The 72089-nt window shown below is 39.5% G+C and overlaps 1 long non-coding RNA gene across 6 annotated transcripts; it reads right to left on the bottom strand.

Moving 5' to 3' along the window:
• Positions 1 to 19211: 19211 nt before the first annotated feature.
• Positions 19212 to 62475, bottom strand: LOC146544716 (uncharacterized). 6 transcript variants are annotated; one of them, XR_014882500.1, is made up of 6 exons: positions 62368 to 62475; positions 54423 to 54545; positions 51022 to 51180; positions 31692 to 31847; positions 23662 to 23746; positions 19212 to 22376 (listed from the first exon to the last, which is right to left on the bottom strand). It is a non-coding gene; the product is annotated as an uncharacterized LOC146544716 (long non-coding RNA). The 6 variants fall into 6 exon arrangements; XR_014882495.1 differs by lacking the exon at positions 62368 to 62475 and adding an exon at positions 60773 to 61198; XR_014882498.1 differs by lacking the exon at positions 62368 to 62475 and adding an exon at positions 60773 to 61198 and having other exon boundaries at positions 31692 to 31799.
• Positions 62476 to 72089: the final 9614 nt, after the last annotated feature.

Here is a 72089-nt window from a genome sequence, read left to right as displayed (position 1 = left end):
TATACTTTAGCTAACGCTGGTCTGCTTCAGGATGGTAATTCCTGTAACTGTAATCCAAGTGAGGATGGAGAAAATTAAGCCAAAGATCAGACAAATTATTTTTCGTCTTGGAAGAGGCATGATAAAACAAACTTTCTGTTAGGCTGGGGCTGAACCTAAGTTTATGCTGTTTTACAGCAATAATAACAATGTACAGTGCATAATGGTAATAATAGATTTCGTATGATTAAATGGTAAATCTTATTTTTTCATCTCTAAGAGATTAGTGTTGCAGTGAGCTGCAGTGCAGAACGATGAACACAGAAAGAGTTAATGGGGATGGGCCTCCTATGCCCATAGGTACTGTCTTCTCTGGTGGCAAAAGCTGAGCAGTGAAAGAAGCCAGAGTAACCTACTGGAGCAGGAAGGGGCTGGTAGCAATTAATGGGGAAGTTTGTTTCTGCTCTGCAGAAAGGCAATTGTCTAGTTAATCCCTTTCCTGCGGGGACTAACAATGACCTGCCCCCAGCAACACTGGGCTGTTGTGTGACACTTTGCCTTCTGCGGGTTGAGAGCCAGCCAAATACCTCATACAGCTCTGCTCACAACCATACTATTTTAAGACTTCCTCCTCCATGGAATTCCTTTGGTCTTGCTCATTAGATGCCCACTTAAAACATATTTAGGGCCAGGGCAGTTCCATGTTTCCTACTACATACTATGATTTTCCTGCTGTTGTTTGAGAAAAGGCACCATTGCCACTCCTCTGGATCAGGGCAAGAGCTTCATTTCTACAGGTATTAAATAAGCAGCACTTAATAGAAATGCTGTGTTTTGTTACAGGATGATAAACACTAACTACAAACCACAGAGGAAGCTAAAAAGTCACATTTGATTTTGTAGTTAAGCAAGTATTTGGGCTTCTTTTGACAGTTTTCTGCATTTTGCAGTTAGTCATTCATGCCACCGAGTTTAAATTATATGAATTAAAAACTGCCTGGCAATCTTCCATTTTGTGGAACTCTGTGGCAGGACGTCATTTAAGAAGCTTACGGTCGGATCAGTGCCATGATATGCAGACATGCCTGACAGCTGAATTCAGGCTTTTTCATGTTGTGGCTTATATTTTAATTACTTTGAAGAGTACTGTACTAGAAAGGAAATGCCAGATAGACTGTATCATGGAAGCCAGGGGAGTATTGCAAATCATCAGAACCTTCTGAGGTGAAACAACTAATGAGGGAAATGTTGGGTGGAGGAAAGATTCAGGAATTATAACAAATTCGGTAATAAAAAAGTGTAAACAGCCCCCACTGCATGATCCTACCCCTAGACAATACTGTTTTACCAGAAAGCCAAAGTTAAAACATCTATTTTGATTTTGCTAACATAGATGGTAGGCAAATTGTTTGGAATTTATTCAAAGACCAAAACTTAAAAATTCACCATAGGAGATGCAAAACTTTACAGCTGTCCTTTCTGAAATGTTAACATATCAGGAATATAATGCAACCAGTCTAGTTGATTAAAAAAAGATACTTTTTTATCTCCTACAGCAATACTAATCTAGTATTTTTATTTAATAATAATAATAATTTAAAAAAAAATCTGAGAGGAAAAGATTGATCTGCTCTGTGTAGAGAAAAACACTGAGAAAGAATGAAGAGCTGTCTGAAAACGCTGCACAGAGAAGACAGCTGATACATACAGGAAACCACTTGTGTTTAGAAAGCTCAATGCATAGAAAAATAACCGTGATATCCTTTCCTTTCTACTCAGTTAATACCTGCACAAATGAACCATGCCTAGTCCTAGCAGATGCTTTGCTCCGAGCTGTATGAGAAGAATATTCCATTATTTCCACCACTTATGCAACCTAACATCATACAAAATACAATGAGTTTCACAAGTTATGAGCCATTCACTGCCCTTGATCTGGGTGAGGAACTCCCATTGATCTCAGGAAGAAATTTGAGCACTAGAAATCCCTCAAAAATAAACTGCAGACCAATCCCGCAGTGGCAGGAAATGGACTAGATGAATGAATATGCCTGTTCCATCTCTAATTTCTGTGATTAAAGTATGTGATCAAAGGCAACACAAGGCTCTAAGTGTTACCACATTCAAAGAAGGAACTATGTTCAAGGACTAACACATTTCAGTAAGTGAGAGGCAAATGTCCTAGAAATTTCTCCAGTCAGTGGCTGTATTTCCCTCAAATTTTACCAGGTTATTCCTCTATCTTGATGAAATCAAAGCTTATTCTATAGATCTCTTAATACCTGACAGACTATATGAGATCTTTTTCCACCAATGCTATTTTTAGAAATGGGGAATGTAATTTGTATCTCTTTGAAGATAATTCCACCAAAGTTAAATCCAGACATAGGTACTTACTGTTTTAATTATTACTTCCAAAAAAAAAAAATCTAATATAAAGAAAGTTCAAAGTAAACTAAAGGGTCTCACAGAGCAGAAGGAGATACGTTTTTGTTGTAAGAAATACATATGATTATATCCCAGTCTCTGAGTGAGAACTAGGTGAATCAATGGGATTTGTGACAGTGAATTTCTACCTGCATGTTCTCCAATGATTTTTCAGTAGCCTAGAGGATTAAAGACTGGCTAAACTTCAGAAGAGGCATCACTACATGGTGGTCCCTTCAATAGACTCCTGCGTCTGGATTTCAGAAAGCAAGGAAGGATACAGCCCAACTACTAAGGATCCCAAATACTTGATCCTTCTGTAGTCCTTGAAAGGAAAGTTGTGTTCAGACTACGTTCAAAAGGAATATAATATTTGTGGTGCACCTGTCTTTCCCACTTTTGGACAGAAATTCTGAGTAAAGAATTTTCTATGTTGCTTGTTATGGTTTCAAAACCAGCTTTCAAAGCAGTCTTTTAAGTCCATTTGGACATCTTCTTAGGTCTGAGTATATCCTTGTGGGCTGCACTTTTAAAGCTGGAATTTTCAGTTAGCCTGTGTTTCTAGTACATCTTCATATCGCTATAGAGTTTCACTTGGAATACTCAAAGAAAGGAAGAGGATCAGAGAAAGGAAAAGTAGGTGTTCCTTGTACTTTTCCTTAGCTTTTCAGATGTCCATGTGAAGTTTATCTCCGAGGAGCTCATCAAATGTTAGATCTTTCTTGTCTTAAGATTCTAGAGGCCTACTTAAATCCACAGATTTCTCTGCGTGCATGCAGCAATATAGAATTACTGACATGAAAATCCCACTCATGCCGAAATGAGGATAATTCCAGTGAGGATGTACATTTTTTCCATGCCTAGAATTTTTATCTGTTTCCAAGGGTGCATGACTTCATTTACCTTTCTAATTCTTTCCCTTATACTTTGTAGCTTACTTACACATCCAACACTTTACACTTTTGCAATGAAGAGTGAAACAGTACTATGCAATACCTTAGCAAGAAATTAATGACTGTTAAAGACATAAGTACCTTAATAATTGTTGAATGAAGGTCCAGAATAGTTAGCAGACAGGAATGAACTTTCTGGTTTTGGACTCATTCTACCCTGTCTAGGCTATCTAGACACGTATATGATATCTTCAATAAAAGCTTGTAAAAGAAATCTCTCCTTTTCACAACCTAGGTAAAAAGGCAGAGTCTATGATGAGCACTTGTTCTGGGAGTCCACATTATTTGCTGTCCAATATGGTGGCTGCATTACAGTTCATGCAAATTTTGTAGAAAATCCTTCTTCCTTGTAGAGTTTGGGATAATCATCCAACAGGCTAACACAAACATGGCAAAAGCCATGTTCAGACTGAATGAACAGCAGGATAATCCTCTGTTTCTCATTTCACATCATCTCCTCTTCCTCTCCTTCCCTATCCTCCACTTTCCAGACCCCATATTTTCAGAAAATCACTGAACTGTCTCCACTGATTTTCCTACTACCATGGTTTTATTATGCTTACAAGCATTTTGTATTCTAGTGCTTGATTAGACACAGAGACTCAGATTAAATACATTGATAACTATCACCCTTGAAGGTATAACTAGGCACAAAGCAAATTGTTTTTTCATGCACATTTTAATAGCTGCTTCATTTTATATGGCACATTCTTGGCTCCAGAAAGCTATCAGAAAAAGAGCTCTTACACTGAGGAGGGAGCACATACTGTAGTGTTATGCAGCACACTTCAGCAAGTGAACAAGTTCTAACAATAGCACTGTAGAAGAGAGATGTTAAAAACGGCTTCTAATTTTACTCAGCTGGAACAATACTGTTCAGATCTTTATTTTTATCCTTCTGTACTCTGGGGACAAGGTGTTAACTCATTCAAAGGGTATGGCCCTTCAAGTCTACACCACAAAACAACCACAAGACAATTGCTCTTTGTGCTTGCCTTTCTTTACCATGAGTTACTCAAATCTTCAATTAACTAAACAGAGAAGTGGCAATCATGTCACTGTGAGACACTGGAGACTTGCAGTCAATAATCCCCAGGAAGCAGTTTGGCAACTTCGGCCAACTAAATCCTAAAACAGAACTGCATGTAATTTTCCAAACAGATTCCTTAAGATTCTGTGATTCTGTTTCTGAATTTATTTTGTCTTTACTCCAACTTTATTTTTATTTTTTTTTAATTAATGTTAATTGTTTCTATTCACCAAATCAAAATATGACAACTAAATCAAATAATAATTATCCTACAAGATAAGATTATTTCATTAACTTCTATTATCATTTCTAGGGGAAATTCATGAAAGACAACAGAACGGAAAGACATAATAGCAAACATTGCAGAATTACTATAGACTAACTGTGGAAAGCACTGTGACAAGGAAAAGGAAAATAACCTAATAGTGAATCTGTTTGTTAAAAAAAAAAAAAATTTGTGGTGATTTTTTTCAATTTAAATTTTGAGTTGAAAATTTTTGAAACAGATATGTAATAGTCATGTTAAAATATTAAATTATTTTTTAAAATTAATTAATGCAAACCTTTTTATAATTGTCACCTCTAACATCATCATTTCTCCTGGTGAATGCTAGTAACTTAAACAAACTTCAGAAAATAAGCATTACAAAATCAAAATCTCATTTTTTAAAAATCTATTTTTATTCTATTTCCATTCATTTCCACAGAAATATCATGACCTGAATGTAGTGCTTTTAATTCTTCTAAAATCTACCAGTATAAGAGCACATTGGAGAATAGGTTTAATTTCAATAAGAGTAAGAAATACCATCAAACTCTGGCTGAAGACTCTTTAGGTGCCCCATTCTTCAAGCAACTGAACTTGTGTTTTAACTGTCACCTCCCTGAGTGTCTGAGTTTTCTCTCCCATGTCTGGGCTTCTCTACTGATGTTGTCCTTAGCTTCCAGCTTATCCATACCTCTCTTTATTTGGAACATTTGTGTATTTTGTGTCAGCTTTGGGGTCTTCCAGGCATTCTTCTTTGCAAGAAGAATGTTCACTGTTAACTAGTCTCCTACAGAAGTGATCTATTTAGCCAATCAGTGAAGGTAGACTAGAAAAGAATCAAATAGCAGTATCACACAATCTTTTTTGTCCCTAGAGTCATTCGTGTCTCTTGTCCCTGGCAGCTACTGCCAGTTTCCTTGAGGGAAACTGAACACATGAAGTATGACCAGACACTCTTTTTCACAGATCTCCATATGATATCAAATAGACATATAAGTTCCTTTGATTGTCCAGCTCCTTCTGCCAACAAATCTGCTCCCTGTTATGTGGGTCCTGCAATGCTTTGTAGATCTCTCCTGCCTCTACTCCCCACCAAAAAAACATGGCTAGAAAGAAATCTCTGGTCTGAGAATCAGTTCCTTCTTTCTTGTCATTTCCTTCACTTTTTTCCTTGCCCATGTGATTCAAGGAGACTGAAATTGCTAACAATAAAATGATGTAACACTTTGAAGACTTCTTTTTTTTTAATATTTCTATCTCTAGTCAGATGGCTAGACACAGAAAGAAGTAGCATGCAAGAAGATGAAAGTAATCGGAAGTGGAGTGTTTTGGGGGAAGTAAAAGAAATGTCAAAGAAAAAGTCCAAGTTTTATAGAATCTTCCAGCCATCCCAAACCTCATAAAATCATGTGGATGAGCCAGGTCAAATGAAGGGTGTTAATGTTGTAAAAAAAATGTCCCAACTTTTTCTCTCGTAATAAACTCACTATCTGTTTTGAGCCCCATGAATTTCCACTCGATCATTTCTGCCTTTCCATCTAATTAATAGGCTCCTCAAAAAAGCCCAAATCATGAGAATTCACAGTTCAGGTCCAAACAGTGAATGAGAAGTCCAGAATTGACCTGTCTGTCTGTCCTCACAGAGAAGGTAAGAATCAAATCAACAAGGAAACAGAATTCATTTTCATCCCTTGAAGTTTACTATAGGCAGGTTAGGATAGAGGTAGTCGTGGTGTAGCTGTGTTGTTGCTAACCATTCTCGTTCTGTTGTGTGGCTGGAGATGTGAATCAGGAAGTCTGTCATGCCAGCACCTTTCAGGAATAATAAACTACTTTGAGAAGAAATATACTTTCTGTAAAGTGGCAGGAAAATAAGAAGGAATCTAGCACTACATTTTGGTTTGGCACATAACCACTGCACTGCAGCAAAGAAGTTCTGCAGGCAAAAGTTATGAGACTGATTAGAAATGATCATACAGATTGGCTGAAATTCTAATGAAAGATACAGAAGAGGAGCCCAACAGTCATGTAATATGCACCGAATGGCATCTGCAGCTACTTGTTGTAATGATTTTCCAACCATGACAAGTCAAAGTTCATAAGAGGAAAAACATTTACAACCAGCATTCAGAATAATGGAAAGTTCATACTTGTCTGTCTCCATTTGTCTGAGCCAATATCATCCTTGTGTTTTCTGTTTTCTCAATTAAAATTACCATCATGAGATGGGATAGTTTCATGCACTGGTGATGTAAATCTGTAGTACTTAGAACTGTAATCAGCAGAGGAGTAGAGAGATGAGATGGCTGCTAGTTTTGAAATAGGATGACGAAATCTGCTTACATATTCAGCACAGTGGAGTGTGGTTCAGTGTTACGGTTAAATATCAATACAATGTGTTGCCATTTAGTTTCTAAAACTAAGTATTATATTTTTCTCAGAGTTAATTATGACGGTTGTTATTCTCAATCCCAGAATCCCTGTAAAACGAAACAAAAACTAAGTCTTAATTTTTATGGTTATGAGAAGAGGCATTTAATGGCTAACATTGTAGCCACAAGAAACAAGAAAATGTTATAATGCAGAATTTTGAAATGTGAAGCTCTTTCCTGGATCCTCTCAGTAAACACCTCCATTTTTTTTTTTTTCCTCTTAGAAAAATTTTTACTTTTTCTACCTAGACAGATTACTTTCCATGGTCCAAAATTACATTACTTCTTCCAAGGAAAATTATACATCGTCATTACAAACATATCAAGAATAGTGTTCCAGGGATCATCTGCAAATTTTATCCAAGGCAGCATGGTTATTCCTCTCGTAAACATGGAAGAAATAGCAATAGCCCGACACTGTCCTTCTGTGAAAATTCCCTGCTTTTTCAGTAATGTTTTCAAGGCACTAAAATTACATCAAGCTCTGCCAACATCAGGATGTATCGTCGCATCTGTCTATGGCATTACAAGGCAACATGAATATCCAGAGCAGTCAGCAGAAAAGAGTGTGGAACTTGATAGCAACAGCACAACAGAGAACTATCAACTGTGTCCAGGCCCAAAAACACTATTGGCAAAATCACAGTTGTTGCATCCATTAGTTGTCCTGTCTTCTCTACACATTATTTTGAAGAAGTAGTAACACCAACAATTGCAATAAAACAACACTGATCTCAAAATCAGTCTGAAAGGAGAACCAGACCTTAGCCTGCAAAACTGGGTCAAGGACTCTTTTCACAATACATAAAAATGTGAGAGTTGTCAGGCTCTAAATAGCAAATGGGCACAACCAGCCAGTGATACCAACTATTGGCATAAAGCCGTTCCCCAAAAGAAAGGTACATTTGTGTCCCAGAAAAGGAAATAAGCAGTCATATCTCTGGATACCCAAAACAAATCTTCTTCATTAGATTGCATTTATACACATTTGATTTTTCAGTAGAGTTAATTTTCCATTACCTTATTTTCTTTGCAGGCTGAGGAGGAAAATACAACTTGAGTATTTTGGTACTTTAGAAAAAAGTGTTGAATATGCAGCCAGAAAGGCTCAGGGGTTTAATCCCTTTTCCCTTCTGTAGGATATAAGAAAAACAAAATAAGCTTGACTTGAAGCAAGTGAATAAATGAATTTACAAAGGATAATCTAATTTGTGTCTTGGACTGCCTGCAATTATGAATGTTTATTAACTCGTCTGTCTGGCTTTTGGAAGGGAAGAGTGCAAGAATCCCTGGAGCAACCCAACTCACACAGAGTAGTGAAAAAGAAAAAATGAAAAAAACCAACTCACACAGAATGCTACACTTTCAGTGTTCCTGATGGGCTTAATGTGGTCTGAATTGAAGAAGACATATTCACAGTATTTGTATTGACTGCTCAGGAACCACTACCATGAGCAAGGCAATATCAGGAATGACTGGATGCTCTATCCCGCTGAGATAAAAAACAGGTGGCCAAAGCCCAATCCAGCAGCAGACTAAAGCATGTGAGTAACTTACTGACATCAAAGGCAGAGCCCACATGTTTAATGTTAAGGATGTGCTAAAGTCTTTTTCTGAACTGGAGCCCATGAGATTTCTGAGGTCTTCGCTCCCAATGACTTTGGGGTTAGCTGAAGTAGCATGTTAACTCTGTGTTTCACTAAAGGACACCATCAAGATTTCCGTATGCTGTTTTTGTTAAAAAAAAAAGAAACCAGCAAAAAAAAAAATAATAATAATAATCTAGGAAAATGTTTGCTTTTAGAAAGTCATGAAGTTAGTCTTAAGATAGAACTTTCTCAGAAACAGACATTCAAAATAATAATTTAAAAATTATTTATATGATACCAGCATGTTACAGTTTCATCAATGCCCATATCTAATGCCTCACTGAAACAAACAGTTATAACAGCCACAGTTTTTTAATATCTTCTCCCAGAGATATTTTTAAGTAGGTAACAACTTGCATAGACTCTATACACACAGCACTGTGCCTGTGTACTTGAGTGCACTAAAACTTCTGTATGTCAAGCCACGTGGTTGCACAAACCAAAAGATAGCTGGGCAAGTAGTCATTTGTACATAAAAATATCCCAATTACAGACCAGTCTTGGCAGGAATACCTACAGCTGTAGATAGTTACAGTTAGTATACTTGAATGAAGACCTTGGCTCTCCATTTTTGAAAATACAGAGAAGTAGGATGAGAAGGGAACATCTCTCTTGCAATCTTAAACAATACAGTCCCTTCCTGATGACTGCATTTCTTACTAAACTACAGTATGCTTTTTTTTTTTCAATCTCTGCTACTCCTTGTCAATAGGAAGCTCATTTTAATTTCCGCTTTGAATGTATTTATGGCCAGTTTATGAACAATTACTCCTGTTCCAGTACTGTCCTTTACCTAAAACAATTATTCTGCCTTCTAGGGGCTTCCTTCTTTTATGTGTATACTGAGAATAATTAATTCATCTCCCCTCTCAATCTTTTTCTCTTTGTGAACTAATTACATTCATACTTCTTTGTCTGTGCAGACATCACTCTTAGACAGGTGTGGTGCTCAGACTGCATCACCTGAGGAATAATCCTGGCTGGCATACTGATTTAGTGACACACCTGTGAGTCAACATTTCTGCCCAGCTTTCTCTGTGCTGAAAGTCAGTAGTTATCTGGCTTATGGTCTTTCCAGCAGTCACTGGCTTCTGGTTATTTGAACTACTGCATTATATATAACTTGTGGGAGAAAAAAAAGAAAAGAAAAAAAAAGCCCTTTAAGATAAAGATTTCATTGGAAAAGAGAACCCAGTTCTTAGATTGGGATATAATTCTTGATAACAATGAAATTCCTGCCATTCACTATAAACATAGCATTTTAGAGTGTTGACCTCGAATGCTGTTAGGAAGTTGTCTCCTGCAGCTGCCAACTCCTTACTCTCTGTCTACTGATCTATGTATGCCTTTTTGTCTGAATGCTGGATATATTTCCTAGCTCATCTCTGGAGGACCTGCACTTTCATTTAAGCCTTCATGCCTATGCTTATGTCAGAGTGTCATGTCCTAAATTCATCAGTTTAAATGCTCGGCCCTCTGCATGCAAGAACGTGTTGCCCACCAAACTCACTACTTACTGCAAAATAAGAGGTAACATCCTGTGTAACTCTGGTGCATGAGTCATCTCACTTTTTCTATCATATTTGTCTCAACTGTCTGATGTGTCTTGTGATGGGTGGGAAGTTACTGTAATGTGCTCAGGTATTTATCTCCTGTTCCAGGGACCCAGCTTCTTTATATTCACAATAGGATATACAAAGTATGTATGTTATATCTAGAAATGCTTGTGAACATTACTATTTCCTCCATGATCAATACAATTTGAACTACATAGAGTAGATGGTTTGATGTATTTAATGTCAGCTTGTTCATATTGTTTTCTAAAGAGCTATGATGAGACCATGTTATGTTGTGCCTGAAAGTGAAGTAGTTGGATTTCTATCTTCCAAAAGCTCAGCCATTTCATCCTTTTCAGTATGATCGTATTTCTTTCTCTGTGTATCAGAGCTCTGGTGACAATTGTTCTGGCCTGCATCCTTTATGTTTTCTTATAGCCCGCCTTCTGAGACCCCGCACAATCTGTTCCCATATAACATCTTACCTTGCTCTTGAATTCTAGTCAGTACTTAAATTTGTCTTCCCACATACATAGAAACACTTGCTTTCTCAGCACTGGAGATCTGCATTTGAAAATCTCTCCCGCTAGGAAAATTGGACAGTCTTCTATACTTCTATACTCAGCTCCTTCTAGTGTCAGATATACTTAAAAATTAATCGAGATACAAATCCTGAAGGACATCACCATGTTATGCTCATGTGAAAGACAGTGACAGATGGCTATTACACATCTGTTTTACTCTTACACCTGCTTTATCCCCAGTCTGCGTTGGCACAGAAAACACAAAAAGCAGCTTTGTATTTCCCAGTCTAATTGACTCTGTCTTTATAGACTTCTTATATATTTGAATTTTCTTAAATTTCAAAAGTGGATGGCTTTTAGTCATTTATTGTAGATATTTAAGGGAGTGGGAAGTAGACTATTAACAGCAGAGTATCACTTCAATGAGTTTTGCCTTGGGCATAAATTTGTGTTGCTTGGTCCCAAGGAGCAGTCCAAGTTGTTTAAAGGTGTGTCCATGTAGACATAGCCACCAAAGTTCCAGGGCTGCTCTGCTTGATAATACTTAAAGCCTGATATATCATTTACATTTTTCTTTACTCCTTCAAATGCCTGTTTCTCGGTATCTCACCATACGCCCACTATGTGCTAACTGTCTCAAGAGTTCACAGGCTTCTGATAAGCATGTGCAGAATCTAGAAAGATAAGTTAGGCATCCCTATAAATCACTGAACTTCTTCCCACCCTTAAGTCTGAGCATTTCCTAAACACTCTACATTTTTCAGAGTGCAGCTGGAGTCTCTCAAAAGTCAACAGATGTCTAGTATAAGAAGTGCAAATTTGCTCACCAACTCTCTGTGCTTGTTTCAACAGGTGTAATGTCCTCTTCTTTGTAGGACTGACAGTTCCTTCTGCACATTCTTCATCAGAGTTAATGAGACTGTCTGTAGTCTCACTGTCTACATGTCAGGTTTCTATCTTCAATTCACCGGGAAGTATCCTCCTCTAGCTCCTCCAATATGTTTTCTTTTGCTTCGAATGCTGAGTGAAAGATAGGCTAATTGTCCTTTCTTTCTCACATTGAAGGTATTTTGGCATTGAACTGGGTTCCAACAAAGTCTGTAAAGATGTGCAGTCGCCTAGATCCCTGCACGGGAAGTCACAAATGGCATTTCTGCATGACAGCCACTTGCCTTTGGTTACATTACTCCAGTCTATTATTTCTCATAGCTACTGGTATATTGGACTGGTTCTATGACATAGCTGAAATAAGACATATTTCTGGTCATCAGATGACAGACAGGAGAACCTGAGTTGTTTTAGAGCAAGTGCAAATGTAGTTATGAACAGAATCATTTGTAGTTGTGAGAGTATCAGGAGTTCCCAAGCTGTCAGCTGGATATTAGTCTAATTAGTTAGCGTGGCTGCAAGACTCATTTTCCCAACAAAGCAAGGAGGCTGCATTCAGACTGTTTACTTAGTAAAACCCTGCTTTGTATTATCTCCTAACTCACATGCAGAGATTATCTGGAAATTGTTCGTTGATACTGCTAGAGCAATAGCAGGGACCGTGCAAACAATTGAACTGTTTGAATGATCATCAGCCACTGCTCAAGGCTTGAGCTTGTCTTACTTGCAAGTATGGGCATTACCTGTAGTGCTCAGAAAAATCTGTTCATCACATCACTTATTAAACCCTTTTGTCAGCAGAATGAACATTTTTATTTTTCTGCATTCACATTCCTTCATTTTTTTTCAGATTGCAGAGAGGTTTCTCTCCACATCATCAAGTTTGAAGACACAGCGGTTTTCAGCCATTTTCTTCAGGTGGCTATACATTCTGAGTATGTGTTATGGTATATAACTTGTTTTATTTCCACTGTCTCATTTCTAATCCCCCTTCTTGACCCTTTACAGAGACTCTGAGCTCTTCCATTGATGCAAAGGACAATTTAATCTGGAAACTCACCAGTCCCAGTGCCTGTGCCTCTTGTATTTCTTCTGTAAGTAAGTACTGCTTTATTTGTCCTCAAGTTTTACTATCTGCTTACCAACTTCAAGAACATTACACTAAGCAATAACACAAAAAAGATCATACCAAGGTCTCTTTATTGACAGAACTAGATTCAGAAGTGCTGCACTTTCAGCCCACCAGCTGTGCAAAGGCTGACTTCTTCATACCTCTTCCAAGCTCTTCCTTACAATCTGTACTCCTTTATTCAAGTTTTGTGCAGGTTACCACAGGAAGGAAGACAACACTTAAGCTATTCCCCCACCCACTTTTTCCTCTGGGGTAGAACTAAGCAGACACAAAGTCCTACCTGCTCTGTCATCAGGACTCAAAACTCAGGTAACCTGCAAAGAGGAAAGGATCCTCACTCCCTTCCTCTCAGACACACATAGCCTTGGTCACAGCCTAGGGAAAGCTTCTTAGGTACCATCCTTTAAAGAATATCACAGAACTTCCGCTGCTGAAGAAAGACATCTGCATCCTCTGGATTATGTAAAACAAACATCTGGCAGCCATGGCTTCCTTTTAGCTTTACTGCTTTATGTAGTAAATGGAAGTCCCAGCTCCCACAACTGTCATTTGGCTCTAGCAAGCATTATGACTCCCCTTTTGTGAGAAATGAAGAATAATATGGCTAAATCCCAAATTCAAGCTAGAAAATACCAAAAGTCCAGTCCCTCCTGCTGTTGTTAAATGCTAGCTCTCCACTTCCAGGGATTAGCAAACTATGCGAACATTCTTAGGAACAGAAAAATCAGCAGACTTCTGTTTTACAAGCTCCCAGCAGAAATTGGTAGAACTGCTCCCTATTTCCCTGCCACAACCAATGGTTTTCAAAGCCCTGAAGCAAGAAAGGCATCAACATGAAGTAAACCTTTGATTCATCCCTTTTCAATCTTGCTTCATCTCAATTGAACACATGGAATACTAAGTAAAGTCTGGACTAAATTATCTCTAAGCAAATAAATACACAAATATCCTATAATAACAAGCTAAATCCAGGGACCTAGCACCCAATAAAAGCAATGAAAACGGCATCAGTGTCTGCAATAGCTTTCCGGAGTCCCAACACATCCTCAGAAAAGAATATGGCCCTGCCTCACACTATATACCCATAATCAATCCCATACAAGAAGTCCCTACTGAGCATGTAGACAATGTAGACTGTATATATTGCCCTTCTATTGTCTCTTTTGTGTTTGGCTAAGGAAAATACACTGATTCTGCTGACAGTAAAGGCTCTGTAGTCACAGAGCTGAAAACTAGGTTTTTCTCCAACTCAAACATAAGTTAAAAGAGAGAGAAAACGCACAGGGGGACAGTGTATATAGCACCGCAGAGCTATCGCCTTTCTCACCTCAACTGCCCTCCAAGGATGAAGAGAGAGGTAACACAGGTAATTACTACAGAGTGGTGAAGTAGAGGCCAGGGTGCCCCTCTGAAAGTTTTTGTTTGTTTTCTACACATATAAAATCCCCAAATGAAACATGTTATCTTTACTTCCCTGCAGAGAAATAAAGTCTTAACTATTTTATTAGCTCGGGCTCCCTCACACCTAAAAAAGAAACTTTTTGTTTTTGCCATCTTTTAGTTTTCAGATTTAGTGGCATTCAGGCAGAAACAGTGGTATCCACCTCAGACAATGGGGTTACCTGTGATTTGCATGTTGTCACTTATACCATTTTAAGGCCTCCTTGTAACTGCGCTCTGGTTTCAGAAACCCTTCCTCTACTGAAACACTATCACCACTTCTCTCTGAACTTTCTACCAAGACCAGCTTGCCTACATCTTTCCTGTAAATTCAAGTACTCACTGTAAGTAGCCTGTAAGGAGCTATAGAGCTCATGCAACTACAATAAGATGCAAAAGATTTGGTTTTTTTCTACCTTTCCCAATGTGCACATCCACCTACTAGCTTCTCAGAAAACTTTAATCAGTGTTTTCATTACTCGAACTCATTTATATGTCCCCATAGTTAACGATGCTACTAGAATGAACAGAACTGCTGCAATAATATGTGTTATTAATAGAGAGCAGAGTAAGTCAAATGCAGTTACTGAAGTAGTTATTAGGATGATTAGTGGAGGTAGAGTTGATTTTGCTTACAGTACAAGTTTGCCTTTGACGTTTCTCAGTGCATGGTCTGTATTTCAAGATCAAATCTGGTGATGCATTGCAACAGTGACAATAAAGGCCCTGTTACCACTGTTGAATCAATGGGCTTTGCACTATATGTACAGTACAAAATACATACATAAGCCTGGCAGCTGCTAAACTCATTGATATATAACACCAGTCCCAAAATAGTGATATTTCACTTGTGGAGCTTTATAAATTGTTAAAGAAATGAAATCCACCTTTGGGAAATAATGTTTCTTTATGTATCATCATATCCACTCCCTCCTTCCTCCTCTCCCTTCAAGATCAAAACAAATAGGGCTGAAACTATAAATCATTCCCATTGGCACTAGAAAGCCCTCAGAGATCTTCTTTCTGTGCCATTTCAGTAGACAGAAAGTCTAACATACAGAGAGGCGATGTTGCTTTATTTTATTTTTAAGTTGAAAGTCAGAAAACATGTCCCTCCTTGATCTCTTCAATGTGTATCAACCTTTCTTTAGTCATTTTAAAGTCATTGCACAGTCTCCAAATGATTTCAAGGAAAGTAATTGGGAAATGAAGCATGCCTGGGAATTTTAGCTGTCATTATTGTGTATGGAGAGGCACGTCTTGAAACACCATCTATATGCTGTAGGTAATGCCAATAATATGACTGGACAAGTTGCTCTGTCCTCAAATGTATATGGGTTTGAAAACTCTTTTGCAGAAATTCAACCTCTGTTGCTTATTTTTGGCTGAGCACAGTCACCCAATCTATAATTGGCAAAGTGATAATCCAAGAATGGGATTTGTATCATGAAAACTCAAGTTGGGAATTTCAGTAGTGTATTTTAATTTGTTTTTCTACTATTACTCCTGAGAGTAAACTCCTTTCCTAGAAATTGCTCCTGTTTCTCTCAAACATTGATCAAGTACTTCTGAGGCATCCACCCACTTCCATTTTTCAGAAACATGAACTGTCTCCTTTTCACCCACCCAGCATTAGTTCACCTCATTTCCTTTGCTTTCCCTGCGAGAAATATGGGACAAAACATAAAGACCTCGGGCCCATATTCTCAGAGCTTCTGAGCTTGGTAAACATGAGCTTTACATTAGAATTTCCATCAGTTACAGCACATTCATGAGCAAAAAGAGACAGCCTTATTTCCTCCCATTTTTTTCTCATTGCAGGAAGAAAAATAGAACAACAATCCCTAATGTGAAATCAGAAAGCTACACTGCTCACCAAAGCAAGTAAAATAATTGTTTGTAGGCTGCACTTTTTCACTTGCAAGACTTCACAGCACAATCTCAGTAAAATTTCCACTCGTACTATCTTGATTTCCTCAACAACTGCTCTTTCTCATGGAGTCTCTAAAAGCAAATGTTACTGAGACTCCTCACCTGTCACTGCAGTGCTTGAAACACCCTTAGGCACTCTTAGACATAGATACAGACACTATAAACCAGCTGACAGTGGCCCGAGTTCTCAGATCCTACTTGTTTAACTGAGCAAGCCTCTCATTTCAGTGGCAGTACTGTCTGTGTATAGAGAGGGAGTGAGAGCCTGTGATACCTGGGAAAGTGTTCGGGAGCTTGGCTTCCCTCTGTGTTATTCTCCATCTCTCCCAAGTGCTCAGTCCACACTCTGACTTGTTCCAAGTCTGCTCGTCCGTCTTCCCTTCCTACCAGTTGACACGTACCTCTAAGCATATTTTTTGCTGAGCTGTGTGGTATACTCTGAGCTTGCTCTCATATTGAGTCAGCATCTGCTGCCATCATATAATACAGGTACAGACCTCGTCTGCACAAGGCCGGTTGTATCTCATCATCTGGCCTGGCATTTGTCCGCCACGCTGGGGCAGGGAATGTGATACCAAGCTGACAAAAAGCAGCACACGGCTGTGCCTTGAGAGCCCCTTTGTTCATCTAAGCCTCCCCTGCTGCTTTTGTAACTCCAAATGGATTTCTGATTCCCTATCTCTTGGCCTTTTCAAGCCAAATGGTTTGGTCAGATCACAGGACAGCAGGTGCTGCTCAGCTCAACATTTGCACCTTCCAATCCAAACACACCTCTCCCCACCAACCCTTAAAATCAATCAAAGAGACTTATCAGTTTGTTTTAAGCTTTGATGTTTGTCTGGGGTTTGTTTATCTAGCAGTTTATTCCTGGGAGTACGTTCTTGACATCTTGGAGTAGGTGGTAATTAGCAACAAGGAAGAAGGGCTGAGATAAGAAGTGGAATTTGAAAGTGGTGATACTTGGGGAGGCAGCTGCACTGTGTCCTGCTTTCTTCTCAGCCACTGAGGCGAGCCGGAGGCAGTGGAGAGATGAGGCCTCAGCCACCACACATCCCACCAGTCCTACACTGCCTGCACAGCCCCCTGGGGAGAAGGAGCCCACTTCTGCTCCTCGCCAAGGGACAATGTCTCCCGCTCCGTGGGCCTGCTTAGCAGGGGCAGGCCTTCTCCAAAGAGCCCTGTTGTCTAAACAGATTTCACAGCAAGAACAGTTTGCTTAAATAAGACCTGAAGATCAGATAATGTCCTTGTATCCTATAGACATGTTCCTTTAACATGTTCTTGGGTTCAGCAGCATAAAGAAGACTCAACTGCTTGTTTAATAGAAAGAATAAGTGCTGGCGTGCTCCTATGCTTAAGGCATTCACTGTGTGTCCGCAGAAGGATTTGTATATCAATGTCACATAAACAAGCACATACATACCCACGTTTTATGAAATACATGGTGTGGCATGTTCATATACAACCACATACAGTGAGCTGGGGGTAAAGAGAAGTGAGAGCAGAGCAAAAATTGTGTTCCAAACAGCCTTGGACTTAGCACATGTTTGAAATATGAAGCCAGGACTGGACCTGAGTTTTGCAGATGGCCCCTATCTTTATAACCTTCCTAGCAGAATTCCATACAATAATGTAAGCCTTTAATTGCATTTTTGAGTATATAACATGGAAGCAAAAGCACACTCCCCTACTCCCACGCTGCACAGCCTGTAGAAGGGCCCACCTATGCACACATTGCATGCTCCAAAGAGGAAGGGAATCTTGCAACCAAGATGCTCCTAAAGTGCCCTAAGGGGCACAAAAGGAGACTTATTCTCTCTGCTGGCTCATGGAGCAAAAGCAGAGTGCAGAGACTAATGTAAAGCAGTCTGAAGAGTTTTCAAGAGGTTAGCTGAAATAAAAAGCCTCTTGGTTTGAACTAGGAAACAAAATGATTTTCTCAGTTCAAGGAGTGAAAGCTACTGGCTGAAAAAAGCCCTATCTTCTTGGGGTCAACCCAATTCTTGATTTGTTTTTTAAGCAGGAAAGACCAGGTTTTCATTTAGAACAAACAGCCACATTTTTGTTACTTTTACTTCATTTCTCAAGGCTTCAAAATACCTTTTTTCTTTTTTTAAGAAGAAACAACCTTACAAAAAATGTTCTTTTTTTTTTTTTTCTTTACTCCCCTCCCCCCCTCCTCCCCACCCCCATCCCTTGGGAAAATGATGTATTAAAATTAACCTGAATATTTACACGAGCAAAAATCCTCTGCCTTACTCAAGAGCAGGCTCTGAGCAAGCTATTTCACCCTTGTGGGAAGGGTGCAAGTGCACTTGGCCAGGCACTCTTTGTTCAAGTAGATGACTTCACTCTCATTATGCACATAATCTTTTCCTACTTAGTGTACATCAAATCTAAATTATGCTGTATGTGTTAAGCTTGTAAGTGCACTATTTCATAATGGTCACATTGCTTGTGTCCCAAGGACATCATGGGGGTATTTCTCCACTGCTTATGATTCTGGACATTGCCAACAAACTGCGGTGTTTTAGCTTTACACTGAGCAAGGCTGGAGCTGCATACAGCAAGAAGACAGCACTTAATAAAAAGCAGCCTCAGCTTTAAATTAAATGCTTTTTATGCTAATTTTTGCTCAATACCACTATCTCCATTTACAAGTGACCAGTTACCATTGCTAAATATCACATATAATCAAAGGGTGTGAAGTGAAAAATGCCTCCAAAGCACTGCAAGTACCTGTCATTGGATATTGCATTACAACCATTTGCTTTTAATGGAGCTGTCTTTTCCTGTTGGCACTGATTTACATACAGGGAACAGAGCATTAACAAACACAGTCCTGTCTCAGTTGTAGGAAGGCAGTATGGCAATGCAAAGTTCAGATCTCTATTAGACCTCTAACACTGTAAAGAAAATAAACAACAATAACCAAATACACCAGGCATTTACATTCTGTTTATTCTTTATAACACATGAACATAGAATTTCTGTACTGTTCTATACAAAACTCAGCAAACATTGTCCATTTTTTGTTCCAGTGTTTTGTGTCAACAGAAGTTTAGGATCTAGTCCCCACTGAAGTCATGGGAATCTTTTACTTGATGTTAGTGGGAATTGGATCAGACCAGTAATTGGAGACACTGAAAAGAATCCCAGATGCTGAATAACAAATGAACTATCCACTGAGGTGTTCCCTCTGCTCTGGGAAGCTGCCACTGGGAATTGCTACTACCTTTCTGTGGAAATGCAGGAGAAAAAAAACAGATGTCAGATGTCAAAGCTGCCAGTCCCACAGAGAGTTTTAGTGACACAGAAAATTCTTTAAAATCTAAACAAAGAAAAGAGCCTCACTAAGTTAAAGAGCTAAGTATTTGGGCTTTTATTGGCGAAGAGACCCTTGAAAACAGCAAATCATGCTGCTAACATTTGGGAATTTGTCCTTTGATGGAGTAGTTAAGCACTCTCTGAATCTTGTTCCTTGAATGAAGGTGTGAAACAGAATTATTCAGTTCATCACATGACAAATTTAAAGAAGAACAAAGAATATCAGTACTTTTATTTTCATTTATTCATCCATTACTAAGATCTCATATTCTTTCCCTAGGAGCTTTCATGTTCAATCAGACGTGGAAGTTACAGATGTACTTTATATGCCCTTTTGCCTTCTTCCCTGTATTTTGCAAAGGAGCTGGAGACAACTCTGAAATGTGTGGTGCTCACCTCCTGACAGCTTTAAAAAGGTACATCCACCTCAGCTCCAGTCACAGCACTGATGTGCAGAGGCAGGGCCACAGTTAGCAAAGAGGATACAGTGATTCATCCTTTCTTGAAAAATGACTCAAAGAGGAAATTGCATGCTTTGAAATGACAGACTTCACTGTAACCTGTTGGGACCATGCCCACCTGCCATACCACACGCTGCCTTTCCCTTGGAAATTTGACAGATGTGCCACGCACACTTCAGCTATAAACCACTACAAAGGCAGCAAGGTTCCCATTTCTCTGCCATTCGTTACACAGCGGACAACTCCCAAAGTCTTGTTGCCAGGATTATCAAATTCAGTGTCACTGGAGACACCCAAGGTAAATTGAAGTGAGTAAGAAGGGTGTGAGGAACAAGCACAGAATGTGCATAAGTGTTAGCAGAGAAGAAGAAGGGACTACAAAAAGAGAAAGTGTGTCTAATGTGAATTATTTGTTTTTCTACACTTCTCTAAATATTAAAGAACTCTTTGCTAGGAACAGTTCTTAGAATTGCTGGCTGTGGCGGGAAGTCTTTATATCAGAGCATAGATTACTGTTCTACTATAACTCTATAACATGAGACAACATGACTTTGTAATTAAGGCATAAGTCTATTTCTAGTTGTCTGCTATAGACTTTCCTCATAAGCTTACATAAATCACTTTCTTTTCTTTGGGTTTAAAGAAACCCAATGCCTTGTTCACTCATGGAAGAAGCAGAAATCAACCTGAAATAAGCATGTGATGAGCAATTTTTTCTGTCAGTCCATCAGTGTAGCATAGAACCTAAAAGGGCTAACTCAGTCTCCTACAAATGTGCAACTGTTCCAGAAAAGGTGCTGATGGCTAAGTAGTAGTCTTCTAATGCTTGCTGCCAGCCTCTGCACAGCATACAGAATACAGACTTCAGCTACTTTTACTGAGGAACAGAGTAGCAATATTTATCTTTGCATGTTTGTGGAGACGTCAGTGAAACATTGACATTTTTCTGCATTGAAGGAAGCTTGAGATTCGCCTGCTCAAATATCTTGAAAACTAACAATGAAAACCACAGCCGCATGTTTCTTATTCCCCTTCTTACTTCATAAGAAAATTCATTATAGCCAAATTCTTTGCAATATAGTGAATTTTATTTCACTGACTTGGGTGAATCAGTGTTTGCTTACAACAACTCTTACAATACATTCTCAGCAACAGTCAGTATGTATTTCTGGGTGTGGTTTAAAGAGTAATCAAAACATCAATTAAGGATAAATCTCCATGTCCAAATTCTCATAAATCACCATAAATCTACTTCTCATGATGTACATTCAAAGATTTTTCATAGATTTCTGGTGACATATTCTGAAAAACTGAAGGAAAATCATTCCGTTTTTTTCTAAATCAGTTCTCTGGCTATGAGGGATCTTCTTTACTCCTCCATCTTGTGCATGGGTTTTGTCTGTATAAACTCCAGTTTCTTTGGAATGCACCTATTTTCTGTACTGGTAAGCAGTTAGAACTCACATGTTGAGTGACAGTTCTCCATGCTTGACGACACCAAGCTGAGTAGTGTGGTTGACACAGTGGAAGGGATGCCATTCAGAGGGACCTCAACAGGCTTGAAAGGTGAACCTAGTGAGGTTCAACACAGCAAAGTGCAAGGTTTTGCACTTGGGTTGGAGGAATCCCAGGCATCCATACAGACTGGAAGGAGCGGTCTTTGAGAGCAGCTCTGTGGAGAAGGACCGGGGGGTCTTGATAGATGAAAAACTTAACATGAGCCAGCAGTGTGCCCTTGCAGCTCGGAAAGCAAATGGTGTCCTGGGCTCCATCAGAAGAGGGGTGGCCAGCAGGGACAGGGAGGTGATTGTCCCCCTTCTACTCTGCGCTTGTAAGGCCCGATCTGGAGTACTGCATCCAGGTCTGGAGTCCCCAGTACAAGAAAGACAGAGAGCTGTTGGAGAGGGTCCAGAGGAGGGCCACAAAGATGATCAGAAGACAGGAGCACCTCTGCTATGAAGACAGGCTGAGGGAGCTGGGCTTGTTCAGCCTGGAGAAAAGAAGGCTGCAGGGTGACCTCATTGCAGCCTTCAGTATCTAAAGGGAGCCTATAAACAGGAGAGGAATCAACTCTTTGAAAGGAAAGATAACAGCAAGACAAGGGGAAATGGTTTTAAGCTGAAGGAGAGAAGATTTAGGTTGGATGTCAGGGGGAAGTTCTTTACAGCGAGAGTGGTGAGGTGCTGGAACAGGTTGCCCAGAGAGGTTGTGGATGTCCCATCCTGGAGGTGTTCAAGGCCAGATTGGATGGGGCCCTGGGCAGCCTGGTCTAGTATTAAATGAGGAGGTTGGTGGCCCTGCATGTGGCAGGGGGGTTGGAGATTCATGATCCTTGAGGTCCCTTCCAACCCAGGCCATTCTGTGATTCTGTGATGCTCCTGTAACAGCAACAACAAGGGCAATCAAGTCCTTAGGTGGTTTTAAAGAACTTTAAAGCACACTTATAGCTAGAGCAAAAGCTATCATCTTTGGCGCAAAAAAAAACCAAGGTAGATGTCTGCCCTGGAAATGCCCTGCTAGCTCATGGTGACTCTTCTGCAACATTTAGGATGAACCAGTTCTTTGCACAAAATGCAAGAATCTCATAAGGATTTTGCTGGGGGATAGAAGCTTTGTGAAATCATAGTACTTCTGAAAAAATCAGGAGACTGGAGCAACATGCTTTCTTAGCAAAGGCATAGTATAAACTGTGCCAGAGTGAACTGATAGGGCTTTTGCAAATGTCCCTTGAAAGGCTTATACTAGAAGCCTCTGAGAAATGTGCCCTGTCAGAGAAGACAATAACCATGAAAAGACAGGAGAGCTTATGATTTTATGCTTTCTTCATAGCTTTGTCATATTCTGGTGTTTTATAGCACTAACAAAATATGACATTTGGCTTTCTCATGAGACTTTGTTTCCCAGCTTGTGGGAATACCACAAAAGTACCAGATGACATGATATCTGGCAACATATATGGCTCACTTAGGCATTAAAAAAGCCAATGAAAATCAAAAAGCAACTCACATACTGAGTTACTCAATTATATATGTGATTCGTCCAAATTTCATTTTCTCCCCTTTCCTTTCTGCCTCTTTGTCTCCTTTTTGAATCTCACAGGATTACACACAGAGCCCTAGCAAGATTTCAGTCTTGCTCACACAAGTAGAAACCTGGTTAGGGGATCAGTTTTAGCCAAGTGAGTATGACAATGGCCAGTGTCCATTAACTTCATAATGCCAATGAGCGGATAATCTAATCGCCACAAAGGAAAGGTTAACCAGTCTTCACTGCTCCTCTCTCTATTACCCTTCAGTCTGGCACTAGAGTCTCTAGCCACAGACACAGAAATTGTTCTGTAATGACAGGCATCACCAAATATAAACAGCTGGTAACCCTAAAATTAGCGCTGCTGGTTCTCCTTTGGTTTGGGGATATGTTTTATTATACCTTCCAATTGGCAAGCAAAATTTAAAGTTAATTTAACCCATTACAAGACACTTTTATCTAACGGTTGGGCCTACTGCTTAATGTACATTCTTGTCATTCTTATGAGGACTTTTGCAAGCACAGAAATAGAATTTAGCTAAAGCTAGTTGAAAATTTTCCACCTAAAATATATTCTGATAGAATACTGGAGTTCATGATTAAGCAAGGTTTTTTTATATCTGAAGTTTCTCTCACCTTCAAAAAACCTCATCTTCCAAGACAGAAGAACCATTCAGCAATAATTTTCAGTTTTCAGTTGCGGTATTATGACCAAGGACTCCTACATGAGACAGTTAGGAAGAGATTCTTTGATTACACTTCTGGAATGCATGCTATTAAGAAATCTAGTATACAGAAAAAATCTCAGGCATAAAACACACAAACATTGTGATACACCACTTCAAATTAATTCTCTATTTCTCAGTCTGAAATTTTAAGTTGTTTAGATTGTCATAAAAATTTGAAATATCCTCTGAAAAATAATCAACAAAAGGGAACACAACCGTTATAGATTTTGCCCCTAGAAACAGGCCAAGCTAGATATGCACATCTGAACACTGGTCACTTGTCTTTAGTAATTACAGATTTATAAGTTGAATATTTTACACCTGTATTTTGCTCTTTTTTTTTTTTTTAATCTATGATTGTGTGATTAATTTTAGGCAAACACTCCCTATTTGACAATTCAATATTCATTCTCTCTTCTCATATGATCACCGTTACTCGAGGCATATGACTATCTCAGTCGTACTGCCAGATGCTGTTAACTTTTCATTTATTTTTCTTGTACTTGTGTAGACTGTTTGGATAGGAAGCTGAATCTCTCCTACAGGAATTGAGAAAAGTGAAATTCTCTGAGCTCTTCCATCATTTTTTTTTCCTCATCTCTATATTTAGTTCAAATGCTAACAATGTCTGAGGGTCAAGATTTTTGTTCTGACATTCATAAATGGGTGGAACTCATAGTCATGGGACATTCATAATTAAAACCGCTAATTACGGAAGAAGTAGGTGGGAATCTCACATGTATGTTGGTCACAGGGAAAGTTGGCAGACTTGAGAAACCTTGCACTGAGTACAGAATGAAATGGCACATCGTGAGTCATACGTTGAAATCGCTTCTAGCTGGGAGTAACATCTGGCAGAGATGAATGACAGATGATGGGATACCTTTCTCATCCTCTCTGCTCTAAGCCTATCAGAAATCTCATGACTGGCTTCTGGTTCTCATGACTGTTAGCAATAACAGTACACAGTCAGGAAGAGTCTGTTGAAAGTATTTCTTCAGATTTCAATTCAACAGCTTTTCCCAGAGTGGCAATTGGCCAAATCCAGTCTGCAGAATTGTTGGATATTATGTGGGACCTCATGCAGCTCCCAGAATATCAGGCCTTCCAGCATCTCCTCTTCACAGCCGTTCATCTGATTTTTACTTTAGCTTTTCAAGGAAGCAAACTCCTGTTCCTTGGCACAGTGAAAGATGGAAAATGGTCTGTTTTGTGATATTAGAGTCTGTTCACTCACCTGAACAAACTAGAGGCTAAAATATAATAGTGATCATTTGCTTCAAAGAGATCTGAGTGAATTATTTCACTTTGTTTTCCATAGCTTTTTTCTATGAGAGGTTGTAACATTGAAAGCTATTCTATGAAATCCAGCAGTATTTCTTGGAAATTGTCATAACTTAAGGGCCACCACCCCACCAAGGTTATATACTTCATTCTGGGAGCCGAATGAGATTAATGAAATATTACAATGATGCTGCTAACTTATTTGTAGTATAATCCACTGAAAAGGAGATAGATAAATCTTTGACAACTTTTGAAACTTGTTTCTTTTATCATTACCGCACTCTTGTCTCAGTTTCCAAAGTAAAAAGACAAACATGCTGTTTAGTATAGTGCTATAGAAACAAATGAGAGCTGTTTCAATGTACAGATGATTTCATAATAGTTTGCTGAATTTTTGTGTATCTCCAGGTGTATGAAACACTGTACATTTAGTAAAGCAACAATCATATATGCTCCATCCCTGGAGACATTCAAGGCAAGGCTGGATGTGGCTCTGGGCAGCCTGGTCTAGTGGTTGTCAACCCTGCCCGTAGCAGGGGGGTTGAAACTAGATGACCTTTGAAGTCTTTTTCAACCCAGACCATCTGTGATTCTATGATTCTATGATATGTATACGGTAGTCGCACAGACTATTTTTCCAGTTTCATCTTGAATCTGAATAGTCCAGCTACTGAACATTAAAGTAGAGCCTGTTGGAAATTTTTCAATTAAATGTTTTTGTTTGTTTTCTTTTTCATTAAAAACAAACAAACAAACAAACATAGATTCCTAGAAAGCAACAATATTTTTGAGAGTTTTCACTAAGTTTGTTTTAAAAGAAGTTTCTCAGGTCAAAGTAAAACAGCCAATGGTGGAGAGAGGGAGAAAGAGAGACAAATAGCAGGGAAGTACTGTGAAAACTGTATGATCCAGGCTGTCCATTTGGTTAGGTTACTTACTGTGAGTTCAGGAAAACCTGAGTTCATGTTTCAGCTCCACCTGCTTTAGAACAGGGTGTTGGACCTATGTTTATTACAACCCAGATAATTATATCCACCATATGAGCTGTGCCATATGAGCACTATTTGGAACATTAAAATTATTTTATTCTATGTACAAACTCATCTTTCATTGGAACAAAGACTTGATATCTACAATATTAGTGTCTTTTCTACTGACCTTTGACTAGTCGAGGGAAGGAAGGACTCTCTAGAACATAAAAAAATTAAGGACTTGATCTGTGTTCACGAAGGATGGCAAAAAAGACATGTTGCAAATATTTTTCAGGAATTGAATATTTCAGGAATTTAAAATCTAATATATAGATTCAAGACACTTCAGTTTGGTTGTAGACTTTCAAACACAAGTCTTAAGTTGAATAAATCGATCCTGGTCCCATGCGTCACTATTCATTGCTTGGCCATATTCAATATCATTTTTAGTTTCCTTCTAAAGTATATACAAAACACCACTGAAGTAGGAGATGCAAGAGGAATCCAGGCGAACCTTCTTCTGAGTGATTGTCATGGCAGCAACACCAACTTAAAAGAATCTCTGTTTCTTAGTTACATTACATCTAACTTCTAACAAACACATATCGAGACTTGGGCACATATTTCCACTCTGTACTTCTGTCCTTTTTTGCCATGCAATCTACAGCAGTAAATATTCCTTTTCTGCCTCTTTGCAGGGATCTTAGTGCTGTGAATGGGTAGGATTCAGAAGAACATTTAGAACCAGACAGAGGCCAAATAAAATAATAATTTTCCTCCTCTTAGAGGTACTGGGAAAATATTCTGGTAACTGTATCCTGTAATTGTGATGTAATTCTCATGCCACAAAAAAAAAAAAAAAAAAAAAAAAAAAAAAAAAAAAATTATTAACATAGAGAAATTCTCTTAATGCAGCAAGCACAATGCTTAAAGAAACATCCTATTTAATGATTTCTTTACTATTTTTGCCTGGAACAATTATGTTTAAATCTGCTTCTAGTGAAAAAAAATCAAGCTAGCTCTGCTGAGAAAGAAATGGAATCTTGTGCTTCTGTTTACAAGGTCACAGGCAATCCTTGACTAGTACTTTACTTTGAAAGATATCTCATAACTAGATTCTTCAGACAATGAGTCTTCTCTATTCCTGCCATAACAGTCTCAACAGTCATAATCAATTCCATTTCTTTTCTTTTGTTAGCTGTGATCTCAACATTATGGGAAGATTTAATTTTGCTTTGTCCTGATTTTGACTTGAAAATGTCATGTCAAAAATAACTGGAAAATAAAGTGATATTTCAATCCAAATTATACTAGTTGCTGAGTAATACTAACATATATAAGAAATTCAGGTATATTTTAATATAAATATATTTATATATATACATGAATATGTATCACTTTTGCAGCATTTTAGCAAACCATCATTATTGCAGTAAGAAGGAACAGCAAGACAGCTCACTCTCACCCAACACAACAGCTGGTGAGGGAAGAAGGAAAAGGATGTCTTAGATGTGTCTTTTACTGAGTACAATAATGCTGGGTGCCTAGAAATAGGCATGACAACCAGCTCAGTGTAGCAAGAAGAAGCTAAAAGCCTCCAGGCAACAAGTGCAATTGATTAGAAAATGAGAACAACACTGCAAGTACCCTGCACAGGAGATGAAAAGGCACAGGAGTTCAATGCACGTTCACAGACTCTGTGCAAGAATATACATGTAACTCACAAACAGGTTGTACCACAGCATGAGCAGCAAGTGCTGGCTGCAAAGTGTATCATCCTACAGAGCCTGAAAGACAATGGAACCACACTCATGGATAAGCCATGTTTTGCATTCATTACACACCAGTTTTTCTGGGTTTTGTTCAGTGGGTCCTTCCATAGCAGCAGCCATTCTAAAAGTTACTTCAGTGAAGAGGAGGAAATAGTATGGTGCTCTTAGAGACAATCAAGCTTTAACATCAGACTTGGGCTATACACTGTTTGCCTTCTGCAGATTTTCTATTCTAAGTATAAATCTCGATTCCAGAAAGGCAGGCTGAACTTCTACTTAGGTCATTAAATTGCAGGTCATTAGAACTGTAACAAGATGAGTAGAGGGCTTAGCAAATAGTTTGTATCCCTCCAGTATGTTCTACAGACCCACTCTATTAGGAATTTTAGACTACTAAACCTTGGAGGCAGTGGCAGTCCTTCTGTGTCAATCACACTTCCCAACTGTATGAGCTATCTGCCAAGAGCATTGCACAGACTAAACGTGTATGGGAGAGATGGTGCAGCTCATTTAGAGCTTCAAAAGGAAGAGAGGCTGTACGAGTAACAGAAGGAACCACCTGGAAATGCTTTCACAGGCATTATCCAGCTCACTATTGTAATGTCTGGGTCAAGTGTGCTAATGGGCACCCACCAGGAATCCCAACAGTGCTGTTGTGAGATGCACCTACTGCAGATATAATCTCCTGACAGTGGGGAGCATATGTAGCCAACAATCACAGTCTCTACAGAGGCTGCTATTGACTTCTTCAGGACTCATTTGTGGTCCAAAAGTTGATTATTGCCTTGAATGTGCATGAAGTTTAATTTCCTACACAATGAAACTCCAACACTTATCTGATTTTACTTGACATAACAGAATGCAAAATCAGAACATCTCTGCAGCCAAACCTAAGGTTAGGGACAGAAAAACATCATTTTGGAAAGGTAGTCTACATGAAGTTCAGATTTGTGTAAGATTTCCAAAATCATACATCAAAGTTAAACTCTTTGAATTCTATCCCAGTGAACAGCTACTATCAGTTTTTCATAGTCTATTTTCTCAGAGCTACTTAGGAATTGTGATGATAACATCAAAAACAAGAACAATTTTCTTCAGTTCATAACAGGTAAGGTTGGTCAAAGAAGCTCTAGGTATCTTTTTAAACAAAAACAACAATTTAGCAGAGGAAAGGGGGTTGGCAAGGCTTGTGAAAAATGTTTCTTATTTTTCCAAATGATAGGGAAAACCAAAACCTTTCTAGACTTACATGTAAAGCATGGAGACAGAAGTGGTAAGTGGGGAATGAAGTCATATTTTGATGTGAATTGAAAAAATAATTTCAGCAGCTTATTTATTTATTTATTTATTTATTTATTTATTTATTTCCCAAAGACAACAGAAAATTCAGACCTTGCCCATCACACCTTCTGGTTAGGGTCCCATCTCCTGAGATTCTATAAGAAACTGGATTTGGAAATGGGAATACTAACTGGCGGGCTTGAATAAAAAGTGTTGTCCAGAAAGTGATATAATAAGATTAATTATTTTCCACCTCTTTTATTTTATTTTGCACTTGCTAAGCGCTCAGCTTAGCTACCACTCTGACCTACATTATACTATTTTATTCCAAAGGGATTTTCTCATTTTTAAAACTGCAGACACATAGGTAGATGCAGGTCCAGATATCCCTAGTGCATTAAGTGATGCCTTTAGCCAGCTGAAAACTCTTTTTGATCTCTCTGATAATACCAGGCAAGCACTGATCTGAAAAGGCAGATTACCACCAAGGATTAAGCAGTACAATAGCATGCTGAGAATGTAAGAGAATGATGAGGTTTAGCAAACAAGTTTGGAACATATTTGAACTCAATATCGAACACCAAAAGACACAGGAAGAGAACTGAGGGTGTAGGGAACTGCACCTGAAAACTGTTTTATGAGAGAGGGCAAAATTGTCTAATTACTAGATTTTAACTTAAGATCAGGACTCAGCCAGTGAAGAAAATACATTCTGCACAAAGATCTCTTCTCAGTGCTGAAGGCACAGTCTGAATGGACACAGAGTCTCAGCTACACTTAATTGTCTTGAGACTATCCTTTCAGGCATGTGTGCTGTAGCTGCTGTCCTCAGGCAGTAAGACACAGTGAAGACAGGGCTTTTTTTTTTTCCTAAAAGAGCTTTTTTTTTCTTTTTTTCTTTTTTTTTTTTTTCTTTTTTCAGGACTAGTCACAGTAAATAGAGTGGTTATTTGGTATGTGAGATAAGAATTGGCCAACATCATTTGAACACACTAGTTTTCTTTCAGTGTTTTGTCACTTGACCAGTTTAATGCTAAGGTTAAAAAGCTCTTACACAACATGTATCCACCCTCTTGTGTGTCAAAAATGTGAGGAATGTTTGCAAGAAACAGCAGCTTGCGTACAATTCCTGTCACCAAAGCCCAAAGTTGAAATGGCTAATGTTTCCTAGATCTGCTTAGCTCACCTACAGAGACAGAGCTTGCCGTGCCTGTGTGCAAACAGAAGCAGAGTCATTAAAACTGGAGCAGTTCTTGGGCAAGCTCCAGTTTGCATGTTACATATTCATAAATAGCTGTGTTAGAATGGCTTCCAACAGTGCAAACGTCAATGGAGCCTGCTGGAGCAAGCCTTAGGTATGCCATCTATGTGTCTGATTGCCTGGAGTTCAGAGGAACTTGCTGAATGTATTACCAACGAGAATGAAAAGGTTTGCGTCAGAGTGGCTGGCCAGGTACAATTGCTGGATATTTAAAAGGACATATCAGTATCAAATTGTTTCACAGCTGTAATTTTTAAACTCGTTTGTGTAAAGCTTGAGAATCTCCAACAGGAATATTTCACTCTGTTGGTCTTTCAGAGAACACATATTACTTTATGTTATAACAAAAAATGTTCATTAGGGCTTGGCTAATAGCACTGATTATTTGTTTATTTTCACTCTGCGCAGCCAATTTAATTGTGTATACACATGGCTATAATTACCACTTTGAAATGCAAATACACAGTTACTAAGGATAACCCTTCTTGTTTTCAAGTAGCTGACACTCCTTTTTCATAAATGCTAGCCATATCATAAGATCCCATTAAAACAGCACAGTTTAAGCTCTCTCCGCATCGCAATGGCTGTCTCCTGCTCCAAATTACTCTCCCTGCCACTGTCATAGCTTCCTTCAATTTATCACATGTCAGAGGCCCTAGGCAAGGGCCATGAGGTCATTTGACCAAAGTACTGGCCAGCTTACAGCTGGGTGTACACCGGGACTCCTCTAAGTGATAGGAAGAAGAGTGAGTGCATTCTGTGCCAAACTGCATCTCATCCAGTCTCCAGCTCCACTTGTAACCTATTCATGGAAAGGCCTGTGTTGGTACGGAGTCATTTGTTACTCTCAGTTATTCGCCAGATAGTTTATTGCTATTTATTTCCACCCACAGACTGCTCTCAGACTTTCCTCTGGGACAGGATTTGCTTCCTACAGGGAGGATTTAGGGATTTGACTAAGCAGCATGAGCAGCAGAAGATATCACATAACAATGGCTTTACTTCCTAAATGTCAAACTCACAAAGTGCTTTCAAAGTGACCATACCAATCCACCTTCCTTTTTGCATCATTTCCCCTTGCCCCAATCAATTACCAATTTCAGTGGTTACCCATGGAAGTTTCTCTTTCAACAGCATTTTTGTGAACAAATATTTGCTTGTCCCCCTATTCACAGAGAGCACATTAAAGCAGCGTGCCAGTTAGAGTGTGGGCTGTCTTTGAACAGATGTTATGAATACTGTTTTGCAGGATTTGCCCAGCAGTAGATGAGAACAAGTAATGAGGAAACTAAGAACATGGGTAACGAGGCCAGAAGGTGTGGAAGCTTTCCAGGAGCAGTGGGAGCTGGGTGGAGAAAATTTGACTTACCGATATGCAGCCACGAATTTTCTCAGACTTTACTTGTTCTTCTTAATGGTCACTCTCAAGAAAAGGTATCATCAGGGCTCATTCCCTTGAGAATTAATTTTCCTGTGCCTTCAAGGTGAACACAAGCATATACACCTCCATATAAATCTTCTAATTCTATAAACATGATACATAAGAGAAGGAAAAGATTTGGTGTCCAACCATCTTATTGATTTATATGGGGGATGGGGATGGGGGAGAAGGATAAATTGTGTCCTTGTAATCAGATTGCATTCTTCTAACTGCAATCTTCTCTTAGATTCACATAGAGCTCATTCACCTGTGCATTTCTTTAACCAGTTTATTATTTGTTCTATATAAAACATATAAAGATAACTAATGGGCAAAAAGGATTCTTCTTATCTCTTAATAGACAGCATGGTGAGAAGTAAAATCACCCAAAGAATTATTTCAATCAGTGAATGAACAGACGATATCTCAGTTCAGCTTCAAGCCCTATCCAATGGCACTTTAGTAGAAATACCAGTAAAGCAGCACACAAATAACATACATATCTTGTAGATTACATAATTTGTTTGGAAATCTTTTCATACAGTTAAATAAACTTCAGAAAACTACAGTGGAGCCTTCTTATAAATTAGCTCTAGTGCTTAAAATCCCATGAGCTATGAAATGTTGAAAAAGAAAAAAAAAATTAAATACACAGTGTTGCTGAGCAACACAGCTCACTCTTGAACAACTTTCCCTTGTATGAAGCGCCTGAGAAAGGGACTACTGTGGAGTCTGTGTAAGTACTTGCCCTATGGGTAGTGTGATTTTGTTACAATCCTTCAAAAAACAGCTACACAGACTGTTATGAATTCAATTATAAGGAGTCTCCAGGGTTATTCCATTACCTCTGCCTTTAGCTCACACTTTCAAATACAAACTTTAGCTGTGCTTTTTTTTTTCTTTTTTTTTTTTTTTAATTTCATTCATTAAAATACCATGATATGAACTTTCAGCTTGGAAACAGATCAGAAATTCTCTAGTTTCAACTGAATGCAAGTGCTTTACTTTTACAGACTTTTGCTAGGTGCAGCCTAGGTCTCCCACTGCCTTGTCCTGGAGTGGGTCTCTGTCAATGTCATATCACAGCCCTGTGCAAGCACCAGCCCCAAGAGGATCAACCTCATCTTGTGAGCTCAGAGCCCCAGAAATGTCCTAAATTATTTAAAAAGTGTAATTTCCCACTAATCAGCAATCTTGCTTGTTATTCTGTTCTCATTGACACCATCACACTTAGAAAGGTTGGGTTACATTGCTCAGTGCTGACTTCAGCTTCCGCCCATCTGCATTTCATATGCATGCATCTACATGCATCTGCCACATGGTTTATAATGACAAAGAATGGGTTAACCCAAGGAGCAGGTGGAAAGCAACCCAGCTGCAAGAAGATTTAAAAAAAAAAAACAAAACAAAACAAAAGCATAGTAGAACACAGCCTAGAAGAGACCAGCAGGCAGGCAGGGAGAGGTGATGAGGGCTTCTGTGTGGTGGGGATTGCTAGGGCCACCTTGGGGTCAGAGAGCAGCTGGGCTGGTGCCCTGAGTGAGGCAGGTATCTCCTGACAGCATCAGGTGTGACTTCAATCTGTGGCTAGAGCCTGGTGGAGACAGGCACAGTGGAGCAGGCATGCTCTTTGGGAAGAGGACCTGTTTCCAGGGTTTGGTCCACCTAGGCTTTAGCTCTCCTCTGCTTCACTGAGAGCTTGCAAGAGGGGAAATTAACCAGGCTGAAGCAATATCATACTTACAACTTGATTTTTAATGGTCTTTAGGCTCCTTCTGCCTATAAATATGGAAATGGTGTCTAGATGCCACTTCTAAAACTCCTCTCAGACCAAACCAGAGCCAAGCTCTCTGCTGAGGACTGAAATGCTATAAATGAACTTCTGTATTGTTGCTTTCAACTTCAGGCTCCTCATCCAGACTGAAGAGTAACGAAAGACCTGAAGGAAATCAAGAGTTGGAGAGGAACAAAATAGTCCTGTGGCCATAGTGCAGGACAAGGATTCAGTGGCTCTGGGTTGTGTTCCCAAAACCATTGCTTACTTGCTCTGTGGCCTTAAGCAGTCCACTGACAACCTGATACAACTTCCAGTAAAGTAACTGGGAATTTTCCCATAGACTCCAGTGAATGCTAGATCGGGCCCTCAAATTCCTAGCAGTCTCTTCATTATCCCTCTTGCAAAGCCAGGATAACAACAAACATCTTTGTTTCACAGGGTTGCAAGGCGACTAATTCATTAATGTTCATAAAACTTTTTCAAATCTACAGATGGAAGCCATTATGTCAGCACAAATTATTCTTATTTATTATCATTCTCATGGTATTTCCAATAGTTTTTACTCACTAAAGCCAAGAAGTTCCAAAAATCTGGTGAGAAAGTTTCTTCTCTGGAGATTGAACCCCATTTCTGGTCCAAAGATATGTGGAAACAGATACATTCAGATGGCACTGGAATGTGAGAATATTTATTTGAAATAAACCTCCGAATCTTTAGGGGTTTGAACGAGTCCTGGAAACTAGGAGCATGCAACGTTCCATAAAGAACAGACCCTGAATTTTAATAAAAGCCCCCAGAGTTTAGCAAGCAAAGCTCTGAGGCAAAAATGTTCAAATTTGACTCTCAAAGCTTGCTATCAGTGGGGAATCTTTAAGTTCTGCTCTGGGTATGTTGGAGCATTTTTGGAGAAGAGGTGGCTTCTGGCTGAGGTTCCTTCTTGAGAGAGGAAAAGAAGTCCTTTCCCTCCCCATACCCACTACCTGCTTGGAGTTAGTCAGACGTAAGGTCTGGGCACAGAAAGCAATGAGGTCAGCTGGCAGCAGACAAGGGATTTCACCAGGGGGAGGTCTGTGTGAGCATGGTGTAGCATTTGGGAACAGGGAAGAAATACACTGCAAATCCTGTCCTGACTTTTGGATCTACATAGTTTTGCACAATTTAATTATCTGACTTAAGCTATCCTCCCTTTCAAAGTTGAGCACTGAGGATACTCCACAGCTGTAAAAGCACCTAAAGAGAATGTGACAGATGCTGTCACCAAGCTGTAGAAATCGCTGTCACAAATACTGCATCTCCCTATTCACTGCCATACCATTCCTACTCACATGAAACCATTCCCTTGCAGGTAGAGAACTTGCTACGCCGCCTTGGAAAAGCAGGTAGTTTTAATGTTCTGATGAATCCAGCTCTTTTAGTTCATACATTATGTCAAAATTGGTCAAAGACAGGAAATTACCCTCCCTCCCTCCCCCGACTGTGCACACACGCACAGACACACGCATGCACATCCACAGCCAAGGCCTTCGGCAAGCCATCTGATAGCAATCAGTATTTTGAGAAGTGATAGCTCATCTGTAGATTCAGCATTCTTTTGCAGCAGAAGGTATTATGCAAACTAGTCCCATTAGAAAAGCAAACATCAAAGCAAAACATGTTTTTTAAGAGACAAATGCATAAACCATGTGGTACTTGACACTGCAACAGAAATAGAATAATTACCCTTGCTCTCAATGGAAAGCATAGCTGCAGAGGATAATAAAGGAGCCTCAAACACTGTACCCTACAGTTCTCCATACAGTGCATAGAAGGGAGAGCAGCCAGCTTGGGAAAAGCAGTCTGAAAGGACTGATGTTGTCCCCAGTGAACACAGGGCATGACTGTACTGCGGCTGGTTGTAGAGCAGCACAGCTACACGGTGCCCTTGGCACCAGCTGGAATGCAAGGTGCCACTCCAGCCTTAGGGGGAAGGAAAAAAAAAAAAAAAAAAGAGTGCAGCTAAGGTTACACAATTACCTGTCTTGAAAGTGCAAACTTTTAAAAAATATGCATACCTCTCTGACCATAAGTAGCCACGAAATATGCTCTGTGGGTCCTTTGACTAAAGTCTAAACAGAGGAAGCTCTCTGCAGGCAGCCTCCTGCTTAGCGCTGGCTGCTGTTGCTCAGTCACTGCCACTGCAAGAAAAAATGCTCTCATGGGCAGGATGGAAGACAGAAGGTGTGAAATGAGGCTTACGATGCTGTCACAGTGCTGGTGCAGCCCAGCCACGTACCACTGATTTATTAAAATCATGAGCGGAGTAAATCGGAGCCTATCTGAACTATTGTGAAGTTGAACAAAGTTGCTTTAGGAAGGAAATGGTTGCTGAGGTTCACCGAGTTGGAAGTACACATGCTCGTTTCTCCTCAGCCCCCCTCTTTTTGTCTTTCAGAGCCCATTTCTCCAGCACGTAGATCAGCTATCAGACTGAGAGAAAGAGAGTGTGAGATGGCCGACCTCGTCCTCCAGCACTGAGGGCCTGTGGGTTTGGGCCAGGAACAGGAATTCCCTGTACAGACACTGAGTCTGCTGAAGGAGACAGGAGAGCCTGCTCCACAGAAGAGCACTTTGTTCCCTGCCACCAAGGAAAACTTACACAACAGACACACACAACCATGGAAATATGAATATTTCAAAAGTGTGTTTTTTTCCTAGAATACACAGTGCTCTTATTTCCTTAGGGGGGCAGTAAAAATTGGGCAAGAGCATATTGCCAAATGCATGAGAGTCCACGAGGATATTAATCCTGTGTGCTGTAGTTACAGAAAGCAGGTCACTACAGCAAGGTCTGAATGGATCAACAATTCAGAATAAATTACTGACAAATGAAATGCCCACTGGTCATGGTTTACAGAAGGTTTATTTAAAGTCCTTTATGTTTTTTATTATTTCTTCAGTCAGTTCAGCACTTTTCAGAAATTGCAAAGGATTAAAATCCTTTTTCTTTTGTGTCCGAAATGTATATGGGCATCTGTGTTTGCGTGTGCACAGCAACCCTTAAGATGGATACAGGATCTAGCCTTTGTTTTGGGAAGTCTGGTCTGATTCCAGAGGCTTCTTCGTGTACCTTGTGAAAATGTCCAGAAAGGAATTGCTCTTGCTTTAACCATCCAAAATGTAGGCGCCACTCTAGGTACTGAGGCTTCCTAGGAGCAAATATGTGGTGATTTCATCCTGTCTTCAGATATGCTCCATATATCTTTCTCCCTTTCTCCCGCCTAAAGGTAAAGCCTGCATGGATAGTTTGAACTTGATAGCCAACTTTAGATGGCTAACATTAAACCAATAACTCTTCCTGGTCTATACTTCCCTATTCCATTTGGTCACATGAGAAAATATTCATAAAGATTATGTGTTGCTTTTCTTAAGAAAACGTATAAGGAGAGCTTAGATGGCAGATTGGCGGCTGTAAGAGTCTTGACGTTAACACTATTTTCCATGCAGTCAAGGTTACAGCTCTAAACAGTGGCACAACACAGCCCAGCTCCCAGGGATGTACTGCTGGATGTGGATACCACACAGCACAGAGAGGCCCACGGGCCAGAGGGACCAGCACAGCAGGCCATGCATTCGGAGAAAGACTAGAGAAGCTCTGGTGGGACACTAGACAGGCATTCCTATTTCATTCCTAGCAACAGGTCTTTGCCAAATCACTATGCCACTGTTTACTTGAGGTCTTCTAACTTAAACTGAGGAACCAGCCTAGCAGTCACCACAGGAACAAAGTCGGCTTTATACCACCTTTCCAAAACCCTCCTCCTAGACCAGGTAGGAGCTTCTTGGTGAGAACCTCAGCTGTGGTTGGTGGGGTACATGGATACATTACCCAGTGGTTACCATTCAGAGTTTCTGAGAACTGTTACAAGGATGTGTATCTGTGTGCATGCACATACACAGAGACTCTGTATACTGTACATAGGATCATGTTTTTGTCTTTACTGAGTCCTAATTTGACTCTATCAATGACCGCTTTGCATTAAAAAAAAAAAGAAAAATGAAAGAATTCATATAAAAACCTGTACAATACATTTTAAAATCTGTGACTCTATACTAATTAAAGCAAACATACTGATAGGAGACAAAAGCTTAGAATGCCATGAAGAGCGTTGAGTTGTGGTCGCAGTTTACTCAGCTTCCAGATAACTTGTCATTTCTCTTGGGTCACATCAGACTGGGAACATTATATACAAGGGCTGTTCCAAAAGTAATGCCTCTTGTTTCATTATGTTGGTCCACAATACCAGAGGCGGATGTTGGTACCTTCCCACCAATACTCCATTAGATTTTGTTGCCATGTGACAGATGGCAGCAGAGGGGCAGTCTGACAAAATGGCATCTGACACAGAAGTACGTACGAAAAAAACAGGCATCACTGAGTTCCTCTGTGCAGAAAAAATCACACCCGCTGATATTCAGTGATGCTTGCTGAATATTTACAGAGACCAAACAGTGGATGTCAGCACTATGAGGGGTGGGTGATGTGTTTCAGTAGTGGCAATAACAATAGTGAGTCACCTCTGCTGGTGCAGATTTGTATGAGCACAGCATGCAGACTCTTGTTCATTACGGGTGAAAATGCATAGCTAATGATGGTGACTATGTTGAAAAATAATGTTTTGGAGCTAGAATTTGCTTTATCAAATAGTGTTGTTGTGCTCTTTGAATCTGTTGTAGTTTCCATGAAAATAAGTAGGAGGAATTACTTTCAGAGCGACCTACATATCTCCAGCATGCTAATGTAAGTAACTGTAGAGTTGCATACCATTTACTAGAGGAATTTAACTTTGTAGATCTCTGACCTCTTAGCTTCTAACAAGTGTTAGTAAGATACTCATTGACTCATTTTGCCCCTGCCTTTCCTATTATCCAATTGAGGATTTTAGTAGGGTTTCAGAAAACATGACTTGCTTTCTCTTGCCGGCCACTCCTCTATTTCAGTATTTCCCTCAAAGTTTCTTTCATGGGTAGTCAGGGATTTCCCATTTGCAGACAGCACATAATAGTATGTGGCTGATCAGAGAAGGCAAAAAAAAAAACACATTATCTGCAGATGGGGTAAGGGAAGATTATGCTTTCATAGTTACTTTGCCAAATCTATCATCTGTGAGGTACTCCAAAGGCAAGGGAGCTGCCCAAGAAATGCAGAAAATTTCCAGTCAGTTGGAAAAATCTTCAGAAGTTTTCAGTGAGTAGGAAACTGAGGAAAGCTCATTGGATTTCACACAAAGGAGGAGAAACTCAGTGCATTGCTGAGATGCTGTGGACAAGTGGATGCCTGGGGTTGGGAAGACCAAGTTAAAAGTTTGAGGAAAAAGATTATGGGTTCTTTATCCAAACCTTTTTTTGAATTTAACAAATAATAATTTTGGTCCAAGGAAACATCTAAGATTCCAAGCTGGTTCTATTTGAACTGGATCGATTCATGTCTTCACATTTATAACTACAATAAGTAGGTATTTGTAGGTATTTGTAATTATCTAAGAAGATGAAATCTAGCATGCTGCATACTTTTTATTTTTTAATAGTATCAGCCAAGTTTATTGGCTGTTATACACAGTCTGTATTTCAGGTGTATACATAAAATTGTCTTTCTTTTGTAGATTAATATCATTACAAAATATTACATATGTTTCATCCTAACATAAATTATACCATGATGGTCAAGATACTGTTTTAACAGCCACACACTGAACAGAAAAGGGGTACACACAGCTTTTTATCAAAATTAGACAAGTTCCAAAGAACTGTGGAACCCTTTGCCCCTAGGTGAGTTGGCATAGACTGTAAAATGTATTTTGGAGTCTGGGGGAATGCTTAATTTATGTAAAAAGTTATGCTTTCATTTCTGCTAATGCCAAAGCTCGAAACATGCATTTCAAATTCCACAAGAGTATCATGTACTTGGAGATCACAGCCTACTTTTTTGCCTTTGTAGTGCCTTTTGCATGCGCCAATAATGCAGTTGAATCACAAATAGAAAAACACAAACAGAGAAGAGGAAAAAAAATCACCTGCTGTTTTAGAGACTTGGCAGGAGTCCATTACAAGTACAAATGCTGGGAGGCTATCATATAGTATTACATTGTGTACAACTTCATAACCCTTCACAGAGTAAAACTTTTGATGGCAAACTTTTTCTAAACAGCATTTTCCCAAGCATCACTGGGATATGCAATTAACATTTTTTTGCTGGACATCAGTCCTCCAATTTGGGCAGCAAGCAGAAGACCCTAATATGCACTTACAAAAAATACCTACTCTTTTAGTGTTTTTGCCTTGGCACACACACAGAAAGTTCAGCTAGTGGCTCTGGAGGAATCTCAAGTCTGCCACATAGGTGGTCTGCTGCCTGCTGGAGAAGTCTGGATACCTTTATATTTGGGACATAATTTTTCTGTCACACTACGCTCACTGCTCAGAAATTCCAAACTCACTCTTTAAATCAAGACCGATGTTTCTCAAACACATAGATTGAAAAAAAAAAAAAAAAAACCAATTAATTATTTTTAGTGCTACCACAGAAAAAAAAAAAAAAAAAGGTCAGAGAACAACCACAGAGGTGAGGTTTAGCCTATGTATAGTTAATGGCAATTACTAGGTTCCTAGTTGACTACAGGTGACACAGTTTCTGTAGATTCTCACAGAAAGTCTCACTTCTTACATACCTAACTCTGCGTCCGTCATCTCAGAGCTAGATGCCATGCCTTTGCCAAAAAAAAAAAGTAAAAATTAATCAAAAAATAAGCAGGACTGAGACTCAAACCAGGATACTCTGGTTAGAGAGTACATGTATATATGTGTGAGTCTATACACATTCTGGCACATGCACAAACAAGCATATTATGTACGAAAATCATATTGAATCTAGGGTGCATAAAAACAAAACATCTTTCACCCAAAAAGCAGATATTTATCATGTGCAGAGTACTTTGATTGAGACAAATAGGAACAGAAATTAAAAAAAAAAAAGAAAGAAAGAAAGCATCAACAAAATGACAGCATAGCCCAAGAGCAGTGTAGTCAGAAGAACAAGCAGTCATATTTGGCACAGATAATAAATTCATTCTGAATAAAAAAAAAAACCGAAGTCCCTGTTATTTCACTCCTGAAAAAATGTAATCCTTAGCCGAGCATCTCTGATGTTAGATTTTATGCAAGTGATTGCATAAAACTGAATTTATTGACTCCAGACAAATTAATAGCAAAAGTTAACGGAGTTAAAAAAAAAAACAACTGATTCATTGCATTTGACAATGCCTTTGTTACTAAATATTGTTACTGAGCTTGTCTTCAACTTAGGGAACTATATAAAGCTCAGCTTTCTTTTATTTCTTCAGCTCTTCTCCAAATATTGTAACCAGTTTTAAAGGTGTTATCCACATGAGAACAGATCGGTTGTTCAAGACTTGCCTCACGATGTAAATTCAAACTGTGTTTATTCTGTGTGTTAAACCTGAAACCAAGGAAAGATGCATCTAGCTGGGGATGGATTCATCCCAAACTACCAGAGTTGTGGCAGTGTTTCAATAAAGCCACACTCAAATATAACCCAGAAATAAAGAGATGCACACAGAGAGGAGTACCAGTGTGGAAAGAAATACCTCTTTCACTAACATTGAGAAAGTCAATTTGCTGTGAATAGGGCCATAATTCTGACTTCAGTTGGAGTAATAATTACAGTAAAGATAACAGAAGGTACTGAGCACCGAAATAAATTTTTAGGCCTAAAAAGAACCTGTATTAAGGATCCCAAAGAAAAGAAGGATCAACCAAGGAGAAATATATGGGTAGAATGGTAATTTTCTAGACTCCATCGCCATAGCATCTAGAGAAGTATGAGAGCACTCTCAGAAGCAGCTCAACAGAATACTCATAAATTGTTTGTTCTGATAGATAAACCAGCTCCAGTAAATAGTAAAAGGAGTGCAACAGAAAGAAAAACAATAAACTGCAGTCATATTCAGAAAAGCTGAGGCTCCTGTCCAGTTTCTGGTTATGTATTCCAGAATAGGTGAGTAGCATCTCATTGCCCACCTGATTTAGGTAATGCCTTCACAAGAGCAAGACATGACAGTGATATTCAGAAAACATTACAAACGTTTCTCCAAGAGAGATCATCTAATGGGCAGTGTTCTTAGGAATTTAACTCCTTTTGTCCAGAATTGCTTCAAGTGACACAAGAGAAAATAAAAACAAGGAACACCAATCAGTGGTTATTTGGCTTAAATTACTAAGATTTCTCTCAAAGTGTCCCAAAAGAAGGTGCAAAATTCCATTTGAATAAAATGAAATTTCATAAATCATATTCAGTGGAAGTAAACAGTTACTTCAATGACCAAGAATTCAGATCTGATTCAAAATGTAGACCTGTAAAAATAAATTACGGTTAAAGTACCTGCCAGCTGGTGTTTGCATATATGTAGATTGGGAAATGATATTAAAATAGCAGGTCTCCCATGAAAAAAAAAAAGTGGCATTTACCACCTATACCTGTTAAATACACCATGGTGCCTGGCTTTTTCTATTCTTTCAATTCTATTTCCATTCTGTAGAAATACAGCACAGAGCTTATGCATTTCAGTATTATAAGCTTTTTTTTTGTGAATAAAAAAGGGAGGAGGAAGAGAGGTCAAATGCATATGAGCAGGGATTTAGCTGTGTGTTCCAGGGTACTTGATATGGATTTTTATACAATTTTTTTCTGATAGCATTCAAAAGTACAGTCACTAACTCATAAATTCAGAGCATGAAAATCCTTATGGATTATGTAAGAAAAAGATGTCCTAGCATAATACAGTTTGATAATCTCATTCATTCTCACTCATCTCATCTCACTCTGATTATAAAAATCCTTTAGTGACCACCAAAAGACATACTCAAGACATTCATTTTGTCGGTTAAGCAACAGCATACTTTGTGCTAAGGTGAATTTGAATTGTAAAGAAAAAAGAGGGTTACATTATTAAGAAATCACTTTGTAAGAAAATAATAATCACTTAAAAATCCCCTGCATGGATATTTACAATATTTTTTCTAAAGGTGGACCTTCACAAGGTTCTTAGGTTAAAGGCTAATAAGCATGTATTGTAAATCCTCCTCTTTTGTCAATCTACCCTGACTGTACGTTGCTAAAGCCCCCAGCTGCAGAGCCTTGGCTCTTAGCTCAGCTCTAAAACCTTGCTGTTCGCTTCAGGTCCCTGACACGTCAACTATGAGGGCAGCTGACACATATGCTGGGATAGATCCCAGATTCAGGCCGCTGTGGTCCCACATACTTGGAAGAGCTGCCTTGGAGCATGTAACCCACTAGTTACTGTGCATTACAAACTCTCCCAGTCTCAAGAGTATGATCCACAGCAGTTATGAGATTTTAAAACAGCCAGCTAAAGAGCTTTGGCTTGAATTTTATGGCAAGTTACACTTTGTAGCTGAATTCAAACCCTTCACGTTGGTCTAATGGAGGTTGTCACCTTGAATGTATTCCACTCCTGTCAGTAGTTGTTGCAGAAAAAGGTACTCACAGGTTTCTAGCTGCAAATCAAAGTGATGCTTTAAGAAACAGAACTACAGTAAGGAAACATCATTTTTTCCTTCAAGGACTAAAATTTGGGCTGCAGATCATCTTCTTTTGGAAGGAAGTTTTGTCTTTCAAATTAGCTTCAATTAGTTAAAGATTTGGAACCTATTTATTATTTGATGTATGACTGTGCGTTAGAACCACACTGTGGGAATCATTATTATTTGCAGAACTGTACTCCCTTTAGTCTAACCCTACCAAGGTTTTCTTACACCACTAACATGTGTGACATCTTGTATTCCATGTGCTAAGTCAGGACCAGCTCACTGACGTGTGCTTTTTTATTACTATAATTTGCTTCAAAATCATTTTGTGGAAAGAAATTGTGGAGAGAATCTGCAGGGCTGTATTTCCACTTGAAATAATAGATGTTTTGGCTACCAGCACGGCAACACTTGGATTTCTCTATTAGAGAGTTTCTGTTGGAGTCTTCATCTTGAATAAAGGAGCAGAGAAGCAGCATTACTTTCAAAGCCTGAGCACATTCATAGTCCATATAAGATCCGTCAAGGAAAATAGGACAAGCATCCATAATAGAAATGAAGGACTAAAGATAATTCTAAATAACAAAGCAACAATGATATTTTTGCCATTATTTTTTTAAGATGAAATAAAAACCCATTTCATTCTTTAAAACATATATATAGAGAAAGAAAGAAAAGAAAGGAGAAAGAAAAAGAAAAATGGCAGCCGTCACAGAAAAGCCAACTGGAATAGATATTTTCTTCGTGGAAAAAAAAAGCTGTAGTTCAGACTTCTCTTTGGAGTCTTCTTATTAAAAGTTAATTGTCAGGAACTGTTCAGAGAACACAAACCAGAAAAAAAAGAAAAGTCTTTGAAAGTATTTCTGTTCATTTTGAGTTATTCGTATTTCTGATTACAAAATGTTAGCATCTCTTTTTGATACAACACCTAAAACATCCCCTCAAAAAGGAAGCATTGTTGCAGTAATGTTTTTTTCACTGGCACACAGAAGGACTTTTTTTTGGCCTGCCTTGCCCTGTATTGAGTCTGCCAGTTCACCAGAGAAGTGCTATGAAAAGTGTTGTTTTACCCCAAAAACAAAACAAAACAAAACAAAACAAAACAAAACAACAACAAAAAACAGAAACTAAAAATAATATAAAAAAGAACAATTGCCATTTGGAAAACGAATGAACTTCAGTTAAAAAGATAAAGCCTATCTGGTTACAATTACATGTATGATGAATAAGTTAACATATAGCTCCTTGGTCAAGCCTAGTTAGAGTAAGGTGATGGCTTTCTTCTTAATGCATTCAATGTGGACACGCTGTAGAACATGCATCTGTATCTGCAGAATGTACATTTCCTTAGACAGAAATATCTCCTATGTTTGCTCCTATATGGATGCCTGTTCCTCAGGTAGCTCACAGGACAAGGCCAAACCAAGCCAAACGCTCCTGTGGCTTCTCAGCTTCATCTGAGGCTTCAACATGTCTACTAAGCAACCATAGATGTTCAAGTAACAAAGTGGATGCTAGAGACACACAAACTATCAAGTGGTCTTATTTTCTTTTCTTACCCTTTAGCTACACAGGCTTCTGTCCCAAACTAGCCACTGGGACTGTCAGTCAGCATCTTTACTCCTCAGTAACAGAAGCTTCTGTCCAAAGAGCATCCCTCTTTGAAGCAATCAAATGCATTTCAGGTTATGTGCTACACTCATCTCACAGCATAAACCTAACGGAGTATGGAGATTTAGCTTTCATGAGCCAATGCCATCTTGCCAAGGGTGCATGGGTCCAAATTAAACAGGACTCATTGTGGGACTCTAAAAAATCGTATCAGGAGTGATGCTTCAGGGACACAGACAAAAGGTTGATAAATATTTTCCACATGCTGGGTGCACTGGGGGAAAGAAATAAAAACAACAGCAGCCTTTGTATCCTTGACCTTTCACCTACTGTGCATTTTGGACAATCATACACATGCAATCAGATCCTAATGAGAGACTGCATGCCTTGCCAAAGCACAAGTTCAACCTCAATCAGAAAGTGATTTCTGCAGAGATGAAGGAGGATTAGGAAAAATGTATTCTGAATTCTCATCAGGCCAATGTTTACCAAGCTGAAGAAGTTTTGTTGCCCGTGTGGAATCAGTATTTTATTAAAGAATCCCTAGGCTGGAGTTCTGAATTATGCAACTGAATGTTGTGCCAAATAAGCTCTCGGTGATTTGGTCACATCAAATTCCTGCCCACTGTTATAGGGGATACTGCAACTGGTTACGTCTGTGTTGAACTCACCCTATAGCAGATTTTTTACTTCATCAGGGGAGATTCTATATGATTGGTAATAAGTAGAAGAAATGTTCTGTTTGGTTGAAGGAAAAGGGAAGGGGAAGGGGTAGGGGAAAGGGAATTAGCTGAAGGGTAAGAAAAGAGGAGGCAAAAAAAGGTGAGGTGAAGGGAAGGGAACGAAAAACACATCTACAGATTTAATATATCACACAACTCAAAATTTCTCAAGGTCTCGTCTACCATGGATGTTTGAAATAACAATCTTCACATACGATTTCAATATACTATTTCAGTTGGAAAGATAATCTTGGCCTCATACTAGCAGAGCTCTGCAAAATATGCTGAATATTCATCTCAGTACAGTAGTATAGCAAATAAAATAACAAGTCTAGTGTGCTTGCTACCAGTTAAATTAACAAGATTGTAGGGGCATGTTTGGAAAGGGAGCAATCTCTATTGCATTTTCCCTTGCAGAACAGCAGATGCTGCACCCTCAGAAAGCTCTTCAGTTTAAGAACTAGAAATAGCTTCTCAGGTATACAGTGTGATCAGAGATCTGCAATTTTGTGCTCTGCTTCTATCCACCAAGAGAACTAGCCTGTTACAGACATGAAAACAAGATGTTTATGGCATGAACTCAGTTAACTTGTGTAGTGCTGAGACATAGTGTACATTCAGGGGTTGGGCATCATTAACGCTAATGAAAGGCTAGGATATACCTCCACAAGTTTTTACAGATGAAGAATTAATGGATATGTATCATATTTCCTAAGGGCACTAAATCGGTAAAACGGCAAACCCAAAATTAGACAGCTCTCAGTCGTACACAATACATCGAACAGCTTGTTTCTTAGAGCAAATGGTTTTGTGTGAAGGAAATAAAACATTAGAACAAGATATATGCGGAATGAGTGTAAAGATAAGCAGAACAAAGGGTTATTCCCATGTGTAATGAAATATTACATAAGTGCTTGTATTGTTGTGCTTGCAACTTCTTTTTTAGGAATACCAGTTTTTTCTTTTTTCTTTTTTTTTCTTTTTTTTTTTTTTTCCTAAAGACCCAGAGGAAAATGTTCAAAGCAAAAAAAAAAAAAAAAAAAAAATTTAAAAATTATAAAAGCTTTCGAAGAGGAAAACATGGGATTTGGACATAACATGCCCAACAAAAGAAATACCATAGAGTGTAGTCATATACAAGCATTAAGTGATTCAAAAGTACCCCTCCTGACTGTTATGGTCACACTGCTGTAACAATGGGCTGGCACGAGAGGAGGGGAGAATTTATTTTAATTTTAAATTCCTTTTTAGTGGGCGTTAGGTCTGTCTTCAGTTACAGATCAGCAACACTGCAGTTCTTCCTTGGGTCCCTGAATTGTGTAGTCACCTGTAAATAATACTCCCGTTGAGACTCTAAACATTTTCTTCTACAAAATAACATGGGTGGACTTTAAAAGTAGCAAAGAAGTAGAATTTACATTAAAATGAAGAACCTGTTTGCAGCAGGTGATTCGAATAGCCTCCCAAAGCCCATCCATCTGAGATGCCACTTTTCATCCAGAGGTAAAGTTCTGCCTCCTTTTGAGAAAGCTAGGGGCAGGACCAAGGGTCTGCATCTGCCTCCTATTACACCCAAACTACCACCTTGACACAGTCCCAGTACAGTGCAGGAGCTGGTCTTTTTCAGAAGGACCCTAATGTGTTACCATTGGGCAAACATAGAAAATGGAAGGAAATCAGTGCCTGTTCACACAGGCTGTTTCTTTTATCTTGTTTGGACAAACTTGATCTGCCCAGCAAGTACCTATTTTCCTTTGGAAAATCATTTCATATTCTTCATCTGGGCAAAAGGAGTTACGAGCAAGGAAGAAAGTGACAAGAAAAGAGAACAGAAGGAAAAAGAAGGAAAGAATAAAATGAAAGAAAGAGAAAGAAAAAAAGAAAAAGAAGGGAGGGAGGGAGGAAGGGAGGGAGGGAGGGAGGGAGGAAGGAAGGAAGGAAGGAAGGAAGGAAGGAAGGAAGGAAGGAAGGAAGGAAGGAAGGAAGGAAGGAAGGAAGGAAGGGAGGAAGGGAGGAAGGGAGGAAGGGAGGAAGGGAGGAAGGGAGGAAGGGAGGAAGGGAGGAAGGGAGGAAGGGAGGAAAGGGAATCAGGTGTCCAGCCATTACAGCTGGGGCTGGGTGAACACCATGCACAGCTCTCTGTTGGGCCCAGCACCAGGCTCTGAGGCTTTCCCTTGGCACTGGTGGGAGTATGGCCAGGACCCTCCATTCCTCCTGGGATAACAATCTTGTGAGCCAGAAGGACATTAGGCATGCACATAATGTGGGAAATGACAGCATATATTTTTTAGATTTATAAATCTATTGAACTATTAATTAAGGCACTTTGATGGTAGCTAGAAATGATTCCCAATTCACAGCCTCTGCTCTCCTTGATATTCCTTTTTATTTTTATTTTTCATTTAATGATTTTTTAATGTAAAGCAGGCAAAAAATGCAGAATTGGGGACAAATAGTAAAAGACACATTTGAAATACAGAAGTCCTACGTCATTCTTTGGAAAAAAAACTGTCAATGTTCACAAGAAAAAACACACACACACACACACACACACATAAACAAACAAAAAACAACAAATTGTGCAACTGAAAACTAGTCATTAAAGAAGGTGATTGATAGGCTCAAATTGATATCAGTGCATTGACTTGGACATTGAATCTCCAGGCAGGGAAATCGTGGTTTTGGAATTCCCTCCAGAGACACCAAGAAAGAGCTATTCCCCGCCCATCACAAATAATTTTTATCTCCCTTCTGAGGCTTCAGCAACTAATGTAGGTGTCCAGGTTTCACTCCAGGGGCAAGGCATGTAAGAATGGAGTATTACACCGCATAATGTGTAGATACTTCTGTCCACCTGATCTCCCACAGGTTGTAGGTTTTAACATCAAAACTAACTCAAGAAAAATATATTTATAGCTTTTTGGACGCTGTCAGTTTACTACATTCCCTGTATAATGATGAGAATATTAGATAACTCTTATCTCTGAGATAATTCTACGCAAAAGAGTGTGTAAGATTTTTGTATTTGTTGCTAGTGATACTTCTATGGCTTCAACTAAGCAATGCATTAAGATTGCAACATAATATACCCCATCTCAGTTTTGTTGTAGCCTCTGTGAAGAGAAGATTGTGATTACTTCAATTCTTTCAACGGAACTAAGATCCATTGCTTTCAGATGGAAAAAGAATTATCATCCTGATTTCCTTTGTGACAGTTATTTTATGTAATGGAAGAAAAATATTATTATTAGCACCAGTGTTGCTCAACAAAAACCATTGCCTACATCCTATGGACAATTTTCTACTTAAAGGACAACAAAAGAACAGTAACCAGAGAAGTGTTTGAAACAGATGTGGATTTATTTCCATACTTTAGGCTTAACTGAGCTCTGGTATTTAGCAGATATGATTCTGTCTAACGCTTTCTGGGAGAGCTGTGCATCATCACAAGAGGCTGACTGTACTGACATTACTTTGAAGGGGTTAACATCTGTGCTCTGGGAGATGTTCTCCTGTTCCATTAATTAAAAGGGGCTTTGTAAGCTAGTATCTATTGTTTTAAAAAGCCAGATTACCCTTGTAGTCTACAGCAGATAAGGTAGTCATAGACCAGAGATAGTTTTCATTTTCATTTCCTCATTTTATTAGGTTTGAAACAGTGAGAGTGGGCTGCAACGATTAGTACAAACAGAAGAGCCACACTTGAAAGCTGTTGGGTTTTTGTGTATCTGCTTAAGCTCCCCAGGCTAAGAAACAAGTCTACCCCTGCATGTTTACCATGCCTGCTGAGCATAACTGACGAGGATTTCCAGGCCCAGATCTAAGGGCAGAGCTCATCCATGCCTTGGACAGTTGACATCAGATATTGCGTCTGCTCTGTTCTGGTATCAACAGCCACCACAGGATTCCTTCCAGTTAACTTAAAATGCTCTAACCTCATCTTTCCTGCTCCTAGATATGTGTTAACTTCAGTGCAAGCCTGTCTCCTTTTTCACTCTATCCGGAACAAATTTCTTGGCCTTATCTTCAAAGCCCATCACTTCGCCCCACCCAACCTCTCCCGCTGGGTCCTGAGCCTCGGTTAACTCCCACCTCACTTCGCAACACTGGGCTTTGTGCTCTTGCCATTTACGTTCACAAGCAAAGTTTCAGGTCAAGATGCACCTCCTGAAACATAGCCTTTACTTTGCTGGGCCCAGAGCCCAGTAAACAGGACTGAGCCATATGTACTGACCATTACCTAGTGGTCACAGGGCTCCTTCAAAATGGGGTTCGTGTGCCAGCCCCTGCCCTGAGGTGCTTCCAAGGAGCTCCAGGATCACACCTTCCAGCAGAAGTGTTGGCCTTGGCTTGCTTGAAGCCTTGGTTCAACTGCAACCCCGTGTTTAATAGGAAACAAAATCTCCAGCAGTACTGATATTACCAAGTCAGGTTTATTATAATGTCTGAGGATTTAGAAATTACTGTGCAGAAGAGTTTATTCCCTTACTTTTCTATCATTTAGGTCAGAGTGTAACCTCTGTTACCAAGAGAGATTTCTCAACATGCACATTTATTTTTGTTTGGCATCAGACTCGACAGTCTGATCCTCAGCTGTCAGAGATCCCCCATCTGTATCACTTTTTCCATGGCTGGGCAGTGTAGTTGATTGGCGCTCAACTTGCAGCTTGTAAAACAAGAGCACATTACTTCACACTGTGCATGTGCTCCTGAGCAAACTCCCAGTAAGATACCATGTAAAATGTTTGAAGAAAATTGTTGACACTTCCCCTGAATGTGCTGGCTGCTAGTGTGGGCTTGCATATCTATCCACCCAATACTCACATTTGACGGTAATGTGTATTCAGCATGTCAGGGGAGGTGGTACTTAAAGATATTGGCACGAGCAAGGCAGGTGGAGCCTAGAAGGCCTTTCCATCACTTAGCAACAGCTGCCCTTTTTACACAGTCTCTCCCTTTTTTCTCCTCTTTTTTTTCTTTCTTTATGACGAACATTTCCAGGAAAGTAATTCTTCTGTCTACAATCCAAGTGGCTTGTATAAGAATCAGCCATTGGCATTTCTAATCTGGTTAGAGTTTTAAACAGATTCAGAGGAGTTGGGTAGCCAGCCAGTTCAGTGGGCTATCAGTCAGTGAGATACAAGCAGGATGCCAGTGCTGGATGGAGATCTTCCATCTGAGCTTGTAATGTTCAGAATTAAAACTGAGATGCAAATTATAAACATAAATTGCAACTTATAAGCATAAATATAAGCATAAATATATTTATAAGCATAAATTGTGATTTATAAGCATAAATCACATTCGTGTATTGTATTTATGTTTTCATTATAACAAAAATAATTTCACTTTCAGGTTTCCAACAAATGTCATACATGATGGATAATTTGGACCAAAAAAGAACTTGTTCTGGCACTAAAGCTATGTGAAAAATAGCTATTCTGTTTGGACTGTTTTATATGAGTAAATAGAAGCAAGTGATCTATTAATCCATTTCCTGATCCTATTTCTTATGTATTCATGGCAAGGACACACGGAGATTCAGTGATTAAGAAAAGGAAAAACTTACCAATCTGACGCCGTCTACAGCTATTAATTCTCCCAGATCATGATTCATCCTGTCAGAGGACTTCTCCACAAGGGCACCTGGCTTTGCAATAGCTTTTCTTCTCTACTTTTGTTTGCTTCCTTTGTTTTTCTCCCCTGTCAACAGATATTTGCACCGAATCTGTTTGGATTATAAATGCCTAGTAAGCTAAAACCTGAAATGGAAAGTTGATGCTACAAGATATCGCCAAAATTATTCTCAACACAAGTAAACATAACACTTCTCCATTCCTGACGTGAGAGAAATTTATTGCACTTTTTAACCATTGTCACAATTAGAACATTGCCTCATTACCTCACACTTTTCACACCAAAAACAAGCAAGGTTTCCTTTCAGTGCTTTAAATGCTGATGTCTCTCAACTGCACCAAGAGTTCCTCATGCTTTCCTGGTCTTCACAGGGAGCAGAATACTTGAAGGTGCAGTCTGGTGGACATAACTCAAGTAAAAGACCAGCCAGACAACTGCAGCTTGCTGGCCACACTCCCTAAGCTGAACAGCTAAAGCATCTTGCTTTCTAGGCTGGTTTTCTCAACCACTCTTACATAGCACTAGATGCACTCTTACTGGTAGAACGCCAGGGTAGCCTGGATCTACAGTTCAGAGCCAAGCCTGCAAGCTCCAATAAAAGGAATATGGCTTGGTGTGCTGCCCAGCACCATCAGAATACTGCCACGCATCCATGATTTCAGTACCATGACCCAAAAAGTAACTGTGTGCATATATACATGCGAGAAAGTGGCAAGTACCTAAATGATCCTAAGGTTGCCCTATGTATTTGCTATTAGAATGAATGACAATTTGCATAGAAGATGGAACCCCTTGAATACTGGGTAGTACAGTGGCAGACAAACCATACCAAATAGCACAATACTTTCCATTATACACTAATCACCACATTTTAAATTGTTATCATCAGATTATGTGGATGCATGATTCACAGCCCACTCCCTGTCTCCAAAGAATCGGTTTTTAAGCAGGCTGCCACGCGCCTACTGCACCTGATTGTTTCATCGGCACATTCCAGCTAACAAAGGCAGACGAGCCAGGGCAGAGCCCAGGACACTGATACACTTGTTCTATCCCCACAGGTGTAGCAGCCTTCTGTTTTGAAAGCTTCTGGGTGTAGGCGTTAGGGCTGCATTCTTTCTTTAATTTCTACTTGCTTCGTTTGGAGTCAGAGGGAATGGCAGCCAAGTGTGGAGTATGAAGAAGAAGCAAAAAGCCACATTCAAAAAGCCCTGCTGGGACACCGTTATGACAGACCCTACGACCTTGGTCTTGGACAGGGGAACTAGTAGTAAAAAGAAGAGAATGATATGGTTTTTTTTAACGTTAAAATTTCCTTCCCATCCTGTACTTTTGGTCAACATTGTTGGCAGAAAATACGTTCTGTATAACATATCAACAGGTAGTTCCACATGAATGTATATTTTATATTTAATTATTGGTACAAGCCATTATATATGTGGTATTATGCTTTCCATGTGAACACGTATTTTATGTATAATTAGTAGAGCCAGTTATTATTTTTATAGAAGAACATGCTGTTTTAAGTACAATCAAAGAGCCCATATTCTCCTCACGGTTTACACAATTTGAGGCCAGAAGATGCCACTGTCCGGTCTCATCTCCTGCACTCTCACACACAGATTTTTCCAGTTATATCCATAATAACTCTGAAGTCCCAGTCCCCAAAAGTCAGCACTACTTTAGAGCAGTGCTTCTGCAAGGTTTTGAAGTGTAAGCACTGAAAAGTGAAGTCACTACCGTAGCTGTAGGACAGCTATATCATGAATAAACTGTTACCTTCTGAAGGGAGAGGATAAATCACTTCACATCCCACACAATCACTGCCACTTCTACTAAGGTGGCCTCACAGTTTTATTGTAATGAGTCTTGCGACAATCACCTGTTCACTGGGATTTTATGGACATTCACAAATTTCTTGAAGACAAAGCTATCCTGTCTGCATTGCATTGGACCCCTTAGCCAGTCAGTGGGAGTCTAAATTGCCTCACTGATGCTTACAAAATGTTGGTGAGCAAACTGAGATTTGTAGGAATACTCAATTTGAACAGGAACAATTCTTCACGGTCCATAAAAGGCAGTGTAAGATGCAGAAGCTGACATTCATAGCTCCTGTTCATAGCTCAGTGTTCTGTATTTAATTACCCACAGATGCAGCTGAGAAATTATCCTCACATCTATTACAGAAAATATTCAGCAGGGCAGATTTCTTGCAGCTCCACCTGTTTTTAAATCCAGCTTTGGATAAATACAGAATTCTGCAATTTCAGAAAATATCTCACAAATGTCTTCTTTCTTTTTTTTTTTTTTTTTTTTTTTTTTCCTTTTTCTTTCCACCAACCCTGAGTTCTGTTATCTTACACTCATTTTGATAAGTTACCTTCAGCTTTTCTGCCTGCACATGCAAGGAAACAAATCCAGCCTCACTTCCAATGCAAGTTTAGACAACGTGGTTAAATTAACAGCCTGAACATTAGAAAAGAGATTAGGATAATTAATGCCAAGATGATAGAACTAGGAATGTTTTGTACTGTAGGTAGGGCCACTATTTGGGAGGCCAAAAGAGGAGTTTTACCACCAGCTTGCAACAGGTTCTAACAGCAAATCCAGTTTTTAAACTGGAATTGCATTCCCCTGAAATGCTGGAGTCATGCTTTCAAAAACATATGCCATGAGCTGATCTTCAAAATTCAAGTGTAAGCACCTGAAATATGCCCTATTTTCTACATTTTAAGAAGAGATATTAGATGCCCACACTGTTCTAGCAAATTAAGCATTGCATTGGATTACTCCGTGGGCTTCAGTTCAGAGTTTGCCAAAGAAACACATATATGACACCTTAAATAACAGAGTACCTGCAATCTATCAAAAGCTCAGAAATTAATTCAAGATTTTTTTTGAATTAAAGAAACATTGAGCCTACTCAATGCCTTCCCTGAATACACTGAGAATGTGAAATAATTAAGAGCATATTTCTTGATCTGGAATTATTATTCACTGTCCAGCTGCCAGGGTTTTCACACAAAATACCCTAAGTAAAACCATACTGGGAATTAACGGCACTGGTTGTACAGATCCAATCAAATTTCATGAAGAGATTCAAAGCCAAGGAGAAAAGGTGCTTGATTCATGTCTGAACTGTTTACTGTGTACTAACTCCAGTGGAATAAGATCAACAACAATTTTAATATTTTAAGAGGTTTCTTTGCAAGGAATAAATAGTACCTTAGTTTCAGACTGTTTCAAAGTTGTGCAGCCTTCCCAGTGTATGTAGCTGCAATCACTGCTTCCTAAAAACAAATGAAATCACCATACCCTGTATCATGATAGTACCTGATTCCTTTAGACATGTATTGTGCTTATGTAGAGGGTCCCCAGTGGGTGCTGAGTAGGCTGTGAGAACAATCGACATCCCATAGGAAAAGTCAAGTCTCTCCAGAGAGATCATGCAGCTCCCTAAGGAGAGAATTAAAAGACAAAATGTTTTTGCATTACCAAATACAAAACACGGAGTTTGTGTGTCCTGTGTTTTAAGGTGATTATTGCTGTTACTGTCACTGCAATCTTATTTGACAGATGCTAGAAAAATGGATTTTAGAGAGAATCACCTGAAACAGAAGGAGGAATGCTGTGAGTTGGATTAAACCTGAAAGTAGAAATGGCCTGATATGAAGAAATGCTGAGAACTCGAAGGCCTATTAGTTCCCATTCACATCCCTGGGAACTTGATGCATTCAAAACATCTGAATTTACATTTCCACAACTGTCTTATCTTGGCTCTAGAATACAGGTTATCAAAACCTTCTGTTCTTTTGTTGTAATCCCCAACCTGAGAGGACATGAAAGTTCAGAGGACACTGTCTCAACACTCTCTCAAGCCCCAGCTCTCTTAATTCCTGGGGTTAAAGCTACTCATTCTGAACTGGGATACCTAGAAGTATTCATTTCACTTGAAAGCCCAAACTTTGTTCCCTAGTCTCTGCACCCAGGTTTGAACCTAGACTACAAATGAGTCAGTGACTGAAGAAGCTACTCCCTGGATTGGTAGACTGGAGCCCACCATAAACACATTCAGAGTCATTCTCTTGTCTCTTCTGGAGAAGGTGCTGGAAAATCATTTCATCTGGGCCATTACATCCCAGAGCAACATTAGTTTTGTTTGATCTGCAAACTGCTCTGTCTTCAGCAATTTGTGGCTTTCTGTGTACCTCTACACCTCCAGCTTGAATCCATCCAAAAAAATATTCCTTCCCAAAACACACATCCTTTTGTTTATTTTTACCAACCCTCCTGCCTGTTTAGCTGTACACTGCTCTATTATGTGGTCTCTGTGTTTTCCAGGCAGATTTTCCTCATCTAAAGAATCTCTTAAGTGAAGGTTATTTGAATAAATGAAGATGATGTAGCCCACCCACCCTAAGCCCCCTATCTGTCTTCTGAGAGCTAGCCTTTACAGAGAGCCAAGAGCTTGGACTTGGACTGAAAAGGTCTAATGGGATTCCTTTATTAATTTGACTAGATATAGAGGTTTCTAAATAAATTAATAAATTAGACATAAAGGCAAATAAAACCGGACTTATCAACTTAAATGTCTTCTTTCTTGCCACAGAACATGAGCTAAGCCCATAACTAGTTTTCACGGTCTCTGAAAATACAAAATACAGTTCTGGGAATGCTAAGAATCCTTAAGTCCAGCCACACCAAACTACATCATAGTTTTTGTGTGTGCAGGGAACATGTCTCGGGGCTTGGGGCTGTCTGTCTGCAAATGAGCTCTTCCCTGAGATGTCCTGACAATCCTAGCGAACTGATATTTCACTGGGCACTAGATTTTGATTTCTCTATCAAACTCACCTTATCATTGTTAAGCTTATACTTGCAAATGTAAGATCAGGCTTTTTTTCAGAGAAACATTAACACGGGTAGGTTTTACATATTGATATGATGAATTGCTACAAGCGGAATCATGCCATGTGATGTTTGGTGGTGGGGGCTGGGAGATAGAGGGGCTTTTTTTGTATTGCAGGCATTGTTGGATATCAAATGGCAAGTATCAGAGTGACAGCTTTTGTTTTCATAGCCTATTGAAAAGTTAATGAAGTAAAGAAGATATAATCATTCAGGTAAAGCAGGATACGAAGCAGGCCAGGGCTTGCACTAAAAATGCATAAAGTTATTTCACTAAAAGACAGAGGCACTTGCCTATGGCAGGTGCAAAACTTAGGCAGTGCTCTGATTGCCTCAAGAAAGGAAAAAACCTGCAGAAAATGTTGGGACATGTTCTAAGCCTCATCAACAGACATTCACCTTTTTTTTTTTCCCCCCTTGTTGTATAGTTTAGGTCGTATCTTTATTGTCTGCCAGAAAAGGCTGTGGTTTTCAGGGCTCCAAGCTACTGGGGAGACACAGCACACACAAAAATCTTGCGTGGTTTAGAGAAGTCTCTGAATCAGGAGATTTCTTTTTATGACAGGGATGATATGGCAGAGTTTTAAAGTATGTGTCTGCTGTAAACCAGAGAAAGGACAATATTTGAGGCTGACTCACGTCTGTCTGACTCTGCACATGGATTGAAGGAAAAATGTCAGCTTCACCTCAGCCACTGCTTGCGGCCTTGAAGTGTTTGGTTTCCTTGGTTTCTCATCTCTGTTATGTGTTCAGGTCCTGCTGCTTTTGAGACATGCTTGGCCCAGTTGCTTTTCGTGTGTATCAATATCACCATTTCAGAGTGTGCCCTGGTTTGCACCAGCAAAAAAAAAAATCTGCAAGCAGATTTTCTTGCTCTGTCTACACACTGGGCTGTACTGTGCGGTGGGGCTGCAGCAAAGCCCTGCTGAGGGCACAGTATAGTACAGCTCCCTTGGGGACTAATGGGCTCTCAAACCGAAGAGGGCACTCACCTCCCAGGTTGTCCCAAAAAGGGACCAATGTTTCAGTGTGAGTGTCACCACATGACATGTTGTTCACCCTCTGGATGGTAAAAACTCTTGTGCACACAGCAGAGACCACAGCCAACATCAGAGCAGTACTTGTTCAGATCAGTGTCTGTAAAGCCAGGCAGAAACGACACCCTGAAAGTAAAGGAAGCTCTTGCAAAGCAAATTTCTTTAGATCTGATGATTAATGAAGTTAAGAACCTCCCAAAGCTGCCAAAAAAACCCCACAAAACAGACAAAGGACTTCAACTGATATCAGAGTAGTCCAGAGTTGGCAATTTATTTGGCCAAAGTCATCACAGCGTGATAGCACATTGTTCTACTGGCTGCCTCTTTCTGCAAATGGTTAAAGACTCCTATGAAAAGTAAGACGCAGTGGGGATTGAGTTTTAAGGAAATTACTAATCCAGGCTGGAAATTAAAGGTACTTAAAAACAAGTTAAGCTGCTTGCTATCATTGGAAAAAAAATGGAAGTAGCCAAATTTATGTCCTACCTTATTGCTCAAGCTCGGCAGTACCTGGAAGACTCAGAAGCAGGCACTGACCTGCACGCATTTTTCCAATCCCAGCCCTTCATGATATGAGTAAGAGACAGGAAAACAGAGGAAGCTTTGAAAAGAACACAAGCCCAAAGGACATGGGTCCCTGAGCCATTTTCACCTGAAGCTGCAGTGCAGAGAGGTCTATACAATCTAGCCAACTTCCTCATAGCCGATGGCACAGACAATTTTGCCAGGAAGAAAATTCCCCCGTGGATGTGCTGTGTTTGTTTGTTTGTCTGCCCGGTGCCCACATACACAAACACACACCTGTCTCTCCCTTCCTCCCTCCCTCCTGCATGCAGCCAGCGGCAGGGTTGTGTAGGAGAGCCCTCGGGTCGGCAGCTCCTCCCGTCCCAGCAGGCCCTCACACTCCCTGGCAGCTGCTGAAGCAAATGGATTGCTGTATGCTTCCCCAGAGAGAGGAATTTCGGTGCCTACAGGTAGACAGTGTGCTGTGGAGAGGTCGAACACGGCTGTGCAGTGGTTTCCTGTCAGGCTGCCGTTCACCCGCCTCCCAGGCACACTCCTTTCCTCGCAAGGCAGGCCACAGCTCACTTGATCTTTCCACATCAAACCCAAGCACTCCTTGACTCCAGGACCTCCCTTGCTGTCCTCTTCCCCTCATTTCCCATCCCAAGTTCCTCACAGCTTCAGGTGTGTGTTTTGAAATAGCTCTCCGATCAGAGTCTCCCTTTGTAAGCCAGATAAGCCGTGGGGCTAAGGGATGAAGAGATCAAAAAATACCACGTTGCTTTTGGCAGAACTCTGCAGCCTGCAAGCCTGTAGCTACCAGCTGGGTGGAAGGCAATTGTGGTGGCTGCCTGGACTCAGGCCACCTGTCACAAGCCAAGGGCTGCAGCTGAGAGCGGAGCTTCAGCTGTGCAAGAAGCCAGCAGATGGAAAGAGCTCAGGAAAAAAAATAATAATAATAAGCTTGCACAGCCTACAGTTGTGTCTATGTGTGGTAGCAGTCACTGCATTGCTGTAGGTCTACTCCATTAAGACTCAATGCTGCTAAAGGCAGGTAAATACAGCTTTCAGTGTATACCAAGTGTCAGACTCCAGCATCTTCCTATTCAAATTCAGAGTCACACTTCCAGGGGAATATATTTTTATTTGGACAACCTTATGGAAATAAGCACTTGAAATTAGAAGATGCCTAAAAATTCATATTTGTGGCTATCTTCACAGAAGCTGATAAGCACTATGAGAAAAAAAAAAAAAGCAATAATAAACAATCAAAAATGAAAACAGATTATAAATAAAGACACGAAAACTACTAAGAATGGCATAAGAACTTAGAAATTACGGAAACAAACTGACTGAGAACAAGGCATTAGAAAATGCCCTGCTTGCAGACCATGAGAGACAAATGCACCCATAACTACAAAGGTCTCTGATCACCTTTGTACAGAACTCAGTACAGCATAACTAAGATGATACATCAGGGAGGCCTGGCCAAGTAAGGAAGATGTGAACCTTCACTGATAGCAGGGGATTTTTCCAGCACAAGAGAAGATAGCTTGGCAGAGGAGACGAGAGAAAACACTGGACTCAGAATTACAGTGCAATCCAAGATCTCAGAGCAGGATCTCTGTCCAGGTTCCCAGCCTGCCTGTCTGCACTCAGTCACTTAGGCCAAGGATTACTTATGTCAATAAACTCAGGTCTTTTCCAGAGAACAGGAAAATAATCCAGTTCATTGGCTGATATATGAGAGGAACAGCTCCAGAGAAAATCAACCTAATTACGCTGTAGGAGAGGTAACCCAAGCAAATAGCAGAAGGTAAAAAGAACAAAAACAAGGCGAAAGGAAAAGCTGATTCTAAGAGAATAAACTCAAAAGTGGACTGTTTCCTTTGATGTGTCATCAGTGTACTCTGCAATTCCCTGAAATGAAGGGATAAAGATGTGGCATGCTACCTTGTTGTTCCCTTTCTCTGGGATACAAGGCATACCACATATCATGAGTCTCCTATCCTTCAGAAAAGGACTGACAGTACAGAGACACCTACATTCCACCTCACTGTGGGTACAAACATAGTATTTGATAACATATTTAGCAGAAACAGTGATTCTGGAACAACTGCATTAATTAAAATAAATAAATAAATAAAGCCAGCAGCCATGTTCCTATAAAATGGTGAGAGAGAAATGCCAGGAGAAAAAAATAATAACAAAGAAGCAAAAAATTCCCCACGTAAGTTACAGACAATCAGATCATCTGGATCCTGGGGTAGTAGGAAGTGGCTGTTATTCTGAGCTAAATATAAAAGGAGAGAGGTGGAGAGTTTTTCAAGCTATTGTTCAAAAGCAATCTGGTGGGACCAAGCTTTTCTATGTAGAGCTGCTCTGACGAGCTACTGAAAGTTGCAGATTGCCCTTGAAGCTTCCTCTGCTTAGTGTTAAAACACTGGGGAAGGTTTTTCCAGGAAGTCTTTTCCACTGTGCTCTCTGAGTGAGCGGTCACTTTTAGTCCCTGAAGCCACACTGAAAGGCCCAAATAAAGGCAGAATCTGAAAGGACCTCCCCAGTCTGTTTCATCTTTGCCTGCTACAGTACAGGGATGAAATGCCACCAAATGGACTAAAAAAAAAACACATTAAAAACTGTTTTGTAATTATCTTGGCAGTACATTTACTACAATTACAAGGAAATTGCAATTAACCACGTTTTATGGGTTTAATTTTCTGTTCAATTAATGCAATTGTTTTGCAGTTGTTAATTCTTAAGTTTAGCTTCAATATTTCTTACCAAAGAAGAACAAAATTTTCAAGAGTTCTATGGAGCTGATCTGCTTTTTGAATACTAATGAGATCAGTTTGTTATAAAATGAAAGAATTCTTTATTAAATAGTCAGCTTTACTGATCTTAATTGCAAGCTGCATCTCTACATGGCACCTGTACATTCTGATGTGTTGTCATAACCCTCAGAGCTATGTAAACAAGCAAGTCCTGTCGTGTTGCTGGCTGACTCCAGTAATCACAGAGGCAGACAAAGTGATCTCCAAGGAGTCAGGTATACATGCATACATAAAAAAAAGAAAGGAAAGAAAGCAAAGAAGGAAGGAGCAGTGGTTAAGCATTAGGATGACTTAAAAATATATACGTGTAGATGTTTAATAGGGAAAATGGCGAATCATTTCAAAACTCTAAAGGAATACAAGATGAGCACATCTGAACAGCTGAATTCTTCATCCTTACCCAAGGTTTCACAGGTGCTGGGGGGATTCTGGCTTCTGCAGAGCTTAAACTGTCACCTCTGGGAAAAAGCCCACATCCGTGCCTATGTTTTTTTTATCATGGTTTGAAACTGGGGCTGTCCTATCTTCTTGAGGCCAATTTTAAAACACGCAGCTCTCTGCAGCAGTTCCTCTGATTCATCCACGCGTTTTTAAGAGGAAGATTTATAAGTCAGAGCACTGCTAGTAGGAGCAGCCAGATTCTTAACTGGCATAGATCAGCATCATTGCACCGATGTACATTGTGTAATGTTGATTTATACCAGCTACAAAATTAGCCCACAGTGCTCTGCCATTTAAAAAAAAAAAAAAAAAAATGTGACTCCCGGCAGCAAGGAGGTGAAAACCTTCAAGCTAGCCTGATATTTATCTGTCTGGGCCAGTGAGGCAGATTTTGATCTCTGTCACATTCCCTCTTCATTTATAATTTCAGTGCTGCTTGGCTCCAGAGGCGAAATTTTCAGAAGAGACTATTTTTAGGCCAGCACAGCTTCCACAGTGGAACCGGAGTGAAGTTGAAGCAAAGTGGTTGGCAAAATCCTAACAAAATCTCTTTGTTCCCAAGTTTCTGTTTTGGACGTGATGCACCCTAAGAAAAAGTGGATTTCAAAGTAAAAGTGTACTTTTAGGAATAAGACTGAGGCTAGTGGTTTGTCTAGGAGGGGATGACTGAATGAAAAGAAAAGGGAAAGGAAGAGGGAGAGAGAGAAGTGGAGCGAGAGGAAAAGGGAAAGGGATAGGGAAAGAGAAAGGTGAAAGGGTTGTTGCCTGTTGATCTCTGACAGATTTTCAGGTGAAACCTTCATGCTCTAGTTCTTCATTCATTCACATCTGAGAAGCTGGTAGCTTCTCAGCATTATGAGACACCAGCTTTGAGTTTAAAATTTCAGGAAAAAACTATCTTGCATTTTGCACTTGCTTTGTCTGTATCATTTAATAATCCAAAAGCACTTCTTAAACAGAATTAAAATATTCTGGCAAACATCAAAGTTCTGACTCCTCTAGCTCTTATGTGTGCATTGCGGTGCATGCTTTCATTTGATCACACCATCTGTAGAAACAATGAGAAACAACTTGATTGTAAGCTCAAACTTTCCTTTGAAACAGCCACAGATTTGCCAGAAAACAGCCTTCTGAATCAGCCATAGTGTTCTCAGACATTTGGGAGCTGCGGGCAGATAGGTCCTTGCAAACAGTGATTATTCGACTCTTGCCAGCAGTATCTGTCTGCAGCACACTTTCCTTTTGTATGTTCATAGAGGGGTTTCCATTAATGGCTTTCTTATTGATGGAAATCAGAAATGACGCCTTCATTACTCTCCCCTCAGACTTTCTCAATACCTTTTCCCCAGTGTCAAAACTCTTGACACAAGCACATCAATAAATAAATAAATAAATAAATAAATAAATTATTACTATAAAAATAGAAGCAAAAAAAAAGCAAGACACTGCCTTTTATTCAGAGCTTCATCTTCCCTCCCCCCCACTTGATTTTATCCAAAAAGCAAAGCATAGCCCAACCCGAACAGCAGAAGGGCTCACCCATTTTTCACCCACCTTTCCAAGCACGGCTCCCTGCCAGCCCTGCCCAGCCCTCCGCCCAGCTGCACACACCTGCTGGGAGGTGTACGTGCTCATGTGAGTGCCCCCCTGTGGTACTGTACTGCCAATTTAGGCTCAGGAAAGAAAAGCCACTTATTACCCTGCAATAACCTGTTCCTGCAGAAAGCATCAGGTTTCACGGCAGGTTAGCTTCCCTATGCTGTACTAGCAAAACAATTAGAATGGGCTGTTGGAATCACTGTTGGTAAAGCCAACCTGGAAATACTCCGAGGAGCATGGGAACGAAGAGATGAAGTTCTTCACAGTGCTGAAGCTGTATTGAATAATGTCATTAAGGGCTGGGTTGAGCCGCAGTTGTGAGTTATTATGGTTTGTTTATTGTTAGCATTGCCTAGCCAGGCCTGTGAGGCAGAGGAGCTCACTGTGTGAATGGCAGCACCTGAATGAGAGTCACCTCTGCTATTCACTTCTGTTTTCAGCAAAGCTGTGCTCTCCAACACTGAATGACAGGGAAGCCTGGCCCAAGTGTGAAAATGGCTTCTAAGCAGCAGAATTCACCAATTGACCATGATACTCTGAATTAGACAATCCTGTAGATGTTTTTCTAACTGCGTGCAATAGTAGTTGGAGCAGTCTTGAATGGAGCAGAGCAGAACTGGACCATATGTTTGGACACCACTTCCCCTAGAGTGGTGGGAAGCCACAACATGGTCTTCTCCAAAGGAAAACTGCCTCAAGTCCATTGGCAAATTTTACCAGAGTCCTTCCCCTGAGGCTTACTGGAGCAGGAAGGGAAGAAGCTTGAATCTTTGCAAGGCATGGCTATGACATTTTGCCCTTTCTTCTGCCACTTTCTTTGGAAACCAGGGTACTAAGTTCCCATTCTTTTAAAAGACCAAAATTGCTCAAAACTGGAGCAATGCTTTCCTCTTCCAGTCTATCCACCCATTTTTCTTGAGAGTGGCCCGAAGTTCCTGTTCAATCTGTGCAAAGCTGCAGGGGAATGATCATTTCTGTTCTTTTTACCGGGACCTCTTAGTGACAATATTTCTCCTGTCACTTGTTCAGCTGCTGACCTTTTCTTTCCTACTCACAATCTTTTAATTCAAATCTTTACTCAAGAATGCTAACAAACGGAAAAGAAATTTTTGGATGAACATGGTCCTGGGTGTTCCAGCTTGGGGAGGAGGTTTGACCAGATGACTTCCAGAAGTCCCTTCCAACCTCAGCCACTCTGTGACTCTGTGATTCAGTGATGTTCTCAGCCAACCATGCAAGTACTCCATTTTCTCTTGCTTTGACAATTATTTGGTTACATTTTTCTATTGTTGTTGTTTAGTACAGTGCACTAAGTAATAGGGTTTGTTTAGCCTATGCTTTAAGTCGGTTTAATTTTAATTTTTCATCTCACTTCTTCCCTGAGAAACCAGGGCTGAGACCTTGAGCTCTCACTAATCTCAGTGACAGTCTGTAAAAATCACCCCGCCTTTTTAAGGTCTTTCTTTGGATATTGTGTCAAACCTTCAGAACTCAGTTTTGAAAATGTTGCCCATACCTATTTACTCACCCTTGTAATTAGATAACAGTGATGGGAGGAGTTCATCTTTCTTCTCTACATGATTCAAGTAATGACATGTCCACTACCTTTCTCTGGAAATTACTCAGCCTAATAGCCTTGCTTTTCGGATGATTTTTCTTGACAGTCAGATGACTTTAAAAGCCTACTCTATTTTCCATTGAAAGGGCATTTCATTTTCTATTCTCAGCCTTTGTAAAAAGCATCCGAACATGCTAAGGAAATGCTAGACTAATAAATTTGTATTATGAACTCCATAGAACAAGTGCCCTGACATTGTCTTACCAAAGTATCTGAAGCAAAATTTGTAGTGGTTGCTTTAAAACAGTTGTCTATTGCATTGGATGTCTCTCAACCCCTATTTAGCGCTTTATCTTTCCTTTAAGCCTCTCAAAGGGACAGGCAGTTACTGGTCATTTTAGTGCATGTATTAGTATAAAGACACCCCCTCAGGACTTGGCTGCGCCCAGCTTCTTACTGGCTCCCAGATAGGAAGCAATTTTCAGTCACCACCAGACTAGCAACAATTTGAATAAGTGACCTAGAATAGTATCTCATCATCAGTCCACTGGGGCATTCCACCCCCATAAATAGAGTTTCACATAAAAAATTGCATTTGACAGGTAGTTAATCCAGTTTATGCCTTAATCCCTTTTGGTATTCTAAAGAGGAAAAGAAAAATCAAACCAGTCAAATATTGAGTTTTGAAAGTAGCAACTGAGTGAATACAAAGTAACGTTTTGCTGCTGAGGGTTTCAGAACAAAAAAAAAAAAAAAAAAAAAAAAAAAAAAAGAGGACACGATAGGATAAGATAGGAGAACTATATTTCTCCCATTTTAGGACTCAAGAATGGCAAGTGACCTTACCTCAATTTTTAAATCATTTGTACTTATACATATATTAAAATAATACTAGAACATTCCACTTTTTAATGTCTTTAGGCACAATATATTATATGAAAAACAAGACTGAGGATATCTCCCTGTAAAAAGAGAAATTAGCTGACACTTTTCAGGGCACAACGCAGTGCAATAGAACTCTGTGAAAACAAGAAGTCCGAGTGCTCTTTCACATCTGAATAGAAGCAGCTTGCCCAGAGAACAGACCAAGGTTTTGCTGAGTCCCAGCAAAACACTGAAACCATCTTTCTGCCTCACTGATGACTAGACTGGTTTCAGATGCAGGCTCAGCAATGACAAATGAAGATAAAATTCCATCAGTCTACGTCCAAGCTTTTCCTAAATATAGTATGTTTTCCTTTTTTTTTTTTTTTTTTTTTTTTTTTTAACTGAGAGCACATTGTTGGCTATATGCAATTTGGCATCTGTCAAATCCTTCAGGTCTTTTTCTGAAGTTTCTCAGCTCACTGCTCAGCCTACACTGATGCAGAGGGTTACCACATCCCAGGTGCACAACTTTGCACTTCATTCAGCTTTTCTTGGCCCAGATCTATAGTTCCTCTTCTAGTTCTGCCATACTGAATGTGTACCACTTATTCTAACTACCCATCATTTACAAACTCTGTATGATGTGTTTTGTTATGTCATTCAGGTCACTGATGAAGATATTAAACAAGGACCTGCACCTGTTGCTTGCCACCAGCCTGACCCCAAGCCATCAACTACAAGCCTGCCAATCCTGCTGAATTTCAGGTCTTGTAAGAATTCATCCATCCCACAGTGCCTCAACATATTACTGAAAATGCTGTGGGAAGTGACATCAAAAGCCTTGCAAGACGTATTGCATTTATTATTCTCCTCTCTTTCACATGATCATTTCATCACAGATAGGAATCGGGTTGGTGAAGCATGATGCCTTGGTATTTCTAGATCTCCTACTCCTGATTACATTTTTGTCCTTCATATGCTTATAAATGGATTGAAAGTGAATGTGTTCCAGAATGAATGTGAGGCAGGTGAGTGAGTTCTCTGAATCCTCCTCCTGCCTTTGAGGTGATGTATTTAATGTTAATCTTTTTTCAGCTATCAGGAACCTTTCCCAGTCACCGTGTTTTTCATTAAGATAGCAGCTTTGTAATCATGTCAGACATTTAGGCATTCTCAAAATCTTCAGATGCATCCTACCAGCTTCTCTGAATAATACTTAACTTCCTCATGTCATTTAATAGACTCTCTCATTCCAGTCTCTACCAGTATACATAGAAGAGTAAGCTCTGCCTTTGAATGATGAAGGCAACAAAAGGTGTTGAGTATTCCAGCCTTTCCTGTGCTATAGTTCCCATGCTGTGGTTCTCACATCTGGGAACCACAGTTGTTTATATGGTAAAGCATTGCCACTCAGCAGACACTTTGATCCCTACACAGTATCTTGGTCCTTCTGAGTTCAGAGATGAAGATCATCATGGAGCTGGAATTTCAGCCCTACATACTGCTCAGGGTATAATAGGTAGTAGACATTATCTACAAGATCCCCAAATTAAGGCAGTAAGTATTACATGCAGGAGGAGAGATCACACAACACTCCTGTCCCGCAGATTACCAAATGTACACATATATTCAAAGGGAAGATTTCAAAGAAAAGAAAGGAAATTAGTTGACCACTTGCTCCTTTGAAAATCAGCAGGTATTGTCATCTTTAGCCACATATGTAGGTGTTTAATTTGGAAGATTAGCTTCCTGCAAAATTAAAGTAGAGAGAGACTTCCAGAATGCAAGTCAGAGTACCTGAAAGGTACACATCCACTCTGAAAATTCTGGGATTTGGTATAGAAAGCAAATGAAGGAGAAGTAACTGTCTCAGATTTTTGTGAAAGGCCTTATTCAGTATTTGTACTAAATGTACAGTGCTCCTACTTTAGTCATCTCAAATGTTATATTCTCCTCTCACTCATAAAGTTAAAACTTTCTTGCAAAGTGTTTGAACACAGTCTGTTCCCCAACCGTATCTTTTTCTATAAGGGAGAAAATAGAAGCACAGACATAATATTTTAGTGCTCAGATAAATTTTAAGGAGGGCTAAGTAAAAGAATGATAGCTAAAAGCTAGATTTTTCCCAAGTTACAAACGAAAAAATACTCTATTTTTGTCATTTTTTTGGAAAGGAGAACATGACAAACATGTCTGATATGGAATAAAAGTTTGTTTGTAGATGTTGGAGAAATTATTCAAGGACAGTTCACTCGTATAAAAAATGACCACTGTGTTATTGCCAAGGTCAAAAAGACCTAGAGTGACCTGCCACAAAATTGTAATTTTGCCTGCTTGTTTGGGTCAATTCATCCCTTTTCTCTATTTCCTTTTGGTTCTTTAGAGACAGCTAACAATCCTCCACTTCCAGTGTACTTGGCACTTTCCCCAAGACCCATGAAAATCTCTCAGAAGTATAACATAGAATGTATGAAGTCATTTTTTCCCTTTCATTCTTTGGAGGAAGGTTTGAATGAATATTAATGGTGCAGATCCTCCTGGAAGCTATACTAAGCACACAGAAGAGTGGGAAGTCATATGGGATAACCAGCATGGCTTCACCAAGGGCAGATCCTTGTGACCATGTCACTTTTTGTGATGGCCTAACTGCTTCGATGAACAAGGGAAAAGTCAATGCCATCTATCTGGATTTCAGTAAGGCCTTTGACACAGTCCCCCATAACACCCTTCTCTCCAAATTGGAAAGATATGGATATGATCGGTAGACTGTTCAATGGATGAGGAACTGGTTGCAAGATCATACCAGAGAGTGGTGGTCAGTGCCTCAATGTCCAGATGAAGATCAGTGATGAGTGGTGTCCTTCAGGGATCAGCACTGGGACCAGTGCTCTTTAATATCTTCTTCAGTGACTTTGATGGTGGGATTGAGTGCACCTTCAGCAAGTTTCAGATGACACCAAGAGGGACCTAGACAGCCTTGAGCAACGGGCCCAGGTCAATCTAATGAGTTTTAACAAATTTGACTTCAAGGTTCTGCACCTGGGTCATATGAATCCCCCAATATCAGTACAAGCAGGGAGGTGTAAGGATGGAGTACAGCCTTCCCAAAAAGGACCAGAGGATACTGGTGGATGGGAAGCTGGACATGAGCAGTGTGTCCTTGCAGCCCAGAAAGCCAACCACATCCTGGGTTGCATCTAAAGAAGCGTGGCCAGCACGTTAAGGGAGATGATCCTGCCTCTCTGCTCTGTGTCGGTGAGGCCTCACCTGGATTACTGCATCCAGATGTGGAGTGCTCAGTACAGGAGAGACATAGATCTGTGGAGTGTATCCAGAGGAGGGCTACACAAATGATGCAAGGGATGGAATAACTCCCTGTGTGGACAGGCTGAGAGAGCTGAGGCTGTTCAGCCTAGAGAAGGTTCCAGGGAGATCTGATAGTGGCCTTTCAGTATCTAAAGGGGAGCTATAAGAAGGAAGGAGACAGACTCTTTACCAGGGTCCATTGTGATAGGACAAAGGGAAATGGTTTCAAACTAAAGGAGATGGGAGATTTAGATTGGATATAAGGATAAAGTTTTTTACAATAAGGATAGTGGGGCACTGGCACAGGTTGTCCAGAGAGGTATTGGATGCCCCGTTCCTGGAGATGTTCAGGGTCAGACAGGACAGTATTCTGAGCAACCTGATGTAGCTGTAGATGTCCCTGTTTATTGCAGGGGAGTTAGACCAGAAGACTCTTCCAATTCAAAAGATTCTATGATGCAGTATTGCATATTCAGTCGGGTGAGAGATGTCACCTTTTTTTCATGAGTTCTCTCTCCATCTCTTTGCTCTCCAGCTCTTTGTTAGTACATCAACCATTTATGCTTCACAGTATCATAATTAGTTGCATCCTTCCATGGATATATTTCCGACTGACTTCATAAGAAAATCTGTTTCCCATCTCATGGCTCTCAGAACTTCTGCCTTTATAAAATACTGCTGTTGATAACATTAAGCATTATACACTCTTTTTTATTATTATTCTCATGACAGCATTTTTATTGCAGGGCAGTTCTGCTCCTTTCTCTCTTTCCAACTAAAGGGAATTTGAAGCTGCTCCTTGAAAAATTTGTGGAGGCCACATAAAACTGCCAGTGACATCAGCTGGAGCCAGTTAAGTACGTCAGTGGGATTAAAAGCTGATAAGAGAGGGAAAGAGTAGGACTGTTTTTTCATTAATCATACATTCCTCATCACTCACCTTTTCTGAATTCTTGGTTATATTCAAATTACTTTAATTATATGATAGTCCTTGTTATCTAGGAAATGAAATACAAATAAGATTCCATAACAAAGGATAAAGACAGCGCCAAAACTAATAATTGTCAAGCAAAGACAACACTCTTAACTGCCCCCATAGAACCCCACAGAATGGGATGCTGAAAAATTTTATTTATATTATACATTGTAGGAATTAGTAGGTGAAAATCAATGGAATGTGTCACGTAGAGAATGAAAAGACAAGAACATATTTCTTCTTCCTGTCCAGAAGAATTCTGAATGCAGAATTTATGGTAATAATCTACAGTATATTTGCATTTTCATACAGTATTTTAATCATTCCCAGAATACAAAAATCTCTTCTGCTACAGCTCCATTTTCTGTTATTTACTCTTCCTAACATTGAGTACTTACCAAGTACTCAATGTAAGAATTGTATGTGCATATCTACATGTGTGTACATTTATTGAGGGCTTTGATTTCCTCCCTAGCACTGTGCAGTTCAGCCTCACTGCTTATGACATGTTGAAATCACAGCTGCACAGCCCCCTCCTCTGCTGTTGTTCTAGTCTGAATGATTCTGTTGCTTCAGCCTCTGTCATTGTACAGATGCTTATGTATGCACACATATGGACACTTAATACTTGCACATATATATACATATATATATGTATAATGCATACATATACATTGTACAATCAATTTCCAGCCTACTGGAATGACTGCACAGGGATAGTATATGGTTAAAAGACAGCTAAGTGAAATAGCAGTAATGTGGAGCTCAAGAAAAACGAAGTGTTTCAAATGGAAGGAATGGCACAGACCAAGTTTTTACGTCACTAGTATAATATTGAGAAATCTTACCTCATTTCCCATTGTGTTATACCTCTAAAGACTTGCCTACTTGAGCTCAAAGGGATGGGTTGTTTGAAAGCTATACAAAGTTTCAACTAATTGAGATTTTGGCTGTTTACTTACACTTCATTACTATACCTAATGCTGTGAATGTTATATAATACATTTCTTAAAATCCTTTTTCAAATGTTGCTTGCTCATTCAACTACATCCAGACCAAAGTGCCACTAAGACATTGAGAGTCCCCCAGAAGTTAAATTAGTCTTCTGTCCATATGAGCATATATAATTACTGCAAAATTCCAGATTTCTATGGAGACTTAAAAGGTAACTGATCAAGTTCTGTACTGACACTATACAACTGGGAATTGTTGGAAAGAAGGTCTTTCTCCTGACAAAAATTGCCATGGGCAAGGCAAAAGAAGAGAGTTTAATACCAGTTGAAAACAGAAAGTTTAAAATTAAAAAAAAAATAATTAAAAAAAACCTAAGTTTTTAGAAGCAGTTCGCTTTACTGTAGCTGCAGTAACACTATTATATTATAAACTTCCTTTAAAAAATATTTCCATGAACTCTTACATTCAAAGATCATTTAAAATATCATTATAAACCTTTGCAATGCCAACTATTTATGGTTTTAAATTGCCACAAAACAAAAACTAAAAGATATTTACATAAATTCCAAGACCAGCCACTGAATATTGATTTTTTTAAAAGTCTCTCCAGGGAGAGACAGTAAAGCTTAAAGCTGGCTGCTTCTTTGAAAGGTATCAGAAGCAACTCCATGCAACTTGATAATATTAGGTAGGTGCAAAACTAGATCTAGTTAATGTCTATATAGGATAGATATGAGAGGATAGCACTGAACTTGAGGGCGTCTGTAGACAGGTAAGCTCAGGTCTGGAGCTAGAGTATGACATTGTGGTGTACGTGATTGCAACCATATGCTAACGCTGTGATATCACTTTGTACACAGCTGGGGTGGTTTTAAAGAATAAAATTACTCCAATTGCAGTGCATATTTTAAAACTCTTCTTCAGACTCAGTACAATTGCAAGTTAAAACTTCAGTAGTCATCCATGAATTTTATAAACTCACTTTGTGTTTCACGTAGTTAAACCCCCCTCAAAATAAGGCAAACAAAAAACAATTTGGAGTTTCAATTATGATAAGAAACATCAACTAAAGTTTCTCTAATTAACTTATTCTTATCAGATCCTTTCTGCTAGCTTTATATTTATTTATTAATTTGCTTTGAGGCTTTCATCACCCTAGAGGCAAATCTAGAAATATCAGGGGGCCTTGTCATTTAGAAAGAGGATATAACAGAGGACTCCTCAAAAAAACAGACGTGGTCAGAGCAGCTGAGATTTTTTTCTGAAATAATCAGCACTCTGTACAAGTGAAGGTTGTTAAGAGATAACACTTCTGTTCCTGACTCGCTTCCCAGCTGCTCCTTGTTGTTGTTCCTAGTCTCATAAATTTACTTCTGAATGTCATATCCTTCATTTTATCCAGACTAAAGTTTTCAAAATAAATCTGAGCATATCTGGACTATTTATTTGCTATATTTAGACCACAATAAAATCCCTAGCTATAGTGTGAACTAGCGAGAACATATGGAACCCTTCATAGACTTTACAAAGAAAGAAATAACAATGGGAAAGTGTAATTAACTTAGGAAAGCTACTGTACCATGAAGGACTGATCTCTACCAAGTTCTGTTACTGGATCTAATTTGGACTTCTAGATGACTATACTCTGATTCAGAAACCTAGAATTTGGAAATTTTCACATACTTATATATATATATATGTATACAAAAAGTTATAAAGGACAAAAAAGAGGAATGGTAAATCTACATTTTTTTAAGTGCTTCTGTTTAAATTAGTATGTCAAATGTACTCAAATTTAAAGTACAGGAATACTTAGACGGATAGCTTGAAAACAGGATTTTCCATTTTCTGTACAGAAACAGATCTGAATTTTTTTGTCTCTATACAGAATAGTTGCTTTAAAAGTCATTTCTATTGCAAACAGTTTAGAAAATACATATGATTATATCATACACATTGTCATTTAATGAGGAGAGGAGAGGAGAGGAGAGGAGAGGAGAGGAGAGGAGAGGAGAG

Source organism: Meleagris gallopavo, chromosome 3 (assembly GCF_905368555.1).
Source record: "Meleagris gallopavo chromosome 3, MGAL_WU_HG_1.1, whole genome shotgun sequence".
In the NCBI taxonomy this organism is placed as follows: domain Eukaryota; kingdom Metazoa; phylum Chordata; class Aves; order Galliformes; family Phasianidae; genus Meleagris; species Meleagris gallopavo.
Note: the sequence above shows the minus strand (reverse complement) of the source record. Positions and strands in the feature narration are given on the sequence as shown.